General features: G+C 40.5%; 1 protein-coding gene across 1 annotated transcript; it reads right to left on the reverse strand.

Annotated features, from left to right (window-relative positions):
• Positions 1–2,088: 2,088 nt before the first annotated feature.
• On the reverse strand, positions 2,089–52,516 carry TAFA4 (TAFA chemokine like family member 4; the record flags this gene model as incomplete). The annotated part of the gene is made up of 4 exons (XM_082487901.1): positions 2,089–2,240; positions 11,608–11,763; positions 49,229–49,344; positions 52,437–52,516. 4 exons carry the CDS (start codon positions 52,514–52,516, stop codon positions 2,089–2,091), a joined length of 504 nt encoding a protein of 167 aa, XP_082344027.1.
• Positions 52,517–72,089: the final 19,573 nt, after the last annotated feature.

Genomic DNA, 72,089 nt, shown 5'->3' on the forward strand with positions numbered 1-72,089 from the left:
ATCAGGATCTCCCTTATGCTGTTGCTAACTGCATGCATAAGAAAATACAGTCCTGCCTTAACATGTTCAAACCTAAAACAACACAGGGCAGCAAAAGGAAAACAAATCCATGCAAGGAAAATGAACAGTTCTCATGTCAATAATACAGTTGAATGTTTCCCAACTAAGCACAAGTGCCCATCATTTCCTTATCCTTTCAATTAAATGCCCCTCAAAGACTTCTCCTATGGTGATAAAAATCAATGCAAAATGCATTACTCCACATCTCAACAAAGTAGGGGAAGAGTTTAATGAAACATTTGCACTCATATTGCTACACTCTGCCCTCTGTTAGACCCACACAAACTCACTGGAGTTGATGAATTTGCACAGGTCTAATTGCAGGCAGCATGATTTGCCCAACTCTAGCTTTACAAAGACTCATCAGAATGCATTACCATATTCTGTAGTTTGCTGGTTGCAATATTTGTCATGGATAATAAAATAAATGATGCATGCCAAATTTGCCCTTCTATTAGTAAACTCCCACTGACTCAGGCTGCCTCTTTTCACTGTTTAAGAGCAAGAGCCACAAGCACAGGCCATATGACTCCTGGTCAGTTGACCTCAGTGAACTAAAAGGCAACGGTTCACAGGAAGGAAGAGGCAGCTGCATGAATGAATGCCTCAGGCTTTCAGTCATCAATGCCAACATGAAGTTCTTTCTTCTTCCTTCATCCCCTTAGTATTTATTGGAGACATCAGGTATATTTAACCCAGCCTTATTCTTTTCTAATAAGGCCCTTTTGGCATAAAGTGTCATCTCTCTTCTGCTATGGCCAGAGATCTTCATCTGAATAATCTCTTATTCAATATCTAAAACTCCTGCTTTGCCAGTCTCACCCTTCAGTGCGATGCTACAACAATACCCTTTATCTATATATGAGTAGTTAAAAGTCAGTGCCTGTGAAAAAATTTAAAGACCGAGAGTGATCTATACCTTTCAATAACTGACTGCCAGTTACCCATACTGATTCTAGAGTGTGCAGGTCAACATTGGACCTAGGCACACCACAGACTACATCTTTGGCATTTGATAAATAACATTGATTTCCAATAATTCTTTTGATCTTGAAAACAGGAATAGGGTTATTCAGACTGGTTGGTTTGGTCATTTTTCCAGCGAGCTTGCCACCATGCAATGTCTGTAGCTGGGCTTTCGACCATTGATATCACACCACAGGTGCCCGAACCATCTAATTTTCTCTCATCCAGAAATTAGTACAGTTTTCACTCCTTAGCACAGGCATTATTAAACAACATTTAGTGTCAGTATTTGCTTATCAACTCAGATTGTAACCTAATCAACAACATTCATTCCCAACTAGAAAAGGCTGTAAAGGGAAAAGCTAAGCATATGTCTTTCCTTGCTATTGCCTGCTAAAGACTCCTGTTTTATGATATATTTAGATATGTAGTTTGCTATGACTTACTGAACTTCAATGCACTGAACTCATTTTAGATTGCTAAGAGATAGAAGACATGATATTTTCTCTCTGTTGGCCGTTCATTAAGAAATCGGATGGCATAGCAAATTGGTTTTTTTTTAAAACAGGCAGTCTACAGGATGGCCTGTAATTAGAAACGATCTGAACAAGCCTGATTTCCAGTGGTGCTCAGTGTTCCACAGTTCCCACTGATGTCAGTGCAGATTCTCAACAGCTCTCAAAACAGGCTACTTTTAAAAGCTAAAAGGACTTTCCAGTAGCACAGGAATCTAACTTTAGGCGACAGAGGTAAAGACCTTGGATCCATGTAGTCAGTCTGCAAACTGAAGAATTGATCCTGGAACATGATTATCCCTCTAGCACTGGTCACAGCTGCATAGTTTCATTGCTCATTAAAGACTGAAGCAGGGCCTTCTTCAGTTTGATTCCAGCACCCAATAACTTAACTAGGCTGGCAGTGAAGGGGCAGTTCTAACCCAACATTTGTCTCTCTGAGAACAACTGCATTTATCATCACTTTCCAAAACATTGAGGAGTCCATTACTGGTGCTCACTCACAGGTGCAATGCAATAAGCAAGTGCTATCAGCAGACTGCCACCTTTAAACATAGGTGATCTCTGTACTTGCCTTTGTGGTTTTGACTTTATTTCCACTGCTGCAAGACCAACCTGAATAGTCTGGTAGTACTTTACAGTCTTCTCCATCCAAACAGGGGTTCATATGACACCACCACTTCTGTAGGACAATGGAAGCTAGAAAAAGAAATAGGAAAAAGAAACAATACAATCTTTTTTTTTTATTACTGTTGGTTTTATTAGGGAGGTTGTCTGTGAAATGTTCGATTGCTTGATTTCAAAAGGTAGAACCAAAAGTTACTGTTTTAATAACTAATCACACTGATTGTGTTTGAGCTAAAAATGCGACTAAAAAACCACCAGAACACAGAAGGGTAAATGCCATATGCAAATGGTGAAGACAGGCAAGCACTGCCAGAGGCTCACTCCAACATTTGAATTAACCTCTGGAAGTTCCTTTCTGTCTCCACTGACTACAAAGATGACTTGCCTCCTTCATTTACATGCTTCAGTCAAGTACCTACTCTAAGGTGGAATGAAACTAAGGCTTCTTGTTTAACCCGGATATGCATATGTGAGACTGGATGAAGAAATGCCATTTTCTCCCTTCACTGGGTGGGAAAATAGAATCGCACAGAGACGTAAGCATGTGAGGTCTGTCAGCTAATAGTGCAGATAAGAAACCACTGGAACACATTAGATTATTAACTAAAATCTACTTGCAGTTACGCTGCCAGTTTTGCAGTATGTTTTGGAAGACTACAGTAGTACACCTTTACTGTGCAAATTATTAATTTTCTACCCTTAAGCAAATTTTCATTAATAGGACCATACCTGTTATTTTTACAAATGTAGTCATGACTTTATAATACTGCTGTTAACAAGAGATATACTTTCCCACTAACAGCTGCAAACATCTGCATGCATTTCTCAGTTTTGCATTGTTCATAGGACTTATCAAATCCCAGAAAATTATTATGAAATGTATTGGTTCACAATCTAAAATAATTTCAATTGCATTTCAAATAAAACATGGCTTAAAATGTTGATTTGGTTAGCCTGCACTATGCTACTATGTGCAAAAAATATTTAATTGCATGCTTTAAAAGATACCACATACAAAAGAGATGAACAAAAATAATTTAGTCTACTTCTTGTAAAGCACTTTTTTTCCTTTTAATTTCAAGGTAGATTCATACTTCTGCAATGTTCAAATTAGAGTGACAAGCAGGCAAGCTGACATCAGGATATTGCTGAAACGTTCATTCAATTACTTTTGTTTTGCACTTTCAATCTAAGCCTACATGAAAAGCACTATGAAAAATATACTTCTGGAACACCAGTTTGGCTTTTATAAACTATTCTTTCAATCTCAGTCTCTTAAAATTATCAAATAGATGCATGATTCCTTTCACCAGTCATTTGGATCTTTGATCATTTGCATTGATGCTGATGGATTGTTGACAAAACAGGTGAAACTTGACTGTGCTTCCTAGCAGGTGAGGGATCATTTCCGCTCCAGACATATGGTCCAGTCATCTATTTTATCTCTGCTACTTTCTAAATTTGTTTCAATTGCTATACCATATTTATTTCAGGTACACACAGGCAAGTCTAGAAGGCCAGATTCAAGAAGACCGAGGGCATGTGTAGAGGACCCAAAGCAAGCAGGAGATCCTGGTAGCAAGCTAGCCGTGTCTTCAGTGCTCTGCTTGAAAGCCCACGAGTCCTCCTGGGAGGCCTGGCTGCCGCATTACAGAGCTCTGCACAGTGCAGTTGTGAGCACATATATGGTGATATGCTGAGACGTCACTTGCACTCTGACACATGAACATGCTTCCATATATTTAGTGCTACCCTAAAAACCTAAGTTCAACTTCAGACCTTGAAAACCACCTCTCACTCACCTGTCTCCTGCAGGTACCTAGAACCACTTGTGCCTCAGCTACTCTGATAACTCCTTAGATCCAACTGTTTTCATACTGATTTGGGTGCAATATGTTTTGAGACACACCAAACATGGCAGTTTCTTATTTATCTATACAACCTTCATCAACCTGCTCCTAACGCCCGATTAAAGAAAGCAAGGCATTAGCTGACTGGCCAAAAGTGCAGCACAGGAGTGGGTTCACACAGCATTATTGACCAGTTGTGCCCATGCAACTTTCTGGTCCACGTGGACCCTGTGGAGCTGAAGATAGCAAAACTGGCCCATCATCTCCAGCAGTACCATCTTCCATTAAAACAAGCACAGACGTGAATGGGAAACATTGCTGAGTAAATCTCTAACTCAAACAAGATCCACGAGCTCTTCAATAGACTGCATCGTTCACCTCCTATTCATCTCTTGTTTAGATACTTTCATAGAAAGTGACTCCTACCCTCCTGTTGACTGATTTCTATTCTGTGCAGATACCTCTCCTCAGATTAATGGCAACACTTTGAAATACTTAATACAGATCTTATTCCATTAGCTTCCAGCAAATCCCCAATTCTTTGCTGTAGCAATCCACTAATTCTTACATACGTTTTATGTCCAATTTCTTTGTAGTAGTCCACTCTGCTGATCTATATGTCCTAACTGGCTGCAGCTGTTTGTGTCAAACACACCCCTAAGATTAGCCCATTAAAATTCTCCATCAGAGCTTTCAGCTCGTCTTCATAGCTAAAGTTCTTTAACTATTATTGTCCCTTTGACTGTGTGACTAACTGGAGGATATAAAGGCTTCCTCTTCTTTTCAGATTGAGGCGCTCTTGGAGAGTGATGACTTTTCTAAGAAACGAGAGCAGCTGTGTCACTCATACACAACCACCCACATGAAGGGAGACTGCTTTAGTTTGATATTAGCCAGCTGATTTGCTGGAAATCAGCCAGAAACCAGCCAGAAATCCTGCCAAAAATAAATCTGCTGACATCGGTCCCTAGATAACATGACTCCACGGAAACAATAGGTTCATAGAGAATAAAGCCAAAAGGTGTTGCTACATCAACTCATCTTGACTCGTGCAATTCACTGTGCTGTGTCCCCAGTTGTGTTTGGCTACACAGTGTCTTCCAAGCCAATCTGGAACAGGTGAAGAAAGAAACTTCTCCCATTGTCATCTTTTCTGACAGTTAAACAATCTCAGCATGAAACACGCAGCCTTACTTTTCTTCCTCTTTCCGCCTCTTCCATTATGCTTTCTTCTACATTACAGCACTTGTTAGTAATCATCATTTTCTCCCTGTGAAGGTATTGAACGTGCTGCAATCAAGTAAGGTTTCAATCTTCTGCCTGATAAGCTGAGCTGATTGAACTTTAGTTTCGCACCACAGTGCATTTGTCTTTATTAACACAGTTATTTCAAACAGGTTCAACTTCCTGTGAGTAGGACTATGCCATATGACTGCCTTGGGCTTGTCATTAATTATTCCTTTGCCCCACCGGATGAAACCCATACATTTTTTTGTCAGGAGAGATTCTATATTTGCTTTCAGGTCACTGCTGAAAATGTTGCAGAGTGTCAGGTGTAGAGCTAAGCAGTGTGAAGTCCCGGTAGGCATGTGCCATTTGACTATCACTTCCAACTGATGCCTCTGTGGAGACGTGTGTTTTTGAGGTATGCTAGGTAACTGACACTGAGCAGTGCACACAATGGCATATGGTTCAAAATTAAAGAGCTTACAAAAAATGAGACTTAAATCCTCAAACGTATTTAGTAACTAAATATTTAGTTGAATACATTATACATTATCTTCCAAGGTAACTTGGAAAACCCAGGCTTACACATATTAAACCCAGAAACTATCTGTATTTTGAAAAGTCCTCTAGAAATGGAATCAGTAGTGTCTGGCAAACCTCTTTTCAGAAAGCCACATAAACTCTCATGATCTGTACTCCAGGAATTCCTTGCTAATTGGATATCATATCAGCTTCTCAGTTACCTGCATAAGATTGAGATCAGCCTCTATTGTCCCTAAGTATCTAGACCTTCTCAAAATTGGCACAATACTAGGGTTCTTCTAGAATACCTCAAGTATTCTGAAATACTTTTTGAATTACAACAACTGATCAGAGACCTATTAGTCAGCTTGTTCTGACTCTAAACTACCCAGAATTAGAATTAAAAAACAAAACAGAAGTTTATCCCAGTAGATGTTGGTTAGCACCTTCTTTAGTTTACAATAAGTTATAAAGTACCTCCTCATCCTGTTACTTAACAAAAGAACTGTGATACTGATCCATCTCAGCATTAACAATGACAATATTTCAGGCATTATGGGCCAATATTTCTTTTGAAGGATTTCTGTGTGTTCTATTTGAACAACCAAATTCATATTGTCTTTATTCTGGACAAATACAGATGTCTTCCCTACTCCACTGGATTAAGCTTTCTTCCATATAAATTTTCAGTACACTATTCATTCTACTGTATATTTCCTTTTTTTCTTTGAATACTGACACAGCATTAGCATCCTTTTGAATTCTCAAGTATTTTGAAATCCATTCAAAAACAGTGGGAGGGAAATCTTCTCAGCTATTTCTTCTTTTATCTGTTTCTTACGTATTGATTTTTTGTTTTCTTGTTTATATACGCTCTCTTCCCTTCAGTCTGGAACCCAGATAGGCTTTCAGCCAAACTTGTCCTTTTTCTTCGTTGCAGCTGTTTGGCCCTACAGAAAACTTTTAAACAATTCTTTAGTTCCATTCACATTTTTTCCAATCTAAGTGTTTACTCCTCATAAATTCTAGGACTAATAGAATTGCCTGGATGGAAGATGATTTGGCTAGTGATGATGTACTTAGAGGCATTTAATGCACTTAGCTAAGATAGCTACTCTACAGACAAAAGTTATTAATGTTTTATCTTCTTGGCACTAGCTGTTAGATAAGCTGGAGGTACTTATTCAAGGATGTTTATTTCCATAAAGAAAATGTGTATAAACAAAATCTCATGACTACTTTAAATGAAATTTAGTCATTGACAGAAGAATGGTTTGACCTCTGCTAAGCAAAATTTTCTCTAGTTGCAATCAAGTAGTATAGCTGCAACTCAGGGCAGGGTATACAGGCTGTGTGGTATGTCCTCTCGGCATATTTAAATACTTTCTTTCTGAATTGATCTACAGCAGCATTTCTCAAAGTGTAAGATGGGCCTGTGCTGGGAAGCTCAAATAACCCCCAGAAAAATGAGGTGTGGACACGTACAGAAGAACTAGACTTGCTTTTCTTGTTTGCAAATGCTTGTCAATAGCTTTCACAGTTAAGTTCAAACATACAAGTGACAGAGTTTCTTGTTGGATACAGTCAAAATGCAATTATCTAAGTAACTGTTATCATGGGCAAAGGATAAAAAACATCCTGATCCAAAGAGTTCTTACCCTGTACTCTCATCTAAGCTATCACAACTGATTTTACTGTCCTTGTAAAAATCCCATAATCACAGAATCACAGAATTTTCAGAGTTGGAAGGGACCTCTAGAGATCATCTAGTCCAACTCCCCTGCCAAAGCAGGATTGCCCGGAGCACATCACTCAGGACTGCATCCAGGCGGGTCTTGAAAATCTCCAGAGAAGGGGACTCCACAACCTCCCTGGGCAGCCTGTGCCAGTGCTCTGTCACCCGAACCGTTAAGAAGTTTTTCCGTGTATTTGAACGGAACTTCCTGTGTACTAACTGGGAAGATCTGGGATCCAGAATGCTGGGAAGATCTCAGTCTATAACAAACATTAATTTTCACCTTCATATCCTTCTTTTTAAATGAAGTATTCTGACTTCTCCTACTACCAATATTTAAAGTTTCCGAGATGAAAGACACCACAGAAATGCAAAGCACTCTATAAACATCTGTTAGGCCCTACAACACAGTATTACTGCACAACATGGAAAAGGACTGATTTGCAGCAATCAAGGCACTTAAAACTTTCACTTCATGTATTTGCAAGATTTAACTAGTTTTTATTTTCCTTTCTGCACCACTTCAACTCCTCTTCCTTGGAACTCACCTGGATATCCATCATTCTTCTGTAACACCAGAGTACTTATTTTCCTCCTTAGAACATACCATGAGAAAAAATGCCACCTTTGTGTGTAGGTGTAGGCCTGAATGTAATTATGCAAACAACCATCCTGCCTTGACTCACACAGGGGACTTTCCTGAAATTTTGGTAGCTGTGAATATTAGTACACGTATGCACTATCTCTCTGAGCAGGGCTTAGCCTTAACATATAATGCTGCTCCTGTTAACTGCTGCTTTAAATCTGACCTTGCGTAAAATTCTTTAGCATCTGTCAACCTATTTCAAAATGTAAATATCGAGCTGGCCTATGACTGTATCCTAAAAAACAGGATGATGGGCTTTATGAGCCTATTTCACGGCCTATATATACACAAAAGGGCACAGTGCCCAATACTTATCAACAAGGAGCTCTGTGTGATGAACTAGGCTCTACTTCCACCCAAATTAACAAACAAGCTGTCACTGAAACCCACTGGGATCTAGGCCAGGAAACCTATATTTTGCAAGACTGAGAAAACTAAGGAAGAATACCCAACTAAATTAAAAACCTGTAAAATACTAAAACCAGATGTACAAATTTACAATAAGAAAGGCTTCTTTTAATTTGATTACAATTTACTGGGGAGAAAAATCCAAATCAGTTATGGCAGAAAGCTGCTCAAATGTCAAGTTCGAGTCCAGAACAGAACGGTAAGTACAGTTTGTCTAGACTTTGCTAAAGTCACAGATCTTTGCAGTTTTCCATATTCTGTGAGAATCTATTTCTTGCAGTACTCTTAATTTCTCATGCAGCATCTACCATCTATGACCAGTAATATGCTTGCCCGGTTTAGCTCTGCCTAAAGGAGAGCTAGAATCAACTCATTGTTTCCTGGGTTGTTAACACTAAAAGAGAAATCAGACCTTCATTTAAAAATAGCAAGAAGCAGCAGACTTCTGTAAAATCATCATACAGCTCTCGACAAAATTAATTGTAATTATTTAATTATATAACCATCGATTTGTTTGGTCAAGAAAGGAAAACATAATTACATTCCAATAGCTTTATAAAGGCTGCTACTCTACATAGAACGTGAAATACGATCCCATTTACTCTGCTCCAATGGTCTGTTTGGTGCTGCCCAAGAACAGTTGAAACACACAAACCCTGAAAAGTCCACAGGCAATGTCAACATAAGACAGACCAATTTCATCCTATTTACTATTGCTTTCCAGCATTACTTGCAGAGTTATTTTCCTTTTGAGTGCATGTGGAACAGACTAAAATCCAAATGGAACATATTTTCTAAATCCAAATAGAACATACCTAATCATATCTGCTATAAACATCTCTACGCACTAAGCCACGTTTTTCCAAGAATTCCATCTCTGTGTGTAAGACTAAAAATTGTATAGTCTGACACAACAGGTGGGTGGTACTTTCTGGACACATACTCATGAACTTGAACTACATTGTTTTCTTATTTTGTCCAAACACAGTTAAGCACATCAGTAATTTGAGGGTGGACATTCACTGGAACAGACTCCCCAGGGAACTGGTCACGGCAACAAGCCTGTCAGAGTTCAAGGAGCGTCTAGAGGACACTCATAGTCATATGATTTAGTTTTAGAGTCATGACATGTTATGTGTCCTGATAAGACATTAACCACTGGTCTTCACCTAGGTGGACAGACCGCCTTTACTTAACCCAGAAAAGGAACATGTATAATATTATACTTGTTCAATAACTTGTGCTGCGAGGAGCAGGGAGTTAGAGTTGATGATCCTTATGGGTCCCTTCCAACTAGAGATATTCTGTGTTTCTATCATTTGAGGTAGGAACTACAGGTACTGACCACCATGTGCATGCCATGCATGATCAACAGCACAGAGATGATTGCTGCCCTAACGTAATGATAACTACTACTGGATAAGGTCTGAAGTTCAGAGAAAATACTTTAAAAGACTCTATAAAATCTTTTCTTTTAGTTAGAAAAGTAACTCTGTGCTTTGGGCATGTCTTTCCCTTTAAGCTCAGGGCAAAAATATAGGCAAATTAAACAGCCCTGCATTCAGCAAAAAGGTGCTGGAAAAGAAAATGAAATGTCCATATCAGACTGAAATATGCAAATTCAAGACATAAAGTGTTTCTAGCTTCCACAGTGTAGAAGCCTACTGAAGGATATGCATAGGGTGGGAGAAAACACATCTAATCCCGAGGCTAAAGAAAGATAGTTATAGTTTCTGTGCTACAGCAACTGAATAACATTGAGTGTAGTCCCAGACGCTTGCAAGAATAAGCGAAGCATGTGAAAGCATTACCCTAAGGGCCGAGGGGGAATCAAAGGCTTTCACTTTAGAAACCAAAATCTTAAAATTTATAATATTTTGTTCCATTTAATTTCAACTATACTTGAAGAAAAAAGAGCTACTAAATTCATCCAGCAACTATTTGCATTGTTCGAATTAAGCTTCTGCGGTATCATGCACTTTCTGTCTTAGAGTGACAGTGTCACTTTGCAATCCTTAAGCAAGTTTAACACAATGCCTGACTTTTATTATCCATTGTATGTAAAAGTATTTTTACAAGGCATGAAAAAAACTAAGCATCTAAGCATCTGTCTTGGAGTAACTGTTTACTCAGTTAACAACAAGAACAGCAGCCTTTCCAGGGAATAGACTCTGGGTAACCCACAATTTCTGAACTGCTGGTAAACCAGAGAGGAAAACGGTGGGGGTGAGCTGCAGAGTGAACTTCTGGGAGGCAAGTTTTACGTAGCCTCAGAATGCCTGGTCAACATTACAACCAAGGTGAGATTTTAGCTTCAGTGTATATAATCAATTTAATTTCAAATGAGCTATACTGCTAAAAGCGTAAGGATGGCAATGTTGAGCTCTCTGAGGATTTCAACATCTACCCAGGAAGGTGCTAGACTAAGGCAGCTGTACCACATTTTTCCTTCATCAGGCAGGCGTCCTGCCTCAGACACCATGTCCTGTGCAGCAGTATGCTTGCTTTGCTCTCCAAACTCCAACATATTCGGGGAACACACAAAACTGAATAGACATGGGGCATCATTATAGCACTGATGTTCAGCATAAGAAACCATTAGGCACATGAAATGGTGAAACAACCATCTAGAGAAGAGCTCTCAAAAATCAGATGACCCAGCACTATCTGCATGCCCAGTCTTAGGGCTGCATTTATTATCCAGTGACGTTTCAGCCAAGCTGCTAAGTCTAAAGACAACTGGAAGGGTTAACATCATAAGCTTGAATTTCTCGGCTTATGCTGTTTTCAGACTAGTTTTAAAGGAGAATTCTTGTGTGAAAAAATTACGAAGTTTTATTGGCACAGACACGAAATGGACGAGTACATATATTAAGAGGATTAATTACACTCAGATTTATGCACAGACTCATTATCATCAATGCACAGAGATGTTTCCAAAATTAACAAAAGGAAGGATTACGCTTTTGAGGCAGTGGGAAGTCAAACAATCAAGGAGACTAAACTTTCAAACAATCTTAATGAACCATGAGTGAGCGGGAGACTGCTTACCTTCCACACACGAGGGCTGAGCCCTTGTCGTACCAGCCACCTGCCCTGGGAAGCAGGAGCACTTGACTGTTTGCGATCGTTCTTCAATCCGGTTCTTATTGCAGCAACGATGCACTGCCACAACCTCGCATGTCCCTTGCTTGACTTGGTACTGGCCTGATAATTGCAAGGATAAGTAAGTGATGGAGAGCAAAACACCAGTGCATAAAGAAAAAGCCAGTTTTTACAGTCCTACAAGATACTGAATCTCTCAAAGGCCAGTTTAAACCCCAGGAAGACAAAGGGGCAAAGCATCTTGTAGGATCTGGCTTATTCCCCAAGTTTATCCTATTCTTATTAATATAGATTAGATCATCATAACAAGTCAATTTTCCAATCTATCTTCCCTGGCCCTTACAAAGCCATAGGGAGAAAAGGAGATTGGAGTAGTCAATTAGATGGATTAGACAAGAAGAGATACAGAGACAGAGCGCACTGCTCCTTCCTTTGGCTTCCTGTCTTGCATTAGGTTTTATATTTAATTATTTCCCTTCATAAATGGACACTACGGACAGGATAATATTTAATGGAAAGGAGACTTATCTTACATAGTAGGGAAAGTTTCTAACATAACAACATGTAAGCAGTGCTTCCTATGCCTATCATTGCAGGTAGGCTAAGAACAAGGTAGGCTGAAAAGCTGTCATAGTCAGGTTTTGTCAAAAAAAAAAAAAAAAAAAAAACAACAAAAAAACCCCAAAAAACAAACAACCAACCCAACCCCACACAAACCTATATAGATTTCCCGAGTTCCCTCCCAGCCCATTTTGAAGAAATCTGTCATAAATGTTCTACCCTATTGCTTTCCTCTCAAGGGCCTTTCCTGACAATTCACTGTCCTCTATTTCTGAGTTTATTTCCCCATCCTCTCCCTTCCTTGCTCCTGCTTTCACATCTTAGCTCCACTGATCCTTGCACCTGACCATTTCGTCCACTGCCAAACTTACTCTCCACCCTGCCTAAAACCCTTTCTCACAAAACCCCTCTCCTCTTTGCATAAGTCATTTCCATGTCCTCAATTTTCTGAGCAGCCTTCAAGTGCTTCATCTTGCATTTGTCTCGTCTTATTTCGTGTAGAGCCTTAGATGGCTCTTATCTGTGTTTGTAAAGCACCTTGTAAATTAGCAGCACTACAGAACAGGGTGGGTTTTTAATAAGTGAACTAGACAGAGAGACAACGCTGAGAATAATAAAAATATTCGCCATCAAAGCAGTACAGGCTCCTCACATGAGATGAGGCTATGGTGGAGATATTGGTGTAGGTGTGGGTAGCATCAAAGGTACAGCAGACTAAAGAAAGGCAGGTGAAAGGGAGAGCACTGGAGGATTGTCCTGTTTCCTACCTACTCCATACTTGCCCTGTTTTGAGTTGGTGGGGTTTGGTTTGTTGTTTTTTTTTTTTTTTTCCAGTATTACTAACTAATACCGGACACAGGATTTTGAGATAGAGAATACCTTGGTCTGATGCAACATGGCAAGGCTTACATCCTTATAGACAAAATCTTATTGAGTGATTAAGATCACTGTACATCTTGGGCAGAAATTTTTATGAGTTGATTAAGTGGGAAATAACCTTCAAGAGAGTTAGCAATGCAATTTAGGCTTCAGGGTGTGGGGGAGAGGAAAGTATTCACATATATATGAAAAAAACTTTTTAAAAGGTTGGCTTGGCAAAGTTCCTTTGCTGTGTCTATTTTGATTTCCCAAGTATTTCAAGCACAGCTAAAGGGCTGCCTGACTTTTGTTGCAAAATTTGTATTCACAACAACCTCAATAGACAAGTAACTATGTATATGCAATCCTGGAAAGGAAATTTAGTCTTGTATTTGTGTACTCAACATGTAAACAGAAACTATATATACAGAGGTGGTTTGGGTTTGGTGTTTTTTTTGTGAGGGAAGAGCTACACTGTACTTTTAAGCAAAATATGCTACAGCAGAAAAATGTATAATGTGCATTTTACAGAAAGTTGGAAAAATGTTGAAGACAGCATAAAAGTATTTTACATAGCTACTGTAATAAGTTTATTGGCAGTGTGAATATTCATGCGAGTGCCTGATACCCATATCATAATAAACATGAAAAACAAAAAAGGAAGAAAAAAAGCTACCAGCTTGTAGGACAGTGGCTTCTCTGTAAGTCAATATGGAAAACAAATACACTAACAGATAAGTAAATTTCCCATGCCACTTCATTCCAAAGAATTGTTCTACGAAACACCTTGCATGACCATGTTTGGAGGTAATAAGCAGATGGCCAGGGGTTCTGACAGAAAAGATTTTGTAAAATGAGGTTGTTAATTTAAAAGAGTATATTTATTTATTTAGATATTAGATCTACAGCCTGAGTCAAAACCCTTTGGACTAAAAAGGGAAATTTTCCATTGGTTTCCATTTTACAGTGGTGATCCTGCATTCACTGGAGTCAACAACAAAATTTCTGTTGACTTCAGGAGAGCAAGGTCACATTCTGGCTGTCTCTTGAGAAGGAGATTTTATAAAGGAGGGAAGAAAAAGCAAAAATTTGGAACTGCTCAGGCCACATACTCGTGTTTGCTATGTATCTCATCTGAAAGACCAAGTGGCCAGGTCTTTTTAATTAAAGTCATTATTCACTAGACATCAGATGCCAAGATAAGAGTAGAAGCTGTTTTTTCAGAAGGTACATCATAAGGATGGACTAGATCCAGCTCCAGCAATCAATAGGTAGCTGAAAGAATGTCTTTTTTCAAGCTCAAACCCTGCTTCCTTTAGGTGAACAGTCCTGTTAAGTCAATACCAAAATAAATCAAACAGGTTGGCCCTGAGCATACAGCCTTAAAAACCTGGGGTTCGCTTTCAATTATCTTGTTTGAATTTTAAAGCACTGACGCTGCTCCCCTGAAGTGCCAGGAGTCAACAGGCACACAGATGTTTGCAGAAGGCAAAATTAAGTTACCTCATAAAGGCACCCTTTGGTTTAGTAGCTGTTTTACTGTACACTTATTCATGCTTGGTAACTACACAAGCAGGTAAGAGGAGGTGTCCCCTCTTCATCTGCTGGCAGGGGTAGGATGCTAAGGTTTGAAAGTATTGCTGCCATGCAAAGGAAGACAGCACTCTCCTCCCTTGTCCCTACTGCACAGCTCTTACGGAATACAAAAGTGAAAGGTACTAAAAAGCCAAAGACATCTGCATGCATCATTTGCATTAATTGGATTGCCCTTGTAATAGTCTTTCCCCTCCTACATATTCACATCTATATTTCCTCCTGCTTGTTCACGCACATCTTAACACTTTTTATTCTGTTGAACACCACACACATTTCTTCTTAATATTCAGACACATCTGTGAACAGGTGCTGAACAAATGCTAAGTGTTAACACGCTAGCTTTCTGTCCTGCTTTTCTCAGTGTTCAGCAACCTAGAGGACAAGCACTCAGCTTGCAGACTGCCTTTCAGATTTAAGAGAACTCACAGAATACCTTAAAAACTAACCATCAAGTCAGTCTATTCTCTGCCTAGATCTACTGAAACCTGTTGTATCTACATTCATGTGCCCAAAGGTAGAAAAAAGAAAGAATGTAAGAACGCTCTCCTTCACATTTTAATCTCCATCTTGCACTAGATAAACCTTCATCTCAGGTTTAAAGTACATTTAAGGTACAGCTGAAAGCATAATGACAGAAAAACTCACTAACAGCCTTAAAGTATTTTATAATCGATGGATTCTCAGGAAGCCAAGGCATTAGAGGACTGAAGAATTTTTAAAGTATGAAGATCACAGTAAGTGAATTCTATGCCAGACACATCAGGAAAGCCATTTCAGGGAGAACTGCAATGAGAGATAGGGAGAAAGCCAGGCTCTGGAGAGTAAAGCCCCTTTGGGCTCACTTATAAAAAGCCCATAAATTCATAGCTCTTCACCTGTAAGCCTATTCAGATCTGCAACCTAAGGGCTGTCAATATTTGCAGTTGAAATTCAGTTACGTCTTCACATTTAAATAAGAAAACTCTCTAAGGAGAGATACATTTTATCAGCAACAGTACCAGAGAAAGGTTCTTGTCATAGAACACCTTCAGCATACCGAAGAAGGGATGTCTACCAGCCAGGCACTGCGGAGGACAGAGGATGAATGTCAAAAACTATGGGGCTCTGGAGTACCTCTGATAAGGAGTTTGGCACGTGTGTTGCTCTCCATATCCCAATTTCTTTACAGCTTAGCTTCCCTAGAAATACCAGCGCTATTCAAGTTCACTAAGGACACTTTCCCTGTCTCTCCATACAGGGCACAGACATAATAGGATAGGACTTGCTAATGGAAGCAACCTCCAGGACACTCCCTGCTATTAATTGTGCTGCCTTTTGTAATAAGGCCTACAAATAATAACAGCCTTCAGGTGCCCACATCCAGAATGCCTCCTAATGACCTCGTGGACTGGCTACAAAAAGGCTCTGTGACCATTTCTTTGTTATCTGTGGGCTTTCCAGCTCAGAAGATGGTAAACTGTGTAGAGCTGCTAGGCAGCCTTCCTTCACAGTTTTCAGAGAAGACAGTCATCATCTCTGAAGAACAAGAACGTACAAACGATATTAGACTTGCACATTACAAGCCAGCACATGTGTTGTGAGTAGAGTTGACTGAATAATCACCACTGAACTGTTTATTCTCAGTTTAATACATTTTTTCAACTAACATTTGTCAAGACCTTATTTTCACTTTCTTCATAGAAGTCAGGGGGCAGATACGCAATTAATGCTTCTGAAACTCTTTGAAACCCTCAAATTAAAAGAGGGAAATACAATTATTGTTAATAAAATATCAAACACCACAGTGATGTACTTCAAAACTACAAGGAAAATATCAAAGAAAGAGGGAGGCTTTCAGACAGTTGCTAGCCAATTCTGTCTACATCCATTTCATCTTTGTGACTAATTCTAATCACTCCCAAGGAGTACTCTTTCAATGTAATATACATGCAGGCAGCATGCCTTTATCAAAAATCCCAAATAACCTCTTCTTTCTTCTAATTTCTTAGCCAAGAAACATATGGAAAATACACATTTAAAGAGAGTTGTTATCTCTGTCTCATAAGCTGCCCTCTTTAATGAAGAAAGCAACTAGTACTGTGGAGAACAGCACATCTGGATAGCAGGACAATATGACCCTAGCTCAGCACATTTTTCAGTAAGCCTCAAAACCAGCAAGCTTGGTCTGCACAAAATCAACCGCATCATTTATTTAAAGGGGAAGAGGATATCTGTCAATAGTGAGATGAATGGCTATGGAACCTAATATTGCAGACAACAGTAAGAGAAACAAGTCAGTTTAGAAGTCAGCACTGATGCTGTTTGGAAGAAGAGAGCACTCTAAGAAGTTTGGTGCCAGTTCATCATCTGTTCCACCTTCATCTCACACCGGCTTTTGCTTACAAATATATGAAACACGCAGAAGCACAAACCAAGAGGCAAATATCCTTAGAAAAACACATATATTAAGGGAAATAACATTTGCTACTTTTCACATTATTTTTTTTTCCAAACATATTTATGAGAACCTCTCCAGCTCATGATGGTTTTTGGGGGGGTGGGGGGCAAAGAGGAGAAGGGGTGTTTCTAAAGATGACGCCTTTTCTCAAGAGACGAAGATAAAAGTCACTTGGAAGGTAAAATTAACACACCATCTTCTAGGCTGAGAATTTCAGCAGAGTCTTTCTTGACTACCACTTAATCAGCCACTGGATTTTTTCATAATAATTTCACATTCACGTCCTGACTTAGATGCTCTCCTTCCTCAAGGATATACAATATTTATATATGTACTTTCTCATAAATTGTGTCTGAGTATACAATTCCATCCAGTTTCACTTGTAAAGTTTTACCTTTTCACTTGTTGGCAGTAAGGCACTGTTCAGAGGTAGTCCAGAAGTGCCACCAAAGGCCAGTTCAACTGCTCTACAGATAAATGGACAAGAAATAGCTTCCCATAATAATCTGCCCACGATAATAAGCAAGGTAAGATGTAGCGCACACACAAAATAAAAGGAACAAGGAATCCATAGAATCATAGAATGGTTTAGGTTGGAAAGGACCTTGAAGATCATCGAGTTCCAATCCCCCTGCCATGGGCAGGGACACCTCCCACTAGACCCGGATGCCCAAGGCTGCGTCTAGCCTGGCCTTGAACACCTCCAGGGATGGGGCCTCAACAACCTCTCTGTGCAACCTGTTCCTGTGCCTCACCACCCTCAAAGTGAAAAACTTCTTCCTAATGTTCAGTCTGAACCTGCCCTCTTCCAGTTTGCTATCCATTACTCTCACATTCCTCAAATACATAGCAGTATTGTGATTACTACAGCGAGCACCTGTAACAAAGCAAGTAAGCAAAGATACAACGATATTTCAGATGAATGAATTGAGGTTGATGCTCACCCAGTGTGCAGGTTTCCAACCAAAGAGTTTCTCGCACCCCATAAAGTTACAGTCTTTGTTCCAATCAAGACATTGGTGCTTCATCGGCTGTGGAAGTCAGTAGTATAGCATGTGGAAAAATCACAATCAGCATTTTAACTGAATAACCACAGAACCAGCACTGAACCACTGTAACTTGTTTTAGGCAAGAAGTGACCCCTGAGGAAATGAAAACTCCCCCCCAAAAAGCAACCACTTCGAGAGGAACCCAAGGGGTACAGGAGATCTAGATGTGTGTTTGAAAACAAGGTGAGTGACCTCAAACCCTGATAATGAGACAAAAAAAGTTAATGAAATCAAAAGAATAACCTTTCAGTGCAGGTGGAGGAACATGCTGACACAGCTGGAGAGAATCATGTAATACAGTGAATTCTTTGGTGAGTGTCAGAGGTCACATCCATATGGAGATTAAAGTCCCCTGGAATAAGTAGCATAGGTGACCTTAGATCAGACACAAGCACTGAGACTTCTCCAAGGAATGAAGCATTAAATTTGAGTGGTCAATAAATCAAAACAGCTGAAACCAAAGTAGGTGCCGTAAATGGGCGAGGGAGGAGGGAAAAGTTGCTGCAAATGAAAAGAAAGGTGGATGAAGAGTGACCTGGAAGCAAAAACAAATTAAAACATGAGCCTCTCTACCTGCAGGGGTGCTACGCCAAAGTTAATCAATAAGGACTGCCTTTCAGCCAGGCAGTAACATTCATCCTGGTTCAAGCACACATATCATTTGTACAATCGAAATCTAAGAGCATAAAACTTCATAAAGTACCTTGGAGTAAAGTGGTGCTATTCATTTCCTGCGGGAAACTTTCTACTGTGTGACTATTTTAGGTGAAGCAGAGAAGAAAATACAAGGGAGAGATTTGGTTTTCCATCATATCTTGTAGCAAATGAGCAACATTGTGCTCTGTAATATAAAAGTATTTCCCACGTGTCCTATTAACATTCGCTCTCACTATTACATGCAGACCACTTTTTCTCTCATTTGTTCTTTCCTTCACAAATTCATCATGAGAGAAAGGGAAAAAGAATGAAACTAGTTCCCTAGAGAGATTTCTGCTTGCCTGGAGAAAGCAGGTTGTCATGGTTTAACCCCAGCCGGTAGCTAGAACCACACAGCCGCTCGCACACTCCCCCAGGTTGCAATGGGGCAGAGAATCAGAAGAGTAAAAGTGAGGAAAACTCATGGGTTGAGATAAAGACAGTTTAACAGGTAGAGCAAAAGCCGTGCACACAAGCAAAGCCAAGCAAGAAATTCATTCACTGCTTGGCAGGTGTTCAGCCATCTCCAGGAAAACAGGGCTCCATCACGTCTAACAGTTACTTGGAAAGACAAATGCCCTAACTCCAAATGCCCCCCCCCCCCTTACTTCTTCCCCCAGCTTTATATACTGAGCATGACATCATATGGCATGGAATATTTCTTTGATCAGTTGGGGTCAGCTCTCCCGGCTGTATCCCCTCCCAACTTCTTGTGCCCTCCCAGCCTGCTTGTTGGGCAGTATGAGGAGAAGAGGCCTTGACTGCCTCGCAACAACCAAAAATATTACGGTGTTATCACACTACTCCCATCCCAAATCCAAAACATAGCACTATACCAGATGCTAGCGAAAAAGTTAAGTCCATCCCAACTGAAACCATGCCACAGGTACACACATATCCATATAGGCCAGGCTTACGGTTATTCACCAGCTTGCAAGCAAAAATTACATTTTCTGCCCCGATTGTGAGGACTGATGGCCTCTAAAAACAGGGTCACCCTTGCCACAGGAAAGCAAAAGCAGCATACCTGGGACTGAAAACTGGGAAGGACTATGCCATCCACATCCACAGCTAGCTCTTCATCGGTGGCAGAAGCCATCCTGACTAAGACGTCATCACTGCAGCCCTGGTGGGCACCAGCGCCCAGGTGAGCTCGCTGTCCCCAGCAGCCTGCTGCCATTTGCAGCTGCTCACCAAACCCAAACCCAGTACTGCACTTGTACAATTTATGACTTCACATGCATGTCAGAAGTGCCTCTAATATTATCCTAAACTTTAAGAAATTAAAAAAGAAGGAAAAACTTGTGCCCTTCCAAGCATTCCTCCACCACCTGAAACATCAAATGACCATTTTAGACTTAGCTGTGCAAAACAAGTGTTTGTAATCTACTAAATACCAGAGGTATTTTTAACCCAGTTCAAGGTCATTCATCAGACATGAATGATATTTGTTTAGAGAATATGAAACAGCAATTGTGAGCTAAGTCATTAGGCTCTGCAGATTAAGCAAAGGGCAGTTGCCAGAAAACAAAGTAGATGTTTAGGAAAGAAGTGTTTTCTTCGTTTCAAGTGAAAATTAAATCTTTATTCTCATGTTCAAGTATAATGGGTAAAACCGAGGAGGGCAACCAAGGGAACTTGTAGTCTGCTCCATTTCAGTGCTCAAAACAGCTCAGATTTACAAGGTACAAAAAAACTTCTGCTTTTCTGGTTCTTATTTTTTAAATGCAAAGAAGCGTTTCCCTCCTTTAATGAAATTATTTTTATGGGAGTGTAAAGTAATAGGACTGTGCCTGAATTTGGCAGTTAGAGGTAGGCAAATGAATAATTATTCATTAGTTAACCCTCATTTGAGAATCTGCTCAAGAAAGATCCAGAAATAACTGTTGTCATTAAATGGTGTAGTTTACAAAGGTTTTTCCTGGTTGTCCTGTTTGACAGCCTTAATTTAAAAGACTGACTTTTGGCAGTGAATCTCTTTTTCCATTAATTGTTCTGTATTTATTAAAATCATGCAGCAGTATTTGTTGCTACTAGAAGAATTGTCTTTTGCAAAAAACAGGCCCAGTTGCTAAGACTGCAAATTTGAATGATACATTTCATTGCTGAAGTGAGATGAAATTTTCATGCGATAGGCAAATCAGGCAAATGGAATTTCGAGAAACGTTACAAGCAATCAGATCGGTTAATGCACTGGGCACCAGGCCATCAGCTCCTCAGCTGGTCTTTAATCCCTGGAAAAGCCCCTATGTCTTGATCGCCACTGATTAATTATTTTCAGAGTTTGCCTCATTTTATATCAGGTTTTATATAGCTTTAATGGTTATCTTGGGTTTATTCTGATGGAATGGACAAGGAAAGCATCACAGCAGTCCAAGTATAAGATCCAGCTGCCAGTTAAGCAATAACAGGTCATAAAACTAAATTGCACAAATGCATTTTTAATTCTGAGTGACATGAGGACTTTTAAATGGTTTCAGCATGTGCAGACTGTATCCAACCTGGCTGAACAGCTAATTGAACTTAAGCTATTTTACCTATTATATCTGTAAGTGCAAAGCGTAAGTGAGGTTTCCAGAATGCCAACAGACTTTTTTCAGTCAGTATTACTGAATGATGGGGTTTTTTTCTTATAGGGAAAAAAAATAACCCTGCAGAGTACCCACCATTTTATGCTACACTGTAACAGTCAAAGAGACAACAATAAAATATAGTCACAATCAAACAAAATGAGAATCAGAACCTGATAACAATTTCCCATAGGCCCACTTTATAACCCATGACCATGACTTATACAGCTAACGATAAAACAATAATTAAAAAGAAGGTCAGAATTCAGAAGTTGTGAGGGCCTGTACATTTCCTATTTCATACCGATGACTCTTTTTCAAAGCTTCACCATTAATACCTTTTTTTTTTTTTCTTTTCAAGGTTCTGCAGCCTCTCAACTTTCCCTCTTTAATCTTCTTTACCTAAAAATAAAGGGGCAAATCTAAAATTTTGACATGTCAGTTGCAGGCTGTAGCCCAAGAAAATCCCAGAGAAGTGCAGTTTGGAGAGCCATATCTGGAGATCCTTGCTCAATAACTAGATGCATGCACAAATGGGTGCTGCTACAATACACATCCTATGCTGATATTTCACCTTATTCCCTCCATTGTATTTATACTATTAAACCTATGATCTTATGCAGAAAAAGGCCCTTTTGCAGTCCACATACTGCTTGTTCTACCCAAATTTGTGGTTTGTTTTTTTTTTTTTCCATTTGGCAACTAGCAACAATAAAGATATTTCACCCAGGCTTACAATGTAAGTTGCTGTGAAAAAGCTATATGAACCAGTAAAAAGAGTGTTAACAGACCCTTCCCAAAAAGGCAAGAACTAGAGGTTAAAACATTCTTTCTCTGTTCCACAGATCCCCTTCCAAGCACCTGAGAACCCAACCCTTCTTCCATTCATATTTAAATGGACAGTTCTTGAGAATGATTAGGTAGATCATCCATTTCAATTAAGCCATTCAGCTTAAAGTGAAAAATTAAAATATGACTTTAAAATGGTACAGAAGATACCGTATCCTGTAACCTGTACAACAGGAACAAACCAGAGAGTATCAGAAGTCTCCCTCCACACCATGTCTTAGCTTTGACTAAAAGAGACTACAACTCTGGGAGAAAGTCTGAAAGTTTTATCCTTGAATCCTATTCAAGCCTCACTGTCATCACCCCAAGGACTAAGAAGGTTCTTGACTCTTGTAGATCATTGTATTTTGGAAGGGTTTTTTCTACCATGAGATGGAAGTTTTCTCCCTGATAACTGAGCGCATTTATTTTGTGATGTAGCAGTGGCAATAATATGACTTTCCTACAATGTATGTAGCAAGACAGTCACTGACTTAGTCCCAGGACACTTGACAAAGCATATTTGGATTGGAGGCTCAAAGGAGGTAGAATTGAAGGGGAAATCTCAAATTCTCAAGGGCTTTTAGATAGCCAGTTATGTTGGCAATGAAGTCTATTTGAAATCAATGGAAATTAGATGTTTAAATAGCAGGAAGACACTTGGATATCTTTCTAGATCTTGGCAAAAAAAAAAAAAAAACAACAACAACAACAAAAAACCACCATGCATCATCCAGAAAAGGGGACATATTTCATTCACTACAGAAGAGAGGGACTGCCCTTTTTAGCAGGAACACTTGTCACAACTGGGCAAGTTGCAGAAACAATGTAGTGAACTTGTCTTTCTAAAGTATCCCAGCTAGCTTGACAGATTTGACAAACTTTTATTCTTACCAGAAAACAACAGGCTTCCTCACCTGGTGAATTTTCCCTTGGCCCTAATGAGATTATCAGCAAACGCAGAGATGAATTAGAATTGTCATTAAGGAGGCAGAGCATAAAAAATGAGCCACAGGAAAGGTCAGAGTAATGAGGGTGAATGAAGAAGAGCACGTGCCCTGTCACAACCACTGCAGATGTGAAGGAAACAACCAGGGGAGAGAAGCAGATGTTCCTGTTAAAGCTGTGCAAATTTGATGGCTGCTTTCAAGGATAATGGAGCAGCTATAGGTGGCAGGAGAGGGCACGCCGTTAACTTCCACAATGCTGGTTAGACTCCCCCAAGAACCATTGATTTTAACAGCAATGCTCCACCATCTCCCCTGTCTAAAATTAAAGGTGACCTGGTACAGTTGTCATTAGTTCCACTATCTTTTCACAAAGATGGTACTCTAATTAAAACGGTTGGGCTTTCCTCTTGCAGTGTGCACATTACAAAGGGGAAACTTTTAAAACATTTCTTCTGATCATACTTTCAAAAAAAGAAAAACCAATGTCAAATCAACAATTACACTGCTTATTTTTCCTACTTTTAAAAACTGTGTTAATTTAAACTCATTAGAGAACAGTTTCTGCTCATGTGGTTGGCTTTTCTTGATCTTAAAAGATGCATTCCCTCACTGGCAAGATAAATTGTCAGAATGGTAACGAACTTTGAAAGTCTGTGGACGTCATCAGATATAGTGTCCTTCTGGTACTTCCTTTAACTCAGTGTCCCACGAGGGACACTGTGGGAAGGACCAACAGGCATTGCTTGCGATAGCTGTTCTACAGAGTAGTAGGAGCTTCATAAAGGCAGATTCCTATGCAAGACCCCTTGCTTGAAGTTCCCGGGAACCCAAGAAAAGGTCAGTTTAATTGGTGGTGGGTCACAACAGCAGAAGTCAGCAACAACTGCATTAATGAGTCAGCACTGTCATTAATGAGCTGTGAAGTCCTTCATCGTCTATGTATCACACTTGTACAGTGGCTGAATAGGCTATGGTAAAAGACTTCTCTCCTGCTCCCACCTGTTCAACTCCTGTTACTTTCAGAGCTTCCTAGGACACGGTGTGTGGTTGGAGTGGCTCCCCCACACTGTTCTTCAACTAGCCTCCCCTTTAAACATGAACTACTCCACTACCTCCCTCTGCTGACTTCCCCCCAGTGCCCACACCAAAGGACTCATGTCTGATAGCATCATCGCTGCCCAGCAGGTAGTTCTCAGCAGCAGTGAAACTGGCCAGAATCACATTAATCTTACTCAGTTGGCTCAATACAAGAAAACAGCAGAAATTCTGTCTCCTATCTAGATAAGAGGGAAGGAGACAGCCAGAAAGAAAAACACAGCCGCAGCAATTTTTCTTGGGCGGATATGTACTTACTAACAGCCCTGAGATTTCCAACTAATTTCACACTAACCACCTGTCTAATGGCACTTCCAAACACTACCAAGCAGATCTGGATTAGAAACAATGACCTTGAGGTGAAAGGCTCTGTATCTCATTACTAATCCATTGAGGCTTCCTGTTTTCATGTGATTACATCTTGTAATTATTTACAAGTGCCTCTTTCAAGCACAAGAAAATACAAGAATTTCCTTATAGCGACTATACACCTTTGGAGCATGCAAACCTGACCATTTGAGATTAGGCAATATAATTAACATATTTGTTTCTGCATTACCACTTCCATGAAGAGAACTCAATTGTCAGCACACTGACAGTCCTGGTTAGTCCAGTTTAATTCTACCTTGGCAAACAGAACATTTAAGGAAAATAATTCACATACCTGGAGAGCCATGCCATAACTTCTTTAATGAAATAGCCTGAATTTTGTAATATAAAAATACCTACATTTCTGCATTAATAAAAATCTTACAAAATTTTATTGTTAGGCAACAGGCATGGCATTATTCACCATGAAAGTGCTGACAAAGAAATGGCTCTTCAAAAGTCTTTTTGTCATTTTATATATGATTTATTGCCTGCGAGCTTCCTGTTTAAATACTTCTAACCTAGTCATTTATTTTTTACTCATGTATTACATATGAAATAAGAGAAAATTTTAATAGAGGTCTCCGAAAAGTTGCTTCTGAGCATGTAAAAATGTCAGTACAGAAGTTAAGGCAAAATTTCCATTTATTTTGGGGCAAAAGTTAAGGGAAAGGCAAGAGAGGGGGAAGATTTAAAAGATTCTAGAATGAGTATAAAATAGTTATTTGGTTTAAAACAATAAAATACAGCAAAAGATAGATTCTGCTGTGATTCACTGGCTGTGATAAGGAAGAATGCATCTAGGATGAATATTTTTATTCATTCTGAAACGGGTGGCAGATGGCCTGAGGTTATCATAAATGTGTACACTTTGGAAGTGGCCTTAGCTAAGGCTACCTAAGAAGGTACCCATCTTCAGCAACATAACCCCAAAAGAGTTCACTTCTAAACAAGAAAGCAGGTTTTCCACTGTCAAGTTCTAAGCATCCTGTGCTCTGAGAAGCTGAAAAATAATGATCTGTCTTTAATCACAATAACTCAAAACTATATAGCAAGCTAGATCAATGAGCTGACAGTCAACGCATTCAGAATTTGATCTGGCCATGTGTAGAGTATCCCCAACTCCAAGTTACACAAAGTGTTGGTTTACAAGACTCAGTATCAGAGAGACTCAGAACTTTAGATATGGCCTTTAAAAACATCTGACAATTCACTTAAAATATCCTACATTTACAGAAGAAAATGTGCCACACAAGTTCACTGAAAAAGCAGGGAAGCACCAGAACATACATCCATTCCTAGCACTTGCAGTTCCACATGGGGCAGCTAAATGACACATTTCAGCATCACCTTTTCCTCAGGGACTGTTTTAACTCTAACACATCCTAGCGGCATGACCTGAGCAACGGAACCATCACAATGATGTAGGTAAATGTGATTCCCCCAAGTACCATGGCAACTGCAAGAAAGATAACATCCACGAGAGAGTCCCTGAGCCACGCGTTCTGCATTGGTTGTGGATGGGACACTCAAAGAAAAGTGTGACAGTTCTCACAAGGACTTCTCTGCTGCCTCTTCATAGAGCCCACTTAGGTCACAGCACACTATGTTTTGATGACCCCAGCTGGCAGATGATTCCTAGCAGAAAAACTTGGAGAAGTTTTCAAGTATGGCTTCCATACTGACTGCAACATTTAGGCACCTGAAGGACTGAATCACTGTATTTAGTATAAATTTCACTCCCTTCCAAAGATTTAGGTACAAGTACCTTAAATATCAACAGTAAAAATCTCAGACCACCAACGCCCTCTTGTTAGCTACAAAGGCTGCCCTTTTTTCCTCCTCTTGAAATCTATTCAGACTGTGAGCTGGGGTGGATTCGTTTCCAAGGTGCCCTGGCTTCACATTCATTCTTTCACACAAGCGAGGCATTGAGAGCACTGAATGGCCACCTATAGGTATCTCTCACAATAAAGTGAACAACGGGGTGTGTCAAAAGAAGAACTCGGTTACCCTCCCACTGAGAACTATTCCATTGTTCAGTTTGTACTCATTAAATTTTGCTAACTATTAGACATGAAGTCAGACATGTTATTTGGCAACAAACTTGACAGCTACTTTCAATGGACTAGAAAAAACAGCATCATTTATCTCCTGCAGGAATGTATTTTGCACTCTGAAATTAAAAGGTGCAGTCTCTTGAAAATCCTATCTCGTTTTTCCTTTTTTCTTATTTATTTAAAATAGTTGACATATTATCTGGAACTTTGGTAATGTATTGTTATTAAAAATACACTGAAATTGTGTAAGAGAGAATAGATTTCTGTTTCTTTTAATGTTCCTGTCAGCTTAAACCAGAGGGATTTTTTTAAATGAACTTTTTACATGTCCATCAAATTTCAGTAAAAATTCCAGTAGAGAAGAGAAAAATTCTGTTAATCTTGACCCTGTAAAGCCTGAAAATACTACAGTAAAAAAAAAAAAAAAAAAGACATATTTGTGCATGAAGTAGCTTGTCAAAACTGGGACTACCTTCTTTAAAAGAATTTCTCACGCATCCTTCCTAATATTAGCGAGAATAGTGTTATGACTGATCATGATTCACTGCTTAAAGAACAGTAAGTTTCAGATGAGAGGTGGATGGCAATTACTGGGATGAATAGATTCTATATTAGAGATTCAACATGCTGCCAGTCCGACACATTATCCTTTTAAGTAATCTTAAGCATTTGGATAGAGGTGGATTATTAGATAGTTTATGTTTCAAGACACGCAGACAATATATAGAGGCTTACTGTTAGAAATGGAAAATGTCTTTGTTTGCAGGATTCTGTAAATGCCTGGCCCAAATGCCTTCACACCACAAGCTGATGCTTTTACAGAAGCTGAACAGGAACTCTTTCTCTCAGCTGCCACCTCAGACCACAGAATAACACACAAAGTGCTGAATTAAAATCTTTAAAGAAGAACCTGTAGCAAGGAATGACCAGTTTCCAGCTACAGGCAGAAAGAAAACACATAGCCTAGCTTCTTTTAGTAAGCAATCAGTCCTTGGGTGTAAAAGTAAATACAACGTGCCTTATGTCTTATCTTCACCAGTGCTGAACCAAGACAGGCAATTAGGCAAAATGAGAATGGAGTCAGTGAAACAATTTGTTGTTTGTTTACTATACAGTACCATCTAATAGAGACTCCACAGAAATAAAACCCTTCCTGGAGGTCTTTGCTTTGCTCATAACTCATTACCCTAGAGACAAGAGATATCACTGATGCTATTTTAATCCACTAAGCTGCCTTTGCTCAGCTTTATGGCAAGCCTTATAAAACTCTGCTGTATACAAAGCAAAAACTTCTCTCTCCTGGCAAGAAGACCTTGAACTTGAAGGTTTGAATCTATTGCAAGTCAGACTATAGCAAAATCACTAGTCATAATAGTACTGCAGGATAATGCCTTCTATTTTCAAATTTTAGGTTTTGCTATACTGTATTAGTGCACATCCAGCAGCCCTTGTCACCAATAATTACTATCCCACAGCAACTACACAAAAATACTTGCCAATTAACTAATTTCATTTTGACAGTTTTGGAAACAGAAGAGGAGAAATATTGATGTCTCCAAACCACAGTCAGCAGCTGACACGCATTTTCTTTCTATCCAAAGGAGCTGCTGTCAAATGAATTGCTTAAAAAGGTATTTGAGGTGGTTCTGTACAATACAGCGAGGATGCATTGCAGAGCCTTCTTCAAGTATTAATTCCTGGGGTGCTATTAAGATCAGTACAAATGAAAAATTCTCCTTGGTGGCAAGAAATGACAACTTGAGAAAAGCGCTATTTATAGATGGCCAGTATTTTAAAGGCTAGAAGAATTTTGAGAACAGCAATTGCCTCTGAAAAATAAAGCAAATCTTGACTTTTTCAGCAATATGCACTAAATATTTAATAAGGGATCCTGGAGCTCAGAAAGGTTTAAGACACTGTGTTAGGATATTGAACTAATAAGCTCCTCCAGTAAGCCTCTAAATACGTATAGTTAAACACTACCTAGTTTATTTTAATTATTTAACACAGAGACTGAAGGAGGTTAATGTGACCCAGCGGACTTGTTTATGTTGAAAACTATTGCCTCTCCTTACTCAAAAATCTGCATGCTGAGCTGCATCATAGCACAGAGTTACAAGGGAGCAATAGGAGTAGAAGTTTACAGCTGCTTGCTAACGCCCAAATGATAGCATTTATACCGGGGCAGTGACTGCATGAAGGCACTAGTAATAAAAAAAGTCAGGCCCATTGACTTTGTTGACATCACTGGAAAAATTAATACATGTAAGTCAGGCGGAGAGTTGAGAACACCCTTGGTGATGGGGGATTTGTTAGTTCCTAAGCTTTAGTTTTAGAAATATAAAAATCCCCATCATTTACCATACAGCTCACAAATCATAACTGCTATTTGTCCTTCTCTCTCTCCAGACCATGGATGACACATCACTTTGATCTTCAGCCTTTTCCTCCGGCTAAGACAGTGGAGAAAGTACCCATCACCAAGCCACTGAAAACAATTAAAAAACCCAAACCCCTTCACTTCAAAAAAACCCCAAAGGATAGTTATTAAGGGAAAAAAAGAAAACCATTTTTGCAGTCTTCCACACCCAATCAAAACAGAGAGAAATGAGGGCCCCACCAGGGAAGGGGGGAATAATCCAGTTTTAAGCAATACCAACTAGGGCCCTGAGTAATCCCCTGGACATCTCTTCCCTAAAAAGACTGAAAGCCAGTCTTGCCTAAGTAGAGATGGGCTTGAGTTTCATTTTAACTGGGTACCTGGTTGACCAAAAGAAATCTCGTTCAGAAATGCTTGGTTTTAGTTGTCCTCAGGAATGCAAGCACAAGATGATGCTTATGTTCCTTCTCATTCATGGAATCCAAAACTATAAGTCTCATGTGCAGCATGATGTGCCAACAATAAGATGTGGTTTAGTTCTGCAACATCCCTGACTATTTCAAAGCTATGTTCAGAGTCATCATCTTGATTCTACAAACTAGTATTTATACAGCAAAGGTTGTTAAAGACTAAGGAAAAAGACACCAAGACCAGACGTCATGGATCAGTTGGCAAAAGGACTTTGGAGTTCACTGCATTAGATGCATTCAGAAATGAACAAATAATGGAAAATTTGCATATGCATCTCCTAGAAACAAAGAATCCGCTGTGCTAGAGCAAGCCTCGCAGCAGATCTATGCATGAAGGCAGCTTTGTGCTGCTCTACCATTGGAAATCTACTGACTTAAAACTGCAGAATCCTGCCCAAAGGCATAAGCACTATTATTTCAGCTTCTCAAGAGACCAGTACTGGGGAATTGACCCTTTGCCATTCAGTCTATCTCACCACCACTATCACCACTCATAAACAAGGATGATGGTTACTGTGTTCTGAGTGAAAGGTGCGGTCTTTTTAAACACTTTCTGAGATCCAGGTGCCTGAATTCCACAGCTATTTGATTTCTAGTATTTAAATAAGTTGGGATAATTGGAACCATTTTGAACAAAAAAAAAAAAAAAAAACCAAAACAGAAAAAAAATAGAAAACAGAAAAACAAAACTTCATGAAAATTACTGTTCTCACAGTAAAACCAACCTGATTTTCAAACAAAGCTGAGGTAAAATGTTTCCAAAACCTCCAAGTAAGACCAACATCATCTTCAATCACCTAAAATCTCAGTACTGGGGAAATCAGTGGGGCAGAAACAAAGAGGGAAAAGCTCATCTGTAGTAAAAGAACGTTTAAAAATAATTATCGATTCAAATGTTTTATCTGAGAATGAACCCAGGAGGTACCAGAGTCTTTTTTACCCCCAGTCCTGAATAAAAATAGCACACTTAAGTCTTAATTTTGTTGGCTTATTTTTCCTTTTCTGCAGGATTTTCATTACTCCTTTCCTTTAAAGCTCTCCCAAGACTCAGTTATGTGCCCGGAGAGATTTTAAAGGAAAAGAGCTTACTTGCCTGGCATCTCTTTCCAGCCTCTCAGCTCTAATTACAAGGTAAAGATTAAAAAGACAAATGAGTTTTATCATTGCATCTTTGGCCTTTTGGAAAGGAAAAAAAAAAAAAAAACCAAACCCACAAAACAAAACAAAAATCAGTGGAACTTCCAACCTCAGGAAAAATATTGAAGTCAGCAGCTTGTAATGGAAGGGGGGGAAAGAAAATATGAAATCCAATTTACAAAAAAAAAATTCACTACAAAGCTCACATGCCTTGGGGCAGCCTTGCTTGAGTACAAAGTTGTGCGGCATGCAAGTGACATAATTAGGTCACTGGGGGCAAGGTTTCTTAGAACTATTATATAAAGAAATCCATAAAATTTCTCAAATTAGACTTCCTCCAGGTTTCAAGGAGGTTTAAAACAGCAACTCTGCAAGCAACCTGGAGTACGTCCTTCCTGGCAACACATAGCATTGCAGTTATATGATCTGGCTAACTAAATAGTTACTTTCCATCATTATTCCGTTCTCAGCTTGCAATTATTTATAGGATCCTGCTAAATACATTTTATAACTTTGGCACTGAACATGAAACAACAGTAAAGAGTTGCAATAGGCAAGCTGCCATTGGTGTTTCCCTGTCATTTCAGGATGAAACATGACATTGCTCATATAATAAAAGTGGCTAATAAGAGTCAGACTTTGCAGATAGGACTTTCAGAAGTGTCTAAAATGCGAGCCAGGAGCATTTAAAACAATGACCTTTCCTGCTCAGCATTTATTGCTACTAACTTAAATGAATGATACCTAATAATCTAAATCTAATGGGACAGAAATCAAGTGTGAGTTGGACACTCACATGTGAGACTGGCAATGGTTGTGCTGGGCGGGATGGACCCCGGTGTTGGGATCATGGTCCAAACTGACACAACAGCTACAGCTCGCAGCCATAAGCAGCTGCCCATATATGCATTTACTGGATTTTTCAAGCTAGTGCAATATCTGCTCCTTCTCTTATGTCACCACATGCCAGATGGAATTGCCCCACAGACAATCTTACATCTATCCCATTTCACAGTGGCAATGCCATGAAAACCAGGATTCAAATCATCACCATCTTCTCCCATCAGAAGAAACCAATTTTTCTGACAATAAATAAGCCAAATCTCATTTCAGTGGCAACCATCGCTCCTTGAGGTGACTGTAAGAAATAATCCCTCATTGATTGTGCTGTTCCACTAAGCAGCATCCATGACAACATCTCTGTTTTCTGTCTCCATCCCACATCACTGTCATGACTTCCATTTTCATCCACTTCCCAGTACTCCAGTATCTTCTGTGCCCCTTACCTACAACAAGACAAACGCTGGTTCCACCGTAGAGGTGTATTAATCAGCAAGCTGCCAGGACACGCAGGACAGGTAACCCTCACAATTACACAGTAGCTTTTTCTTATTGGGGGCAATAATGTACCTGACTGTTGGTTTTCTTCAGACTCCTAGAAACCCTACCACGTTTATGATTTTCATTTAGTTGGATTTGGCCCAGTTTCAAAACATTATCAGGGACACAGTGACAGTTAGAGGGACTGTAAAATTATGTATGTCTTGCTCCTTTAGGAACTTTTAGTCATTCAGGGTTAAGAGGTGTTTGAAATGCAAGGTGTACACATGGCTCCCATTTTGGAAAGCACTGTGAATTAAACTGTTTCACCAAACACAGTAAGACTCAGCGATCTCTTGTTCTCTGCAACAGTCCCAGTTCCATTTCCTCTGAAGCATTTCATAATTAATTCAGAACATGCTGGACTATTGGATTGACAAGTATCACAATACACAAGAGCAAACTGAAATGGAACAGGATAACTAAAGAGAAGGAAGAAACCACTTGCTCAGAACAAAAACCAAAGCATTGTTCTTGCCACCTGTAGCTAATCCCAAAACTTGGAACAAGACACCAACATAGGGATCTGCTTAACAGCAGCCTTTTTACACAACTATTACAACTACATAAATCATCTCTTGATTATACTGTATCACTTCCTAACAAATGTACAGGAGAGAATCCCAGTACACATCTATGCTGTGCCCTTAAAATTCCCAAATTCCCCTTAAACTCCCCAATTCCATATGGATTGTTTCTCGTGTCTGCCAGCTAGAGATCTTCTGTCCTCTCCCCTCTCCGCGGGGCATACACAGCACCGCTCCCAAAGGGCCAATCACAGAGCTAGATTAACAACACTAACCAGTTACCTTCTCTGAATGATACCACCCTAATTAAGAGATCTCTTTATTTCTAAAAAAACCTCCTTCAAAGCAATTTTTCCTTTAGGCTTTTAAGCCAATCAGGTAAATTCAACAGCTAGGACAGTCCCATAAGTCAAACAGCACCAATTTCCATAGCGCAGCATCAGATAATGCATTCAGCCAGTGCACGTGGCTTCTGTTGATAAGTTTCAAACAGGTTTGTGTCACTGTATCTGCAAGGAAGTTCAGAAGGAGGTGAACAAGTTGCCAAAATCTTGTTTCATTCCAAGATTGAGGGCCACAATAAAGGTCAAGCCTGTACCAGCTCCAAGCTTGCATTTTCCCACACATAATAATTTTCCTTACTTTATTATCTCCTCATTCTTGTGGAGCACCATCACTAGGGCCTGTCGCTGGGATTAAGTCTCTTCTACGTATCCAAAAGGAACTACTGTGGAATTACTGTTAACAATCCAGTCACTGGGTGTCACTGCTGTGGCATTTATAGGCCCTGCTGCTCTGGGGAAATACTCTATGTTTTGATCTCTTATTTCCTGCTTGCAACAAACAGCACTATCTTTATTATACCCACTTAATACTATATTCACCCCCTTGTAAATACAAGTATTTCCTCTTAAACTTAGAGCCACCTCCAAAAAAAGCAGGTGTAATATTTTCCAAAATACATCATTTCAGCTACAGTATTTACTAATCAGTCAAGAACAATTAAAAAAATATTTATCAGCTCTCGACATTTATTTGCAATAGACCAGCAGTCAAAAACCAAAAAAGCTCTTGTTCTGTTGATTGAAGTTCAGTCTCTATTTAGATACCCAAAAATGTCACCATCATTAGAATTTTAATATTTGTGGGACTTTCTCATACCGCACAGAGAGCCAATCTCTGTACCAATCTCTTTTCTCTTACTGTACAGACTCGGCACACACATAGCTGAAAAATACAGCACTGACACTAAGGTGAACTGCCCACACTTTCATCCTAATGGATTGTTAGCCTCGGAGGCGAGCTGGATCCCGTTTAAATGCTGGCACACATATAAAGTATTGTAGGTCCAAGCACTCAGCATAAAATCATGACATTTAGTTAAGAAACATGTTATGTTATAAAGGCACAATGCTACACAAGATGTTGTTACGTATTTTAAGTAACATAATTTACATTTTAAAGAGACTCAAAAATTCAGATACTGCTTCAAGTAACATGAGGAAGGTGGGACTGCTCAAGGTCAAATCTAATTACAAAGCCTGCTAAGATGAGGATCATTTCTTAAGCAGTGGGAAATTAAATTATTTGTCCACGCTATCTGGCAGTAAATACCTGCCTGTTTTAATTGCTGTTGATATAGCCTAATAAAAACTGGAAGGGAAACGCTCATGCTCAGTTTCAGTTCCCTTTCCAGGTAAAGTTCTGCCTGACATTCAGCAAGCTGAGCTGGTCATTGCGGCAGCCTGACCCGCAGCAGGTGCATGGGCACATCACCTACTCACTGGCTGGCTCAGCCCCCTGGCTCTTTGAAGATCTAGTACAGCAATATGCATTCTTGGACACCGAGAGAAGAGGAAACTGAAGACCAAGCTGTTCCTCTCCTGGATACACAGAGGCAAATAACGGAAGAATAAGTAGGGAGAAAGTCACATGAAAGCTGGAAGAATATGTTCTAACTTGGACAATCCCACTCCTTACTCATACACAAAAAGGAATATATGGATGTGTTCTGCTGCTGCCATCCAGTGGGGAGGTTGAGTAGAAAATACTTGAGTAAAGATCGATGGCTAACAAGGGCTGAGCCTGAGTCGCTGTCAGATTGATGCTTATTCTGCACCTTGCTGTCAATGCCTTCGAAGACAAAAGTTTTCAGAGAAAGCAAAATGAAAGAGGTGCTGAATAAGAAACGGTTGTAACAGTCTGCTCCTTCTGCGCAAGGACAAAAGAGGCACTCTGCTGCTCCGGCACATTCCTGGTGCTGCCTGTGAAATCACTCTATGGACTTGATGTGTTTCGATCCTGCAGCTGTTTAGCTGTTTTAAGATGCTGGAGCTGACAGAAGGATGGTTACACAGAGCTTTGTAACATGCAGGATCTCAGCTTATACCAACAAATTTCAAATTTCAAGTCTTCAAATCTACAAATTTCATTGCAGTTAAAATGGAAGTTCAGCAACTACCTTGCGTACACACACTAAAAAAGTCCTACTGGCTGCTCATCTGCAGTGATAGGTATCTAAATATCTTGTTAAATCTGGCTTCAAAAGCTTGTATCTGCCTTGTTTCAGTACTTGGGAGCTCAGAATATATATGTGTAGAGAAAAATGAGACTCAGATACTCTGATATCTATTTAGCATCTCCTCATAGATAACAGAGGGCCTCAGAATTGGTAAATGATAGCATAACATTTTCATTATCAACATCATTACACGTGGATGATGAAGCAGAGGCAGTGACAACGATTTAAAGCCAACTCAAATTGTCAGGGTACAGTCTACAGGGCAATTTGTGAAGAAGATAAATTTCTGATGCTAATAGGACTCTACAGCAAGACATCAATAGGCAAGAACTCCAGCGAATCAAGGAGACTGGGAGGGAAGCAGAGGGATATGCACTGACTTGGGACTAGAAGAGAGGAAAAAGCAAAGCTTTCCTCAGCAGTCTAGCTACACAGTCAGCGCTCTGCTTTGTGAGACTGAGATGCTGCTGAGACTGACTCTTGTTTCTCTATGTCCATATTTTTCATACCTTCATAATATTTCCTGTAAAATTACCAAAAGCAACATAAATTTATAATTTAATCCACAGCATCAAATCCCACTACACAGAGCTCTCCCAAACAGCAGTAGTGCTGCAGCAGTCAACAAAGGGGATGATGCTTTCTTTTTGGTGTATGGGAGGAAGTCGGTGAACTGTGGCCCAATAAACGCCATTTAGCAGTTCTGACATTCAACTACACCATCAGCAGACTGAAAGTGCTTAATTCCAGAAGGATTCATTTAAGATAGCTATGTTTTTTCAGAAATCCTTGATTTGCCTCTATACCAAAACACAAAAAGCTCGTTTACCTTTTAAAAAAAATTAACTGTAGTGTTAAAGCCCTGGTAATTTGCACACCCGTACAAACAATACATAGACAAGAGTTGCATAGCACATAACATAAAGAATAGTCTCAGCCCTTGCACATTTCTACCAGGTTGCTGCTTGACTGCATTTTAAACTTTAACACTTGTTTGGATACAGGACAGCAGAATTAACTGAAAATGTACAATATATTATTTAATCTCTGATTCTAGTCAAGAGGGTATGTAATCATTAAGCGCAGACCTATTTATCTCCTTCTCATTTCATCATCCAGTAATTTAAATGTGACTTTTGAATTTCAATTGGCTTATCAAGTGCTCAATGACATCATGAGATCCCGTCTCCACTGAAAGTGATTTCTGCCTTTCTTCTTCCTTGAAGACTGTCATGTCCTGTTCACTCTATCAATCAGCCTGACATTATCTTCCTTTCACAGAGCAGATAGCCTAAATCATCAGATTTATGCAAAAACTAACAAGTAGCTCTCATTGCCCCAGAGAGCACTTTGCAATTGGATGTTGTTCTTTACACACTTATTGAAGCACAGTGTTTATCCTTGTGTATTTCATACTGTCTTTTTATATTCATCAATTCTTTGCTTAACGCTTTATTTACAGTATGTTGTAACATCAATGATCTTTTTAAGAAAAAAATACTACTTATTGATTTTCAAACAGATACAGAAATAAAGGTAAAGAGGAAATGGAAAGACAGGGGTATTTAAGAAATCCATAAACACAAAATGGAATTAAGATCTGAAATACATATTCATATGCTAATATAACTCATCTGCTAAAACACAGGCTCTAAACGTACCACAGCACCCAGATAACTCCAGTGATCAGCATCTTCCTCTCATGCTCCTCGCCATGTATCATATCTCCAGTATATATCAAAAGTACCTTTGCTTTCATTTAAGCCTGTAATCTCATTCTTCAACTAAGCAGTCACTCCAACTTTACAGGGAAAGAATGGTGTTTCACTAAAAATGGCTTATTGTTTTGCTGCAACCAGAATGTTACACATCTTGGTTCTGTCTTCAGGCTTGATTGTACTTTTAAGGTTTCTACCACTGAAGTTGGCCAAATGGTGGTGAGGAATGGTACGGCCCTTGTCACTGCAGAAGCTCAGAGGTCTGCATGCCCTAATGAGTGATGCTATCAACCAGTCATTTCAATGGAGCAGTGCCAGAGTGCTGTTGGCACCTTCTAAGATGGGTGCTAATCAAGCCATCACAACTTCTGGAGGACCAGAGTCTAAGAGGGGCCCTGGCATTCTGGCTTTCTACATAGTGAACGGAGAGACAGTTTTGTCACCTAAGTGTCACAGTCACTGCATCTTTCACAGGGGATCTGAGCAGGGCACAACTATGCTTCCTCCCCGCACTCCTCCTCAGTCAGCTAGCATTGCTTGTGATTTAGCAAGGAGCGGTCATGACATTACTGAAAGGGTGGTCATCTTCTTCCCTGCCATAGGTCAGTACATACTGCCTCTCAACTCCAGCTACCTTAGTGGTACCTGTGCTTTGCACTGACTTGTGCATGAAATGAGTATCAGCCTATTGGTATGCAATGAATGTATTATCACCTCACTCACCTGAGACAGAAGGACCTCACTTCTCTCCCCCATCCCCATAGGCAAGTGGCAAACCAGTTCCTAGTGAACATGCTAATATAAGAGCAGTGGCAATTAGCAATATCTATTGTCTCATTACAACCATCTGCTGAGGCTGCCACAAAACAGACATCTTTCCATTGCTTGTCCCCTGATTGAATTTATCATTTTACAATATGCAGTTGTTCCTTCATCAAGGAATGACCTTGCTCATGCCATTTATTATCTAACAGATCTCAGGCTGAAAGCCCCTATCGTACTCCATAAAAAATATAGTGAGCAAAACTTAATAACTGTAAGAGTAAAGTATTTAGCATTCAATGCAAAATGTTAATAATAATTTTAAAATGCCATTTCTTTGCATGGGCTTTTGACTGTATCAGCTAATGGACTCTGGACGAGAAAAAATTGAAAATAAGTTTGGGAAGGAGCTTACCAGTCACTTGTCAGCTTTGACAGGTGTACATCTTCACTGTACCTGGCCAGCTCAGTGCAATGATGGTATTTAAGTACTGGTCTGTGTTGTTTGCATAAATAGCCCTGCCACCAAGTCCTGGACAAGGCAATCTAAATATAAAATACAACCTCTGGCACTGTTCTGCAACTGAGTTGAATTTGTTCCCAAGATCTGGAAACATTCACCATGCACACATGTGTGTTTCAGCCCCCCATCTGTTGAATGAGAATAATCACACTTCATTTGTAAAGCACTTCATGTTCTACTGACAAACACCTTGTATTGCTTTGATTTCAGTGAGCCTGGCTGCCAGAGTAGAGTTACTTCAGCATATCGCTGTTTATTTAGACTGAAGCACTTGCAGCAAAGACCCCTCTCTTTTGTTGAGAGGCAATACATAGAGAATGCTGGATCACCTTTATCCCTTTGGTAAACTGGTCATGCTGCAGCCATAGGGGGTTTTTTAATGCTGTTTTGATGCAGTTCTTGCTACAGCTGAAAGAAAAATGGAAATAATTTTCAATAAAACCCTACCAGGTCTTGGTTCTGATCCAGAATTCAGTTAATCCAAATCCCTTGATACTGGGGAGGGGTCAGGAAAATGCTTTCCATAGTCACTGTTGGATTAGATTTGTTCCCCCAGAAGAGGACATGTTTTCAGAGTAAACTCTGTTTTCTCTCTAGCTTGGCACAAACTACCATGTGATACAGTCTGATAAAAGGATGTTTCTTTACATTAGCATAGCAGACTTATTTGTCAGTTGTAGACTAATTATCTTGGCTCCTTGTTTGGGGATCGTGGCACCCCTTGCAGTAAACTGCATTTTGCTGAGGGCAGCAATTTTACACCGTTTCTAAAGGATGTCGACATAAAGTTGTGGGGGTTTGGTATTTCCAGTAAAAATACTGTATGGTGAAGGAAGAAAAATAGCACACCTGCCACAGTATTTCCAAATGAAATGTCAAACTAGTGCTTTTTCCTATGTAGTTCAAACAGCAACAATAAAAAAAAATGAGCATAGGTCTAATAGTAAAACCCACTACGTTGTTCCCTACCCATTTCTGAAACCTTGGAAGTAGAACAAAATCTGAAAAATTAACTCAATGCAAGTAAATTATTAAACTCTATTACAAGTGGGCATGCCCAAAACCAGACAACTCATTTGAACACACAGTCAATCAAGTGTCAGTCCTAAAAAGCAACCTCCAGTGCAATCAGGCTTCTTTTTTTCTTTTTAAGCAAGATGCATTTAGAAACACTGAAAATAAAAATATCAGTTATATTCTAAGTCCTTTGTGACCCAGCTGCGCTAACTCCAACAGAAAGCACCTAGAGGACAGTGTGCACCTCTTTCTACATTCAAACTGGTTTAGATGAGGAATTTCAGTTGATTTAGGGTTTTTCTTGTTGTTTTTGTTTTGGTTTGGGTTTTTTTCCAGTTGGAGGAATACCAGCATCTGCTGAAAGGACTCAACAGACAGAAATCATTAGCATATCCACAATTTGGGCCAGACACTCACATTGCTAGAGTGAGTTATGCCAACTGACATAATTTGCACTTTTTTCAAATTATACTCTGACTTGATTTTCATACTTTCAGTAAATTATATTTTCTAAAGACAATCTAAGAACACTCAGGAGTAGCAACAAACACCAGTGATGATATAAAATCAAATATCTTCCTGTTTGATTTCCTCTGAAGAGGGCAGCTCCTCAGAATGGTAAGTCATAAGAGGACAGGCACCATCCCTTTGGGTGACCAGTTATTTATCGTACCTTATTTAAAAAGGAAAAAAATGCACACTTATTGCTTATTCATGAAATGCAATAATCTGTTTCCATAACTTCCAGTGCTTTAATATACTTTTTATTACATGACCAGACTGTGCAAATGACCTCACTGGGACAGGGGGAGGGAACGTGTCAGAAAACCTTGATGCTTTCAAATTGCATGGAGTGTAAGATAGAGTAAAAGAGTTGTAAATATGTATTTATAGGGAAAACAGCTATTTCCATGTTCTTTTTGAAGAGATTTTGTCTTTCGTTCTGTTGTGCATTGAATTAGGAAGAGCACTGGATCCAATCTGATACCTTACAAAGGTCACAGCTGTGAATGAGGGACTTGCCTGCTGTTCTCTCCCCTTTTGTACTTTGTTGCTGAAAGAAACTTGTCCTCTAACCAAGTAGGCTAATGCCACCTTAGAGCCCTTGAACCCCCTCATCTTCATGTCCCATCCAGTGACAATCCAGGGGCAGCACAAAGAAGAAAAGTCAGTGTTCTCTCTACCAACTTGTATTTCCTGTTATGTAGAAGGAAATCTCCCAAGGAATAAGGGAGCTACAGAAGAAAGAATATACAGAGCACAAGAGATACTCTAAGCTTTTTCACCCAACCTGATAATAAGATGCATAGGAAAGACTACCTTGATATATTTAAGTTTTCGCTTTACAATTGGTTACAATTTCATTTTTGCTGTCAGGCACCAACATGAAACTAAAATCAGCTGTATGCAACACTCTACAAACACCTGTTAACACAATCATGATCTGTTACACACAGATCCTGCCATTGCACCCCAGAAGTATAACAGACCAAGCTAATTTACAACAATTTGTCTCTGTGCAAAAAGGCAGTAAAAAGAAATCTGTTCCAAAATATTTGCTGCATCTTAGGATGCTACTTTAAGGAAACACAGGTATAAAACTAATGGAAGAACTGATATCAGGAAGATGCAAGCAGTAAATAATGCTATTAAAAATCCTGCCTCACACTTATCTGGTCATTATTTCTTTAAACAATAATATAAATCAAAAGAATAGTGACCATCACTGGACCGCCAGGCACATGGATGCTGTCCATCAGGGAAACAAAAGCAGAGCTAAAGAAAGAAAAAAAAAATAAAAAATAAAGGCAGGCCAAAGACTGGGCAATAGAACTGTTGATCCTAGAATTTTCCACTCATAACTTCTGTCATTTGCAGGGTATCCTTAAAGATTGCCACCCTGGAAGATAATGAATGTCAGGTGTAGCCTCCACTCCTGTGCTGATGGATAGCATCTCCAGTCTGATGAGGAGAGATTACCCTGCTGAACCCTACAAGACATCTTTAATCTCCTGATTTAGAATCCATTGTCCCTTACCAGTTGTCACTCTCCTGAAGTAATGCAAGAATGCTGACAAACACTGAAAAACAGACAGCTGCAGCAAAGAGCTATCAGCAGCCATCTGGAGGTGCTCCGCCAACAAAACATTTAAATGTTAATAAAAAAAAAAAAAAAATCCATGTCCAGGTTCTTCCATTATTAATTAAACATTTTCTGGTTTCCAAGAAGAAATGCTTGCTCAAACATGTCCTTGAAACCAGACACATCAACACTGTAAACTTTCAAACTAACATCAAGGGGCAACTCTCTGGCAGGGGAAAATACGATGCTTGGCACAAAAGCAGAGCTGAGCACTTCATGCAGTCTGAGTGGACTACACACAGACGGGGCATGTTTGATGCTACAACCAAGTATGACAACTAATTTCCTGCTCTTAAATACACAGTGAATATTTTGTAGCCACCTACAGCCCAAACCATGGGCAAATGGAAGCCAGCATAGAGGGTCAGCATGTCCAAGCCTGCTTCTGAATTACCCTTCACCTGCTAGCACAGAAAGAAACAGATACTAAGTCTAAATCACCAAATCAATAGGAACTGCTATCCATTTCCACGGACTTTTATTCAAGCCTGCGCAGTCATTCATTTGGGATGAAACTCTCCAGTAGCACAAGGCCTTACAATTACATTAAAATTGGACTTTAAGTTTGGGACAGGCTCTGTGCTGCTATTACAATTAATGTAATTGTAAGGCTGTGGCAATGCAGCCCATGCAGTAAGCACGGACATGTTGATCAATAGCAGAACAGGCCCTAAAGCAATTTCCATCCCTCAAAATGGCAGTGATTTGCAAAACACTGAATGATGAATTCTGTAAGAATGACTGGCTTAAGCGTTAATAAAATCATAACTATGAAGTCTAACTTTTCTGCTGGGACCAAAACCCATATGACATACCCGGAGCAGGCTGACAGCTATATCACAGAAGAATCACAAACTCCCACTTCAGTGGGGTCAGGACTTCATCTTAGGCAGGTCTTTTAATCATTTCACAGCAAGGAATGCAATGCAAGCCCTTTACATTCCAATCTATTGCCTTCACTTAAACATCCATTCTCCCAGGGACTCAGCATATTGACCTCCATGTAAACCCAAAGCAGAGCTCCCAAGTAGAATGTGTTCCAGTTTTTGTTGCATCATTTCACCCAGATGAACACTGAGGACAAGATCCTTTCCATCCTATTTGCCGATTTTCACTTATCCAACAATTTTGCTCCCCCCACATTACCACAAGCCTACCCATTTGCAATATAATATAAGCTCTAAGTTTAGGAGAAATAGATTAAAAAAAAAGAAAAAGAGCAAAGGAAGCTTCCTTGGTTAGAATTTTGGTCAATGGAATGTAAATTATCATTTGTTGCAGATAGCAGCTATATAAAAAATGATGCTGTCAATGTAAAATGAATAAAATAAAGACAGTATTTTCACAAGCTTTCCCCAATGGCTTTAAAATAAGGTCACTTTGATATTTCAGGAAAGAGCTTGGTTTCAGCCTCCTGCTATACAGATTGATACACTGGACTTGGCCATTTGGGTGTTAAATGAGACTCCCATCTTCTTTTTTATCCCCACCCTTTTGAAACACAATAAAATATGATATGCAAACCCTGCACATTCATCAGCTAGTCTGTAATTTTTCTCCCCCTGACTCCCCAAAATACACAAGCCTTTTCATATACAATCACATTCCACACAGTTAAAGTGCACATTCATGGGAAATGTTACCAGAAGTTATGTTTTTCCCTATAAAAGACTAAATTAACACTGAACTGCTCCTTACTGGTAACATAGCTATGCATCCAAATTGAAGTCATCATCAAAATCTGTCACATGTATTAAAAGTTCCCATTGTTATTTAAGGGAAAAAAGAAAACACACAAAGAAAAATAAATATTTCTTCCTCTTTTTTCTTCTAAAAAAACCCAAAACAACAACAACAAAAAAACCCAGCAAACTTCATTCAGCAAAATCTGCCCTTTTTTGTCTTAAAGGGAACCTATTGCTCAACAGAATTGCTTTTCCTACCTTATTACTTGAAGAGATTACAGCCAGGGCTGTATATCGTAGCTACCCTATATTTAGAGCTGGATAATAAAACACATAAATAACACACTGAATAAAACATTAAGACATAAAAGGAGTTAAATAGAACAAAGGGCTAAAGCTCATTGTGCACTAACCATGTCTGACCCGTTGAAATACAAAAGGACTCACAATTCTAATTAGTAAAAATGCAGTTATGATTTAAATCCCGAGGAAGCAAACGCGGTGCCTGTCTGCGGCTGTGCGCTGGAGCCCCTTTGGTGGCCTTGCAGGGCCCTCTGCTGGAACTGGGAACCATGCCCGTGGCAACCCAATAGCACTGCTAGGAAGAATGATGCTCCAACCCAAAAATAAGGGGAGAAGAAGCAGCCTGGGTTTTTCCCTTTTTCTTTGAAAGCAGCAATATTTTTAATACAAAGCTGCATTTTTCAGACATGCAGCCTTCACTTAAATAGATGAAGTCTTGGAGCCTGTGTAAGGGAGGAATTTTTTGCTCTGACTCCAATGGGGACAGGATTCTGTTCACAAAGTCATTAAAGTTGTGAAGACCTGCAATGTATGTGGAACAATCCAGTCTGCTACCAGACCGCCTGAAAACAAAAGCATAATCAAGAGGTATTAACAGGTCTGAATTCCAGCTGACAGTGACGTTTCACATTGAGTTTTTTAAAAAAAAGCAGACTTGGAGTGTTCTGCAGACCAAAACAATGTCGGATACATGCCTCGGTACCTGAATTGCTATTTTGTGCGTAAAGGAGCAACCTTCTGCTGCAAAGTTCCCAGTATCATTTATGCCCACCTGCTACTCAGCCCCCAAGTCCAGTTCAATAGCATCACTGAATCACTTATTCATCCTTCATACGAAATGTGATGTTCATTTATTCTTCACCTGATGCCTGCTTTACTGACAATACACCCCGTGCTGACAACTCATCAAGGTTTTACACGTTCTAGGCTGCTGTTCCTCTCTCACTACCCAACAGAGGGCATATACTTAATTAAGTATATACTTTCCCAGTGCATTAGAGTGGTCACTAGTTTGGGGGATGGGATTCTTCCACTCCCCTAGGGTACAGACTTCTCTTTGCTGTTTGGGACACAGAAAAGAATTATTAAACACCTAGTTCAACACATACTCTCTGTACTGCCTTCAGCAGATCTCGTTTTCTGCCCATCAAGGGTAGATCTTTGCCTCAGGTCCATGTACATACGATACTTGCCACTACCAAACGACAGGAGGTCTGTTTCTGTGACAAACAAGTGACTTTGACCATCCCACCAGTAGGTTAGACCAGCACCTCTTCAGAGAGCAACCAAAAAAGGAGAAAAAAGAAGAGACAGATGAATTCTGAAAAGACTGCTTTCCCTGAGCCATAGCAAGGGCAGAAAGGGAGTGGCAGTGAGGAGAGCCTTTGTCTTCTGCATCAAGCACACTGCTGCATTATTCACTCAGATTGCTTCTACACAAGCTGAGCCTTTCCATACATCTGTTCAAGCATCAATGAGAAGAAAATAAAGAACACTCGTGGAATCCCATAAAATTATCTCAAGTCCTAGTTCAGGCCCTGCTCAACAAAGTCTACAAAAACAGTTCATCTTTCACACATGATGGAAATTGCCTATCCTCTGAAAACCGACTAGGACAGCATCCCCGTTACTGAAGATCACTTCTAAGATGCAGGGACAAATTACAAATATTCAGCTGGATTTCACTAAGCAAAGATGTAGAGTTTACAACAGGTCAGGCTGGTGATAATTCCTTCCCCAACACACTTCCCAGTCTCTACAGTCATGCATATTTTCTTGCCACTGCTGTTTTTAACACGACTTCTCCCATTCAACTTCTGATAACCCTGTAAATTAAACTGTCTGTGGTGCAACAAGGAACAAACTCCATGAAAGGAAGTTGCTACTTATTCCTCCAGTTGGATAAAAGACCAAGCTGTCCCAGTGCACTCAAACACTGTGATTTATCCCCATGATTCTGCAGGTACACTAAGCAAGCAAATTAGAGTTATCACTGAATTCTTCACTTGAAATCACAAAGAGAAATGTGAACTGTGTAAGAAAATTCAGAAACAAATTTGGCCCCGCTTTAAGCTACAGATGTTTATTAACTAAATGGATTCTGGGCACGTTAATAATAATGGACTTTCCAAAAATCTAAACTCAAGCAGAAGGAGGCTGGAAGCATTTCAGGTGAGCATCATCACATAAAAATAAAACACGGCAGCCTCAAAAAAGCCAAGCTGCACTGGTAATTCATCACGGAAACTGCTCAGCTGGCGATACCAATTAACAGTCTATAAGTCCAGCCCTCACATGAGGTGACCTGAGGAAGTGCCTTTTCAATGCTTCATCATTTTTGGATCCTGACTTCTAGCAGTGAGGTGAAAACAAATCTTTTCTGGTACTAAATGTGCGTTGCTTCATTCAGCACAGCATGGAATTGATAGTTATATTGGTATCAGTTAGGTACTCTGGGAGCCTGAAATACTGCCCAATTTTAAATAGCTATAGTAAGGGTGATGCTTATGCTTCCCTCAGATATTGTCAGAGCAAAAGACACTCTTCAAAAGGGTAATTCAGAGCAACAAAGTCAGATGAATATTCTGACTCTACATAGGTGCCTTCTCTACATAGACACATGGAGACCCTGCTGAAATAATCTGCATAAGCAGCATCTTCAGTGATCTAATGGTAATGAGAAGGAACACTTTTCCTCTACCTTTTGCCTAGTTAACTCTGCCAGTCAAAGCAATTCCAGTGTTCAAACGAAAAACAGGCTGCAGCCTCTAAGATGGCTCAGGATCCACACTGCTTCAAAGCAATGGCAAGACTGGCTTGCTAGATTGAAGAGTCTCTTTCTCCACTAACAGTTATTTGATGGTGGTGAATATTTTGCAGAACAAAAGAAAGAACCAGGCCTGTCTTGCACTTTATTACAGGGAAGAGGTCCTTTTTGTCAAAGGGATTGCTCAATGGCATTCTCTCCAACTGTTCAGAAACAGAATGGTTATTGGGTCCTTAAAGATCTAGTCTCTGTTCCTGTCTGAATATTGCAGAGACAGCTGTCAAATGTCATTCTTTCAGGCACCATCTAACATGACCAAAGTCAATAATTGTCTTTTCCCAGATTAGGCTCCTTAAAAACGGCAATATTTTGAAAAGAAAACAGTCAATCCCCACTTTTCATCTTAAATTCTATTGTCTGCTCTTGGTTAATAAACTTCCTTAGCTTTAATGAGTAGGCATTTTTTCAAAAGTGACTGGTACATAGCTTGAAACGTACTTATTTCCAGGAGCAGACACAGCATGTTCTTAAAACCCAGCTCCTCCTAAAGTATCCCAGGCTAGGCACCTCATGCCTGTATTTCCCACCCCATAAAAGGTATGTATTTCCCACCTCAGTACCTACCCGTCACGTTACAGCTGCCTGACCTAAGGGACACAGAACAAAGCCTTTGCCAAACCAAAGCTTGAATTCATCCCTCTAATGTGCTTCAGGACTTTTTACTTTGAAAAATGTTAAAGTTATCTATTGACTGCAAAAATTTTATCTCAATTGCCATCCAAGAACAGGCTAGTTTGTATTAAACAAAACACGCTACACTAAAAGCTCTACATTGTTTGCTTTCCTGATGAACAAGACTTTGTCTTGCTGACATATCAGATTCCATCACAGATCTGATCATACATTAGAAGGTCAATCTAGGTGTTGCATCAAACAGCAAAGATAAGATGAGGCTGGGAAATGCAGGCCTCTTACAGAGAGCCCCCCAAGCCTTCTAAATGGTCTATGGTACCAGACATGGGGAGATGGAGAATCAAAAATGCACTGTTTCATCTGCTACATGAAATCATAAAGTAGGATAGGGATCACTTCAGTGCACACATAAGAGAAACTCATGTCTGAGGAAGAATACTACACCATAGTCTAAAAAGGTGCATGCAGCCTCCAGCTTCAGGGTATCGGTTTGAAAAAGAGCTCCACAATCTGACCAAACTATTCATGAAGAGCAGAACCTTTCTTTAGCCTACCAGAGAAAGCATGGTATGCAAATCTGCTCAACAATTGAGCAGCTTGATTATGTTTTACAGTAACTCTTTGATACAGGGGGAAGAATTCTTGCTGTCAATTAAAAGTATGCAGTCAAGCATTCTGAAATGTTATGTTGAAAAGACTGTCATAATACATAATGAGTGTTCATCACACGAGCCCACAACACAGGATCACTACTGCCTTATTACAGGTATTTCCCTTAGGTACACATGCGAAGTGCATCTTTAAAAGACAAAAATAACATTTCTTTTTACAAGACTCTTCCCTGAATGACAAAAGCTGCAGAAGGCTGTTCTCCAGGCTTTGCTGCATAGTCAGCTCTGAAACGCTCTGCTAAGCGGCAGTTGTTTACAGGTAAGGTCAAGAGGGCCTAATTAACTTGTCATTGTGCATAGACCCCCTTCCTCAGTGAAGTGATTCAACTAGTTTCCATAACAGCTACCTGCAAAACGGTAATATGGATCATCCTCTAACACTGTATTCACTGGAATCACTTTCTGGGCTTTTGCTGCAACATGTCAGTTATTCTCCATAACCTGTGACTGCATTTTATGGCAAACACATGAGCGCTCCGCAGCACCAGGGAATGCAGAGCTGGTGATGGAATAAGTCAAGGAGGTGTTTTGTATAGCTCTTAGACACACACACTGCTGATGTGCTGTGAGCGTGTAGATAGACACAGCAGCTACATGCAGGTCACAGTCAGTCCTGCTTGCCAGGACTGAAGAAATTTTGGCGAGCACATGAGGAGCCTTCAGCTCCTACCTAGACAATCACCAGAAGCAGCCAGGAAAGAGATCAATAGGTTGTCTCATCTGGAGGATGGAGCCTCTAACAAATGCATCCCCACTTCCTAGCGCTGTGCTGAAGTAGATGCTAACATTAGAGCTCGACCCACAAGAGTCTGGCTCAGAGCTAAGAAGATTACATATGGATTTAAGACATTACACCTAATTTAAGAATGAGACTACATCACAAATAGCAATACTCACAAAAATCCCCAAGCCAGCATGAAGATAACTATGGTACTGAGAACGCAGTCATCTCTACAGGGTATTGCGGCCAGGCTTTTGACCTCTCCTTAAAAACAGAGCTCGCGGACGGTATTTTGTTAACTTACCTCTCTCTCTTCTGGGATCAAGGGTGACATAGGGCTAAGTCAGTTATCCTTTTTTAGGACTTGCACTGATATCTTTGCATGAGCATTAGTATATCTATATTTCTTTCTGCATTCAAGCTGATGTGTCTGCATGATCCTACCATAGAGATGTTGCTTCAAAGATCCAGTCTGGTATCTCTTCATGAAGCCAACCCAGCTTTTTCTGAGCTATCTCTGTCATTTCTAATAAGATACTACATCGTGTCTGGTAGATATACCCTGCAACAATAGTGCAGGTTAGGAACAATTCAGGTTAGGAAAAGAAGGAGCATACCACAAGCTGAACTAAACTACAGCTCAGTTTTTGTGTTACTTAGTGAAAGAACTGGCTAATGTAAATCTGAGTGCTTTGATCTATTGCCCACCAAAGCCAACAATACCGTTGTAAAGTCTCTTGATAACAACTGGATTAAGAGGGAGAAGATAAAGATACATTTCAGAATATCTTTGGATAAGGATAAAGCAAAAGGACACAAACAAATCCCAAAGCCCTAGCAGTCATGAAGTCACTCCAAAAACTCTCTGGTGAGCTTCAGTACATAAAATTACTAGAGAAAAAAACATGAAAATTTACAATAAATCATTTTTTCTTGTTGTTGTATTTTTAACCCATTGCACTGATTATAACACGCTGTCAACAGCCTCATCAATTATCCATTGCTAAAAAGTGGGCTCTAACATTCTGCAAGTGGTATTAATTGGTCTCAGTAGCATGTAATGAGTTTAAAAGCTCCTACCTGTGTGCCCCCGGGGATGGTGGCTAGAGGCGGACAACAATTTACAGCAGACCATTAACACACAGACCAGAAAGAGCCAGTCAGATAGAAGCATTGATTTGGCACAGAATCTCATCCTGGAGGCAGAAAAGGAAGCAGTTGAGTTGAAAGAACAATGCGAGTAGGGAATAACATAAAAATGATGCATGGAAGGAAAAGCTGAAAAGATGCTGAAGAATAACTAATATGACATTACAAGGCAACACTGAAAAAAACCACATTCACAGTTTGGTTGGGATCAATTCTTTTTTAAGCATGTTTTATAATTAGAAGGAACGCAATGGCTATCGCACATTGTATTACCTACAAACATATATTTATTGTAAGACATTATGAGTGCAATACATTTCTCTGAATCTGAGATAAGGGGCTGGGCTTTGTTTTTTTGGATTAAGATCCATCCACACTCAAATTTAAATATACATATTTATATGTTGTGTTACTTTTTTTTAAACTGCATCTGCCTCAAAATCACAGAAACATCACAGAAAAATGACATTCTTACTTAATATTTCTCAGGATATATTTGCTAAAACTACCAACTCCCATGTAGTCATGCACATGAGTTGGCTGGATCTCCCAAGCATACAACATCTGCTCGCTTTCCTGGAGATCAATAAGTTTGCTGAGGGTTAAACATTCATGAAACCAGCTCCTCAGTCAGATATGCGAGGACGCACTGCTCTGCCAGGGTGTCAGAAACTGCTTTTCAGAAAACAGTTTTTCTAAAGAAGGCGGATGTTGTTAGTCTTATTCACATTAGTGTTAGAACTAAGATCGCAAATCCTCAGTAATTTTGCTGTAAATATCTACAATTAAATCCCTCAATAGCTTATGTTATGCCATTCATCATATAGAAAGAAAATCTAATCATTTTCTTAAACTCAGTTATGATGATTTATTACTCGTGCGATATATAAATGGGCATTATGCAGTTGAACCCTTAGATACAATGTTCCACACTTTCAGCAAATACTGTAAGCAGGAATATATCAAATTAATTAAGTGCAATTTATAGATTTGCATAAATTGAACTAAATACTGCTTTCATAGCAGTGACGTTAGTCTGCAGTTAATCGGCACGCTGGGATTTGGGCAAGCCTATCATAAGCCTGCTTATTTGCACCAAAAAGTCCTTTGGGAACTTCTTTCCCCTGCAGATTCCAGTTCTGATTCTTCCAAGTATTTTCTAAATAATTTGGTTATCTGTATATTTTTAAAATACCTGAGACTATTCAGCTAATCCAATATTCAAGTGCTGAATAGACTGATAGTTTTTAAAAAAAAAAACAAAAACAAAAACATTCACACCTTTAGCTTTACTGTCAAAGCCAGGTGAAGGACTTTGATCCTGTTTTAAATTTGATAACCATCTACAGATCCCACTTTTTCTTATTTAAAAGTGCTTGCATAATTTTCCCTTTTGCACATCACAAAACAACTTTGTTCTCTCATTGTGTATGAATGTGAATGTTGATAAAGCCCAAATAAATCACAAATGCATTTATTAATATCAAAATCAGAAACCAAAAGCCTGTTATATGTAAATACGTTTTAGCAAGAATCACTTTTACATTTGAGAAAAAAATACATTGGTGAAAACCCCAGCACCTGCAGCTGCCCTTGTAGACTTTACTCCAGCCTACAAACTTTAAAAAGCTACATAAATATTGCTAAGAAATAACTCACTGTGTCTACAGATTTAAGGAAAAAAAAATTACATGTAAAGAAGCTGCATTTTAAGGACTGATTTGGCAAAAAGGTACCTTTTCTTGCATTAAGGTGCTCTGTTTTGAGCCCATTATGTTGCCACCTCGAATGCAAACAAAGCAGTACATGAAGAAACACAGAGGCTCTTTTGTAGCAGTATATAGGAGTCTTCTGCAAGCATGAGTCAAGCCCGGAAGATAAAGACATCACTGGTCCTTGCCTATCCTACAAGTATCCTCTTATGGAGCACTCCCAGGCTAATTCAGAGCAGCGACACTTCAGCTAATAAGCATGGACCTAATTCACCTCTTGCACCCAGCTGAACCACACAATGCTACTGCAGCTAATGGGATTGAGTCACTGTGAAACCAGCATAAATGTTATTATTGCTGTTCATCTGGTATTAGCCTAAGGACTAATAAGCTCTGAAATCAATCTACTATTTCAGATTTTAGTCACTCAAATCTTCCCCAAGTAACTGAAGCTCATTTTCTTGAGGAGATAGCTGAATTTAACCTTAGTTTTCTTGCTCTCTCTCTGAGAAACACACATCTTGCACCTCACGCACCAGTTACCACTAAATAGGAACTCATATTCTTCTCATCTTACAATACCATCCCTCTGTTGCTCTAAATACAAACAAAAAAACCTGACCCACATATCAGTGGAGACCCCAGCTCTGGTGTCACTCTGTAGTATCATAATAAAGACCAGGACCTTCCTTCAGGTTTCCTGAGGAATGACTGAAAGCAGGATTTAACCCTTGGAATAAATTACCACAGATGAGACATTTTGAGCATGCCTTTTCTGGTGTGAGCTGATGGAAGGGACAAGTATTTAGGCCCAAATCATGCACCACATGCTCAACAGCTGCTATTCCAGCATGTAAGTGAAGCCAGGTGTTCCCACCATTCCCAATGCAGGAGCAAAGCTGCTCTCAGTGGAAATGGTTGTGTGCTGACCTCATTTGAAAACCTTTCCCCGATTATGAATTTGACTCTTTTGAAGCCACGGCCCTGAGGTTGGGCAGGGAATGTGAAACCAGGTTTCATCAGGTTAACAGGGTAACCCTATCCCTTTGTAAGTATATTCAAGTCCAGGAATAAGTGTATCAATACAAAGCATCAACTTAGTTATATCCAAACTGAAAGGCTGCTAAAAGCATCCAGTGCCATTAAAATGATATAATATTTGCAGACTTTAGTCTGCCTTGCAGGTAGACAGGACACAAGTCTTCAGCCCGCTAATATAAAGAAATACAAGGGGATCTTTACAAAGCCAGAGAAAAAAATGAAATTTGGCAGACAGATGCAGCAAGGGGTGCTGAGCCCTTCAGCGTCAGTGGGCTGCCACTTTCAGAAATGTCAAGCCTTCATTCTCTGTTGGATTCAAGTGGATATTGTTGCTAACCAGAACAGCAAATCTTCAGTGTCATTTGAAAGATAGAAAGTACTCTTACCTTGGGGACTTTGCAAGAATTTTGTTCCAGTCAAACACAATTATTTCAGTGTGTTTTTCATAGTTATTCCAGATTCCCATTTGCGGCAGCAAATAAGCCTTCCTGCATTTCAGAATTTTTCCTCTGCTTTGGGGACCTAGAAAGAAAGCCATATTACACTGCAATTAACACCTGGAATGGTACTGTGAAATAGATCTTCGTTACCAAAAAACATTGTTTCACAGTGCCATCTACAGTGCAATCCAAGGCAAAAGGCAGCAGTCATATTGCTCTTTTCACTTGTTTCCAAGAACACAGAGAAACTGTGATAAGGCAGCTCTGAAATATCACTACATTAACTAAAGGCAGAGTTCGCTATACTAGAAATTACAAACACAATGTGCACAGCTCACTGTGTCCTTATAACCACATGCCCTCTCACCACTGAATGGCTGTTAGAGCTCTAAGACACCACCATAGTGCAGATTTCCACGTGATTATGTGAAACCTCCAACAGTTTGAACCAGAGATTATTAAAGACAGGGCAAATCTTTCATTGCCTTCATAAAGATTTGGACGAGTCCTTTGGAGTCTGGCTGCCTCAGGAGCAGAGGGTCCGTAGGGTCACATTCTGTCTGTGTAATCAATGCATTACAGCACCCTCTGACACTTTTGTGTCTACTTCCTTCCAGCATGACATCTCACACCCAGCCCACCTACACCCAGAAGCTAAACTTTGAAATGACTACAAGGAGACACTTTTGCAGCAGTACTGACACACATTCCACAGAATAATGAGCTCAAACACTCAATTTCATAGACATTCCAGTCTCTTTGCTTTTACTGTTTATGTTTGTTCTCTCACTTCTATCCCTGGGCTCAACTTGACCTTCTGCTATTGAAAACACAACACAGTGCAATTTGTGAGAGTAATAACAACGTGGTCTTCACCTACAGAGTGATCACAACAACCTTTCCTCATCTTCTTCTACCAATCTCTTCATTTGACTCTTCTTGATCAATTAGAAATTTGCTTTTATGAAACACAAAATTACACTATCACATTAGAAAGCAACACACCTCTGGGGATGTAAAAACACGTAGGCAGATACCTTTCAGAAGTTTAGGATAGGAGAGTCCCTGGCTCAATACACTCAGTTCATTTCTGTTCCAAACACCATGAGAAAATAGAGTAATTGCTGGAATTAAAGAGGTACCAGCCTAGCAATCTATAATTAATCACATTTTACTCTATCTTCGCTTTCCAATGTGGAGAGTTTCAGAGTAAGCCAAAATCGCGACACAGCACTTCTAATCCAAACAAAATGTGGGCAAAGAGATGTCCTAAGACAAAGCGCTGCCATCCTCTATTAATTCTTTCTTCCACAAATACACATAAAATAAAAAAAAATCAGTGTGCCTTAAAAGGCCTATTGAGAAAAAGCAAACAAACAGGCTTTTCAATATAGTATTGAATGACTGAAATGGTTGTGTTGTACATTTTTACCCATTTCATAATAGGACAGATAGATAAATACATTCTTACAGTGCTCTTGTAGAAATCAATATTGCAATATACTAACTCAGGTTTTAGTGCTTATCTGTTCCATAATTTTTATTAGAGAGGAAAAAAAACTGTGTAGATGCATCTACAGGTAAATACTAACTTTAGTGTAACCTGTTCTGTAAACATATGTTAAACACTGGTAAAAGACAAGGAAGTATTGATTATTCTAACTCATTCTGATTAAATGGATACAGCAAAAGCAGCAGATGATACAGCCACCAGCATACCTTGGGGCTTTCTGATGCCTTCCAGGCAGTGATATTTCTTAAGAAAATAGGGTTGTTTGAGGGGAGTATAAAGCAAACTCCTACAGTGTAATCTTAAGTCTGAGATACAGCTGCTTCATTTCAATAAAGGAAGGAGATCAGAAGAGAAGCAAGAGGCTCACCTGGTTAATAACAGTAAAAGGAATTCCAGGCTCCTCATGGCAAAACCATGTTTTGTGCACATTTTTTGATCAGTGCTGGTCCCTGCCTCGCCTCAGGGCGCAGCATTACTCCGGAAAGCAAAGCTGCTTATTTGCAGGCTGCACAAACAAGCAAATCACTCCTGACCTCCTGCGCCAGGAGCTGTGCTGGGGCAGCGTGGCCGGCCAGGGCGGCTGCTCCCGTGAGTGGGCACCAGCCCTCCCACTGGCCACCTGCGAGCAAACCAAGCGCCACTTTAAACAAAAATAAAAATCAGTATCACCTCCCAAGAGGTGCCAAATACGTCTGACAACAGCTGGAATTTTGTGGATGAAGTCCTTGACTTCAATGCAGCAGGGTTAATTTACACGAGAAGGTTTTGAACAGAGGTTACCCATGGAAAGAAATCTTACAAAGAAAAAGGTCGTCTTTATACCACGAGCTTTAGCCAGGGGGCAACTGAACCCCTACTTCCATCTCTAGCAAAGCTATAAACGAGAAAACACGGAAGGAGGAAGGGGGAGAGGCAAAGGGCTCTGCTCTATTTAGGCATGGGCTGGCCATGAACAACTCCTGCTCTGCACCTTAGTCGCCTCAGATCCCACTTCAGGCCACAGAGCTCTTCCATATGAGTATTTAGGGCAGCCACAAGCCCGAACTAAGGCTGTGGGTTCCAGTATCTGAAGGGAATTGCAATGGTCGGCTCTGCTGCGCCTCAGCCCCAGCACAGTCTGTCTCTGTGCCTCTGCACCAGGGTAAAATGGGTATAAATAGCATCTCCCTACACCGGGGAAGCGTTTCAAGAACAGAAACAATAAAAGTCTAAAGTTATTTGAAATTGTATGGGCACTGCGTAATTCCTTTGACAGGTGGAATAAGATAGCATTTTAAATTAGGTACTTTTCCTACCAATATTTACATGTTGTAAAATACTTCTTACGGCTACTTTCTGTAAAGAATAAATTACTAAACCATTTTATGCCATCTTTTATAACAAGCTATTAAATAATTTAGAAAATCTCCGTCCATTAAATATTTAAAAGGCCTTAATTTCTCCATTCTCAGTAATTCCTCCCTTAAAATAAAGGCAGCGCATCCCTTAAAAGACTCCTCTTCTGTAAAGCAGTGGGTAAGAAGGAAGCATGCCCGGGCGCCAGTTCTTCTCAGGGCGATCTGCCCGCCGGCGAGTTTAACCCCTCCGTCAGCCCTATTAAACTCTTATGTCGCACTGAATGAAGAACTGAGAGAAAATAGAGCAACATCTGCAATTTCTTAGAGGGGGGGGGGGGGGGGGGGGGGGGAAGAAGAGATCCAGGCTGGTCACTGTGTGTATTTGCAAAGCGCCGCTATTCGAGTTTGAGGGGGAAATAGAGATAAAATCGAGATCGAACGCCTGCTTGCCCAGTTCCACCTGTTATACACCAGCTGACTAACGCAGACCGCCCATTTCAGGGCTAAACGACTAAAAACGGGACAGCCATTTAGCCATACCCCTCCAAAGACCCCTTTACCCCACAGACACAGCTTGCCCCAGGCCCACCGGCCGGAGGGCAGGCACAGCCCCTCAGGGGAGGGCCCGCACCTGAAGCGTGACGCTCCTCGGCCCGGCCCGGCAGCCCGCGGCACTTTTAGGGCCGCGAGCGGGGAAATCGTTTTGTCCATGTGGAGTAACTTTATTTTTGTGGGCGTTAAAGCGCGTTTGAGGGGCGATGGGGGGGCGGCGGGGAGGGTGGGGGGGTGTCTTCCCCCCCCCCCCCGCGAAGGCGGCGGGCGGCCGCGGGCCCTGTGGTGCGGCGCTGCTGCCCCCTGGCGGCCGCCCGCCGCCCCGCCATGGCGCTGTCGCCGGCGCAGGCCGCATGCATAATTCAGCGTCGCGCTATTAAAGACTTCCAACTTTTGTCATTACTCGGAAATCTCATTAACTCCCATCCGTACACCGCGCACCGATTGTTCCGCCGAACCCCGCTCATTGTTGCCCGCTGGAGCCATCCTGCCCCTCAGAGAGATCCCCTCCGCCTGCCGCAAAGCCTCTTAATTTGCGAGCGTGCCTTTGTGCGAGAACCAACTGTCCGTGCAAATTAAGCTCTGTCATTAATCATATTAGCACGTCGCTGTCACAGGGTTCCTCCGCTCGCCCCCCTGCAGGTGCTGGGCTGGTGGGCTCCCCGTGTGCCCCGTGTCCTCACGGCCCCTCCTGAGCCCGCAGGAAGGGGCCGGCCGCAGGGACACAACGCGGCGTGGATCCCGAATTCGGGCCCCTGACCCTTGCACAGACACCTCTGCATCGGGTCAGGTAACTTTAGCTTGACCTGAAGACTTCCAGTGGCAGTAAATTCACCACAGCTAAGTTATTCCAACAACTAATTAGCCTCACTTTAAACATTGCACCCGGCTTCTAATCTGAATTTGTCCAGCTTCTGCTTCTCGGCGTCCTATTTCATGAGGCCTCTTGCAGGCAGGTGAAAGTGCCCTCCGCTCTCCAGTATCGCTGCCCACACTCCCAGCCCGCCATCACCTCCCTGACTTCCACATCAGTGAGATGGAGGAAGCCTCTCCTTGGAAGGTTTTGCACTATTAAATCCGCCACGCAGTTCCTCTGCATCACTGCCAATTTCTCAACATCGGGTATTTTGAAGTGAACCTCAGAAGATACAGTAACCAGAGATGATCTTCATCAATACCACAAACAGAGGTAACAAACCTTCCGGCTTGTACTTCATGTTCCCTCCTGATATATCGTGCTGGTCCACCTGGCTGGTACATCAGATGGGGACAAACAAGGCACTTAAAGTTCTCAGTTATGCCCATCATTACTAACACGGAGTACCAGGCACACCAGGTAGTAAGGCACAATGCAAACCGAGGAAGGACACAAAGTTTAGTAACTATTTAGTAACTATTCTCACAGTGGAAGAAAGCAAAACTTTTATTGAGCTAAATTCCTCTACCCTTTACTCCCAGGCTAAACACTGATCTTTCTACTGCGTCTGTTTCCCTACAGGTATCACTGAGGGAGGCCCGATAACACAGAATCATAGAATGGTGAGAGTTGGAAGGGACCTTGAAGGTCATCTAGTTCCAACCCCCCTGCCACCAAGCTTCATAAGGCAAACTGGATTGACAAAGCTCTTCAAACAGCAAGAAAGTTACTGAAACAAGGTGGCAGCAAACTCTAAGTGTGCTTCCTCACTTTTAAGAAAACCAGGCATGTAGCAAAAAAATCACTGGGGGACTGCAGCAGTTCCCAGCACCTCTCAGACCCCAGCAGACTCCCAACACACTTTACCTGCAATTTTTTAAGTGCTTTTTTATGACATCACATTCTATTTATGACATCAATCTCTGCTGGCAGCAGCTCAGTCTGTCACCACTAGTCAGTACTTTCCATGGGGATATTTCAAAATCTCACGTAACAGCAACTGGGGGAGGTGGGGAGGAAAAGAAAACAGTGCCAGGGAGAGCTAAAGGAAATACAACCCACAGCCTCCTAAGAAGGGAGTACTGAACTGCTGTTATACCCACATAGCATGAAGTATTGACCACACCACCATCTGGAACATCCACACACAAGACAGACATGCTACGTGCCACGTGTTTTGGGGGAAATGTGTCTGTCTTCACCAGCACGTGGAGTTCTCTAGGGTATATCTGTCTTCACTGTCTCCTTTAGAGATGAGAACAAACCTTCCATACGTTGTAGGCATGTTAAGAGGATGTGGTGGTAGGACTGCAAAGATATGCCTAAGCCACCCTAATTCTCTGCCCCAGTCACTGTAGCCTTCCTCAGTTAATTATGCCAGAGTGAGAATAGTGAGTTGGGTGGATGCTCTGTTGGAAAGGCTTTTTCAGTTGGACTCGTTTTAAGTGAGAGTTTGTGGCCTCAAAGTTTAATCCAGTGAAGCTCGGGTCACACAGAAGCACTGCACAGAATCAGAAAACAAATTCAAGCAAGAGACTGAAGGTGAGAAGTAAAGGACTGCCAGAAGATCTCAAGTTTGCACAGTGTAAGGAGGAGTTTGAAATCAAAGTTGTTGCCTCCTCTACTGAGGCAGGACAAGTCAGGTCTCTACTCAGAACCTAATGCAATGCAAACTATAGGGGTTAGTTCAGGTCCCCTGCAGGCAAGGGAACAGGACCTTCTTCATATACACTAACTCCAGTGTATATTCCAGGGACTTGTGGTCACCAGAACTCACAGCTTTCAAGTGTATTTACGTGGCAAGAAGAATTAGTCTTGCAAACGAAGCATATGAGTTATGCTGGCATTAATAACTGATCACTTGCAGTTCAAAGGTATAATTGCTGTGTATGAGGGGATCACCTAAATTAAATAGAATCTCATTTAGAAAATTATTTTTTAGGAAAAAGTTTTAGAACCTTCTCCTTCAACTCAAACCGAGTCCACATCTTCCCTCCATGAAGAACTCCACCCAGACCAATAGGACTGCCCGGAGACTAAAGTAGAGCTATTCTAGCTGTAAAGCAGAGTCAGAACAGACCCTTTTCCAAAGCATTATTTATTATTCATCATCATCCCACAAAGAACCCTTCTGCCAAACTAAATACCTGAAGAGATAAGTGTGGTCATCCAGGTTTCATTTTTAAGGTTGCACAGACTTCCCGACTTGGACAGCCAATACAGGATATCTCCTCATTACAGCCCAGCGTTTCAAATCTTTCAACTACATTTATCAGAGAGAATTTTTCATTGTGATTATCCAGGTTCTTTCAGTCCCTCACTATAGCTCAAAATCTTCCCCACTCCCTGGTGTATGGCCTACTTAAGAGATGGGCAGACTTGCAGGCACCGTGTTCAAGGAAGCCCAGGAATTGGTTCAACCCTGTTCAAAGAGGAGGCAGAGTGGAGACAGTGCCCCGCTCCACTCCCAACTGACCTTCCAGAAGCAGAGCAGTACTTGCATAAAGCAGGCAGCGCACGAAAAATGTGAAGAGAAACATCTTTGAAGGAAGTCTCCTCAGCAGGATGTTTCAGACAAGGCAAATGTGCATTTTCCCCCACTGTAAACTTTACCTGCCATGTAGCAAAGCATTAAAGTTATTGCACAGATTCTCCCAAGCAATAAGACACTGTTTTCTATACCCTGAATTGATGGAGGAATTTCATTTCTCCCATGGAAGAAAAAGATAACTGACCTGCTATAGAGCAGGTCATTCACCTTTCTTCCCACTCACCAGGGACCCTGGTGAACTGGTAGGTTATTTTGCAGAGGAAGGGAGGGAGGGAAAGGATGGAGGAGGGGGCCTCATGTCAGTTTGTGCCTCTGGATAATGCACTGAGGGTTCCCACACCTTTTCTGGGTGCCTGGTAGTGAGCCCAGGGCTTGTTTGCAAGAAGCAGATGATCACTGACTATGGGTGACAATTCAAATTAAGAACAAGAGGCAATCCCAAGGAAATAACATGAAAATTAAGAGATTCAGCAAGTGTGAGCAGCAAAGACAGGTTGAACTAGCTGTGTTTGTTTAGTCAAGAAAAGAGAGTTTATTGGAGACAGGCTAACTGTCTCCTTGAAGGGGTTTGCTTTAAAGAAGGGTATGATTTAAAGAAGTGGTTCTCTGTAGCTACTGCAAATAGCATAAAAATAGATTAAGTGTCCTGCAAAGGTAATCTGGTGTGTGCGGGAGGAGAAACTTTCTGTATCTAAGAGTGGGAAACTAGTGGTACGAGCTGCTCAAAAAACTCACGGGGCCTGCTTCGATGGAGTTTTCTTTAAATTGGATGAAAACTTATGGGATGATCGAGGCTCCCTTCTCCATCCATAGGGTTCTATTACATCTTTGCTCAGGGTCCGTAACACTACTACATCTCCTTTATGCCTTGGAGCAAAAAAAAGCACTGAAATATAAATGTGAGGTAAATAGTCACTGTTCACAGCATCATCTTCAATCCCCCGATCACAGACAGTCAGAGGTTAGTGGAGAAAAATTGTGACAAAAAGAAACTGAAAATACCTCCAACACATACTGATCCTTTTTTCATGCAGACAGGGTCAGCTTGTGTTATGTTTAGATATATTTCTGGTGGTTCTGAGGGTTCTTATGCAACCAAATTTCATTCTTTCTGATTCTAATGCATTAGAATACTATATTGTCTTGTTATTCCCCAAAACACCTAATTCACAGTAAATTGTTACAGCATGTCCACCCATGCTTCCTTAAGCTGTATTAGGTCCTGACTCCGCAGTGTCTCTCCATTCCTGTGTAACATGATCTCTGCTTTTATGTCAAGTCTTGAAACACTCCAAGAGGAAAGCACAGAATAGCTGGGTTTGCTTTTAGAACACAAACATGCTTTATGAGCAGTGGATGCACTTTGACTGATGAAGAATCCCAACTGTCTGGGTATATGGGATAATTGTTCCACTTGGGACTCATTAGCTAATTGTTAAAAGATTCTAATGAAAAGCATTTCATAAATACAGCACTAAATTTCCAGAAGTGTAATTATGAGCTGAACATACATTTTTAGCACCTGTCTTATCAACTACATACGCCAATAGCAAAATATCTGCTGGTGTGCTATCTCTGTTCTCTCTGTCAGTCTAGGATAGTACACAGGACAACTACTAGCAAATTGAAAAGCAACATTTTCGATATTCCCATTTTTGTACAAAGATAGCACAGTCAGCTTGGGATTGGTTGAAAATTCTGCCCCTAGTATACAGAACTTTTTGTGGCAATCATGAAGACCAAAACTTGTACAGGACAGGAGAGGCACATACCAAAAATCTATAACCCAACATTTTGATCTTGTTTTGTCACTTGACTTTCATATTATGGGACAAGCTTTTTACTCAGTATTAGAAAACTTTGGTTGCTTATTGAAGCCTGCTCCTCAAGTTGTTTTTAAAAAAATCATTCATCTACTGAACAGGAAAATTCCAAAACCAGGTTCCTGACCCATCAGTTCAGGAACTGTTACTAAAAAAACAAACAAACAAACAAACAAAAAACCACAAATAGGCGTAATATCATTCTTTATTTTCTGTAATTGAATGACAGAGGCAAAATACTGCTAATAAGCTAGCAAAGCATTTGTATGGCATGAAGGCTGGGAGTCAATGAAGAATTGCACTTCAAAGGACCGCCCAAACTTGTTCAGTCTTGTTCCTAGTTAAATGAAAAAAAGCATATTCAGAACCAATCTCAAAGTTGTATTTGCTTTTCTGTGGTTTGGCAACATCATGCTGGATGGAAGTACTGACCACCACTCAGAGTGCATCTGTACTGTCTGAGCTAGGGGTAACTTAATTCCTATTCCAATGCTGATGACACTGGTTTTGAGTTCTGAACTCTGATCTCTGCTCAACATTGCACCACGGAGAAGTATCTGCTTGTTTGGAGCTAACTGGAGCACCACAGTCACAGTATGGGCATGGCACAGTTGGGTTTACCTCCCACTGAGTTTGAGAGACCTGGGTGAGGCTGTAGCTATACACCATTTGTATTGAGCTCTTCAGGTACCAGGAGTCATACAAGGTTTTCTAATTCCTGACAGCAGCCTACTTCTGAGTCAAGAAGAAAAATGAGCAGACAGATATATCTGTTAATTATCTCCTGCGCCATTGGTCCTGTGGCCCTGGAATCAATATTACATTGCCAGAAGAAAAAGCAAATTTAAAAAGTAGACAGACGTCAGAAAGATGTATCATTTGCGATGTGTAAGCAGCATGCCCTAGCTGGTTTGGTTGCCCCAGCAGACCACTGACATGTACATGGAGTGACTCCACCTCTCTCCTGCAGGCCTTTATCTTTCTCCTTGTAACCAGAAAAATTCCAAACTGCAATATGCATATGCAAAGTAACACTCTCGCACAGGTATTTTCCTTTACAGCAGTACCAGCAATGTAGCAACGTAAAAGAATTTCATTTCAGAAATCCCATAAACTACATTTTGCCTCCTCGCCTCCAGAAGGGATTTCCTTCATTCTTTCCTCTTCCAGTGCAATCCTTCAGGCCTCCTTCCCTGTCCCTTCTCAGCCCTCTCTGTTTCTTGTTTGCATAGCATCTCTCCCTGCCTTCCCTGGGAAGCTCAGCTGCTTGGCCGCAGCATGTGTGTGAGCATCCAGAGGATGGTTGACAGGCAGGGAGAGAGACCCCACCCGAGTTACCTATTGATCAACGGGGAAAAAAAAAAGTGTCCCTGTTTAGATCAGGTTAATCATCTGGTGGCTGCTGTTTTCATCCCTTCACAGGCATGAGGAAGCCAGGTAGAGCTCCGGCTACTGTTGCAATGAAAAAGGAGCAAACTTCAAAAAGTGCTGAGAGATCGGTAAGGAGAACAGTCCTAAATACCTCCTTGTCACTGCACTACCAAGAAAGGACAGCAGCAGCCACAACAAACTGATAACCACTCTTCAGAAATGGTAAGAGAAGGTGTTTGTGTGGTATTTCCCCCTCAAGCACCTGAATTGTCAGAGGGTCCTCCTTCCAGTACCTGTCACAGCTGAAGTAACAGCATATTTCCATACAGGAGGCTCAGTCAGTTGGTCTGACTAAGACCACAGCCAGTGAATAAGTAACAGCATGTCCTCTTCATGACTAAAGCTAGAAACTTTCTTTTTTATTTGTTTTAAAAAAAAAATGTCTCTTTCACAAAGCTCAGAGAAAGCTGAACTTTAGGCTTTCAGTTCCCAGTCTGCTTAGGATGGATTTTTGATTTTCTGTTGCCCCTTCATTCATGCACAAGCCACTTCATGATCACTTAACCATGTGCATGATTGACGGGAGGAGCTGAGGGGAGCGTAAGTGGCATAATTTTGATTATGTTTTGAAATGCTCAGGGTTGGAAATGAAGTATGAGATCCCCCCACTTTACCTACCTCACTTTAAGGCAATTAAGACTGCCTTAAAGATGTGAGATCTGTTGAAAATAATAAATTGTTGATTGTTTATTTATTTTCAGGGTAGACAACAATCAGCTTTTAATCAGCTTTTCATCACCACTAGAGAGCTATCAACTCTCTTAAAAATAATTAGAAAACAGAAAAGAAAAATCTCCTCCAATTATTTTCAACCAGAAAACTGGGACTTTTTGAAAAAAAAAAAAAAAAATGATTCACGGAAAAAACGTTAACTTGGTGGCACATTCAGTTCACTCATTTAACAATGAGATACTGTTTGCCAGAGGTGGGAAAACAAAACATAAAAAACTGAACCATACTTAATATTTTTCCACAAAGCCTGCCCACATAGTCACCCAAAGCCTTCCCTGAGCCCACCTTATCACAGCCAATGCTGCCCTGCTCTCCCCCTTCCAATTCTCCCTCTGAAGATTTTATCCACCTTGTCCTTTTATCACACCCTCCAGGTTTAGTCCCATATTGGCAATTGTTTCCCCTCGCCTCACCCAAGTATCACTTGTCTGCAGTCGCGTTCACAATGGCAGAGCTAAAGAAAATAACTGCCATTTCTCTTTCTGTGCATTGTACTTCCTAAGTTTGTATGATGTTGTGGAGATTGGCATCTGAATGAGAAGCGAGATTTTCAGCCACCTTGGGTGGACACTCAGTTATTTCTGCTGAACTTTTTTTTTTTTTAAGGAAACAAATTGCAGGAATCTTCCATATCTCTGACTTCACGGAATCTTGTCTTTCAGATCCTCACAATACACATTTTTTCCATTTTTGAGTAGATGAACTGTGAATACTCTCCTGAGGGAAACAATACGCAGACTTAACTACAATAAAGAGAGCAACCTGCAAATTTCAATCACATTAGAATTAGCAACAAGTATGAAATGTCTCAGCAGATACTACCTTTCTGCGATTTCAGATAGACAGTGTAACTAAACAGAGTCCCCTCCATCTCACATACAACTTTCCAGTAGCTTTGCCCACCAATAATCCCATGAAAATATTCCCTCAATGATGTGCTTCATTTACCTCCATCCTATTGCCACAAACACCTTTACCAATACACTAATTGTAACTCAAATGCAGTCATCCTTACAGGAAAACAAGATCAATCGCGAGCACTTTGCTAGATCCTGAGACAACTGCTGTTGCTGAACTGCTGTTCAACAGATATTTGCCTTTTGAGGTGGTGACCCGGCAATGTCCTATCTGTAGTCCTAAGGTGCAGTTAAGCAGCAAGCAGCCTTTGGTAAGAAGACTGGGGGGCAGACATGCTTTGTTGTTATCACATTGCAGGGAACCTGTCCTCAAAGCCAAGAAGGGATGCCCTTCTCGATGGTAGGCATTAGTCAAATACAAGTACTCAGATCCAGTAAGAGCTAACTGAACAAAAATGTAATGGACTGTAAAAATCAGATCAGACTGGGTTATGGATTCTAAGGGACAACTAACTAAAAAGTGAGTGAGGAGCTGAGCTAATTAAGTTCTCCCCCACCAGGACCCCAGTGGCTGTATCTTTTTATTTTATTTTTTCAACTGGCCATTGGAGATGAATTGTGATTCACTTTAAAAAGGGATTCTTCTTGTAAATCGATCAGTGTTAGACCCATTTGACCTACTAGTGTCTCTTTAAAGATTGATGAGCTGGAACACAAAAGTGAAACTCTCTCACTTTAACTGTTCCCATCTGAGTTTTCTGCAGTGTGAGATACATTTTTAAAGAGGCCTGTGGAGTGGTTGCATCATTGATTCAGATTCTAGGGTTGTGGTGCAAGACATTTCCAGAGCCTGGCGATAGGCAAGGCAGCCACACAAACTGAAAGAAGGCCACTAATTAAATGCAAAATATCAACACTAATTAAAAAAGAAAGGGGGGGGGGGGGGGGGGAAGGATGGGGGGATGGAAAGTCACTTACTGGATTTATATTTTCCACTCTCCAAGTGAAACCCTTTCTGTGCAAATGACAAACATTTTGGCCAAGATTAGCAAGAGAGGCTGCAGGTAACTGAACTCACCGGAGGGTACCACTGCATCCAAAAAGAAAGATACAGACTTTTAATTTAGAGGTGTGCCTTGCACTATTTCAGGCAAACCTCACTTGTTTTCACATAGCTATTTGCTGCCAATTTAGTCGAACCCTTGTTTTTAAACCAGGGATGTCCTGCCTACCTCTTTCCTCCCATAAAATTCACAGACCATAGTCAAAATTCCCTTCTGAGAGAGTGCAATCACCCTTATTTTACCCTCTTGGTCCTTTTTTCTTTTTCTAAGCTGATGGCTTTGAGCAAACAGGATAAATGCTTGGGTATTTATCTGTTCACCTTCATTCAAATTGTACAGTTTTGAGGAGGTATTTGTGAGTATGAAGTGGTTTATAGCATCTGTATGTCAGAAAGACAGCATAACTCGTTTGGTATACTCATAACTCTTTTGGTATACTGACACTACTGAGTAAAACAGAATAAATGGCCATTGGAGGGTGTGGTTTATTATTTTAAATTATTTTTTCACTCCAGCCAAAGACAGTTGGTTTCTTAAACCATGGTTTTGTCCTTTTTAACTTGGCTACTCAGTTGTACAAGAATTCCTAATTATTTCTTTGCTTGCAGTAGCATCACCCAATTTATTACCCGAGAATAGCAGTATTGCATAAATAATCTATTGCCTTTTTAACCTGAAGGTCTCAACATCTGGTCTTCAAGAATATGAAAGATTTCTAATTTAATAATGGAGTATTCCTATGATAGTGACCCTAACTGGAAAGTATTACTTTCTGCAGCTTTCAGTTCTCCACTCAGGAGGATTTAGGGTCATTCAATGACAGTGCATCCTCTTCCAGCAGAGACCCAGAAGTGCGGGGAGAGATCAAGGGCAGGCTGGCTGTTGCATGAAGAGTGAAGACCCACGTGCTATTTGTCAGTATTCAGGCTAGAAGCATAAGTGTTGAACAGAGGAGACAGCAGGCTGAGTTTTGGCACTGTCGGTGCTTGCAAGTTAGCAGAGCTCTGAATGCAGAGCTCAAGCCTGGCTTAAGCTCCAGTGCAACCGTTTAGGCACAGCTGTAGGTTATCTGGGACCCCTTGAAGTTTTATTCCACCAGTGACCTCTGGCCACCCTGTCTCCCAAGACTCACGTCCCAAAGCACAAAACCACAGCCATATCCTGTCTGTGTGTTGTACAGTGTTGAGCAAAAACATTTCAGAGTGAAAGCAAAAATCCAGAGGTTACTCCCGTGGCACAGAAGACCAGTAACAGTATCTGTGACTGGGTAAGTTTCAGCTGAATTCACACAAGGAGCAGGATTATTTTTTTTTAAACATCTCTAAGAAAGATCTGCTGAGCACCATGTAATAAAAATAAAGACAGACCAGACTTGACAGGTTTGCAATTAATTTTCCTTGGCTCTTATTTACATCTTTGATTCTGGCAGTCTTCCTCTTCTGAACAAGAAACACTGGCTCCCATTTGTTACTTCTAACATAGCAAAATCCATAATGTGGCAGGTGTTTGCTACTCATTTCATTGACACAAGTATTATGTTTAATCAAAAGCTGAAGCAAGACAAAATGAATAAAACAAGATAAAACAAAGTAAAGTCTGAAGCACTGGTCTACCCTCAACGCTTCGCAGTTCGGCAGGTTATTGCTGGGTAGAATCTCAAAGAGTAAAATTTGCCTGCCCAAATCACACACTGTATTGTCAAACCGAGGCATGGAAGCTCTACAGAGACTTCCTAACAGATTTCTCAGCTCATGTCCTATCTACCAACCACTACCTTACCCAGAGGTTTTATAAAGTCTCTCTCCAATTTCTTCCCAATATAAGTATAGCCTACTTACAACATACCCCTCTTTCCCATCACCCAACTGAATTACTTCGAACAGGACCGTCATGAGTCTAGTATCAGGAGAAAGCAAAGTCCGAAAATCGTTATGAACTAGCTGTTTTCTCACCCTAGAAAGCTAATGGAGATGTCTAGAAAAGATAGGAATAACTAACCTTGAAAATAACCATTGGACAATGCATTTGCAACAGAAAGGCAGTGACCCAAGGACCTGAAGCAGAAGCTCAGCCATGCTTGTCAAATGATGTATTTGTAGCTGCACTGAGATTTGAGAAAATATATTCTGAAAAACGGGATCTTGAAGCTTGAAAACCAGCATGACTTGGGAGTCACTTAGAATTTAAGCATGAGAATTGTGAGAATATTATTGAAGGCACAGTAATATACACATAATTATTGCCACCAGAGAATCCACCAGTGGAACTTGTGTGGGTGCTTGCTCTGTTACATGAGATCAAAAAAAAAACCCAACCAAAACAGCTTGTGGCACAGAGCAACCATTCCAGCAGAAGGCCATTTATCTCCTCCTTTAATAAGATCAACTAGCAAGGAGAGGATTGGGAAAATGGAGAACCGCCCACTGTAGGTGAAGATCAAGTGCGAGACCACCTGAGGAACCTGAAAGTGCACAAGTCCGTGGGACCTGATGGGATACATCCGCAGGTCTTGAGGGAACTGGCAGATGAAGTCACTAAGCCACTAGGCATCATATTTGAGAAGTCGTGGCGGTCTGGCGAGGTTCCTGCCAACTGGAAAAGGGGAAAGATAACCCCTATTTTCAAAAAGGGAAATAAGGAAGACCCAGGGAACTATAGGCCAGTCAGTCTCACCTCCGTACCTGGCAAGATCATGGAGCAGATCCTCCTGGAAACTCTGCTGAGGCATGTAGAAAACAAGGTGGTGATTGGTGACAGCCAGCATGGCTTCACCAAGGGCAAGTCATGCCTGACAAATTTGATGGCCTTCTACGAAGGGGTTACAGTGGCAGTGGACAGGGGAAGATCAACTGATGTCATCTACCTGGACTTGTGCAAAGCATTTGACACTGTCCCACACGATATCCTGGTCTCTAAATTGAAGAGACATCGATTCAACAAATGGACCACTCAGTGGATACAGAACTGGCTGGACGGTTGCACTCAAAGAGTTGCGGTCAACAGCTCGATATCCAAGTGGAGAGCAGTGACGAGTGGCGTTCCTCAGGGGTCGGTACTGGGGTCTGTATTGTTCAACACCTTTGTCAGTGGGGTCGAGTGCACCATCAGCAAGTTTGCCGATGATACCAAGCTCTTTGGCGAGGTGGACACGCTGGAGAGGAGGGATGCCATCCAGAGGGACCTGGACAGGCTGGAGAGGTGGGCCCAAGCCAACCTCATGCAGTTCAACAAGGCCAAGTGCAAGGTCCTGCATCTGGGTCGGGGCAATCCCAAGCACAAATCCAGGCTCGGCAGGGAATGGCTGGAGAGCAGCCCTGAGGAGAAGGACCTGGGTGTGCTGATTGACGAGAAGCTCAATATGAGCCAGCAATGTGCAATCACAGCCCAGAAGGCCAACTGTATCCTGGGCTGCATCAGAAGAATTGTGGCTAGCAGGTCAAAGGAGGTGATTCTGCCCCTCTACTCCACTCTCGTGAGACCCCACCTGGAGTACTGCATCCAGCTCTGGAGTCCCCAACAGAAGAAGGACATGGACCTGCTGGAGCATGTCCAGAGGAGAGCCACGAGGATGATCCAAGGGCTGGAGCACCTCTCCTATGAGGAGAGGCTGAAAGAGTTGGGGCTGTTCAGCCTGGAGAAGAGAAGATTCCAAGGAGACCTTATTGCAGCCTTCCAGTACCTAAAAGGGGCCTACAGGAGAGCTGGGGAAAGACTTTTTACTAAGGCATGTAGCAATAGGACGAGGGGGAATGGCTTTAAACTGGAAGAGGGCAGGTTTAAATTAAACATTGGGAAGAAATTTTTCCCTGTGAGGGTGGTGAGGCACTGGGACAGGTTGCCCAGAGAGGTTGTTGAGGCCCCATCCCTGGAGGTGTTCAAGGCCAGGCTGGACGTGGCCTTGTGCAACCTGGTCTAGTGGGAGGTGTCCCTGCCCATGGCAGGGGGGTTGGAGCTCAGTGATCTTCAAGGTCCCTTCCAACCTAAACCATTCTATGATTCTATATCTTAATAGAGCAGCTCCTCCTCTATATTGCATACTCTGACAAGAGCTACATGATATCAAATGCAACACTGGATGAAAGATGGAGGCCCTGAGATGTCCCTTTTTCATCATGTATAATTTGTAAAGCTAGTCAAAAAATAGCAAGCAATTTGGCCAAGAATTTTGCCAGCTCTGATATTCATAGCACATGTGATCAAAGAGCAGAATTTGCCAGTCAGTGTAAAAATATCGGGCTCGTAACCCGACTTCCACCACCGAAGGCAAAGCCTGCAGACGTTACTGCTGATCAGAGCAGAACTATTTTCACCAGGCTGCATTGCACTGGGCATTAAACATCTGCAGAGTCAAGGCCTGCCTAAGCTGAAGTTGGGGCAGATAGTTCCAAGAATTTAGCATTCCCAATACATGGGCAATTTTCAAAAGAATAAGCAACTGAAGGCACTATGAAATCACGCTGAAAATTAAAGAAAAGGATATCATAAATGGATTTTAAGCAATACTCCAGGTTATGTTACAGCATATTGACATATACAACAAATTAAAACAGCTAATTCGTCTTACTACCTTCCACTGATAATTTTTTAATTAAGTCACTTATCTTTATCTACATATTTAAGAATGTAGATCTTTCATTATTCATCTCTTAAAGAAAATCAATGTTTTCCTGATTTGCTACGGCTCAAACAAGGGAGCGGTATTAGCAAAGATAAGACAGTCTAATAGAAAAATAATTCATTAACTTTATTAACAAGCCCAAAGAAAATGCTATTGAGCACATTTTCATACTCCTAGAAGTCTGAATTATGAACCAAGAGCTTAATGGTGTTCAGTATGACTAAAATATACAGAATGGATTTTTTTAAAAAAGCTTATAGATAGAAAAGGAAAAGTGAGAAAACTTAAAAATTACGAGAAGAGTTTAATGAAATGTTTTAGAGAGTTCATGCCTAATGCTGAATTATACTATAAAAAACGATATCAAAAAACTTCGTCGTCCATAATGAATAAAGAGACTGGCAGCTAATCTGTAGCACTGGTTAGATGCGAGTGTCTAAACGCCTATCCACTACACAGTTTTGAAATATTTGCACATCAAAACAGACTCTGGTTTTACACTTGGGATTCTAAAGCTTTATAAAAGGCACCATGAAAAGCGTAAACTTTGAATCTCAATTTCTTGAGAAAGCAGACTTTTTCTAGTCATCTTAGGTGTCCTTTTCTTCTCAGGGTGACCTTAACTTTCAGATTTGTAAAATGGTTTCCTCTTGTGTTCAATCCTACTGTGTAATAAATTTTAAAAATGACTATTTATCTTCTTTAATATATTAGTCATATGTAGCAGGAGAAGCCTCTGTGGGAATTTTTGCTATCGAGTTTGCTCAAGCTTAAGTCAATGCTGATTTAGAAAATATAACTTACGCTTAGTAACAAACAATCATGAATACATTTATTGGAATAACGTCTTTCCATTCTCCTCTAGCAGCGTGTTTAGTTTATCAGTTGCAGTCCTATATATCGATATATATTTACAGTGACCAAGGCAATTTGAAAGTAATGGTTTTATATTGCCCACCGCATTACATTTTTACAAGCCTGAATCACTGGCATTTGGAAAACAAATAGATCTGATGGTTCTGAAAAATGTAAATGAAATGCAAATTAACCAGGCAGGTATAAGTTATATTTATTTCTGAAAAGTGAGAATCAGTGCATTGCTCAAAACCTGCCTGTCGCAAAAGTTACATTCAAGCAAGTTTAAATATTTTTAGATTTTGCCTTACTGATCATGACCTCAGCTGCTTGCACCATGTAATGACAATAATGAATAAACATGCTGTGCTTATGAAGAACTAGAACCTAACAAGCTGATCAATTGTTAATTCTATAAAGTGACTAAAACGTGTCTCTACTATCAATAAGTAAATCAGCTTCTATTTGCGGGACTAATGCACCTTGTACATATCCTCCAGCTATCCTGCCCTTCTCTATAATAACGTAATTATCAGTTTGGTCATATTTAAGTACAACCTGAACAAGATTTGATATTATTTTTTGTCTTGAGGGTAGAAAAACAGAAGGAAAAACTGTTTGGCTATTTAAAGAGACACACTACGTTTGTTTGGAGGATGCAGATTTTCCATTTGCCCTCCAATTAGTTATACACAATTATTCATTTGAAAACCAATTATTTTACAGTATTATTCTTAAATCTTACAGGCTATTATATCAGACAGACATTCCAGAGAAGAAGGCCTTTTTATTATTAAAGCCCTCTTGCTCTAAGCCTCTGTAACAAAGAATTTAAACAAAAGACCACAATGCTTATTAACTGTAAGAGAAGATATTACTTGTGTAGAAAAAAGCATTTAAAACAAGACTCATTTGGCTTTATTCAGTCTTTATTTTTCCCTCTTAGATGAGGAAAACACAGAAGGTGTATGAAGTTTTCAGCCATAATACAATTCTGTATATTCCAAATATGCTAATTACAAATAGCTGCCCATCTCCACTACATTTCTAAGCAAGATTTAACAGTAAGAGGTTATTCAGTGCTGAAGATTCTGTTCAAGACGAAGAATGTGTAACACATTCAAAAACCAAGAGTTTGGCTGAAAATATTCGATTTCCTTCTCGTTTCTGCAGCCATCTGCAACAACGCTGGGTAGATGCAGCTACCCGTTCCTCCACTCAACAGCACAACCCATCTCAGTTTGGGGTGCAAGCAGAGAGCAAGCCTAACCTGAAGCGTGTCGTAAGCGAACGATGCGAACTGTGATGCGCTCTGGCAAAGTAAGTAACTGTATTTAAAATTGCTGCACC

Source organism: Vanellus vanellus (assembly GCF_965231255.1).
Source record: "Vanellus vanellus genome assembly, chromosome: 9".
Taxonomy (NCBI): Eukaryota; Metazoa; Chordata; class Aves; order Charadriiformes; family Charadriidae; genus Vanellus; species Vanellus vanellus.